Genomic DNA, 72089 nt, shown 5'->3' on the forward strand with positions numbered 1-72089 from the left:
AACTGTATCCTGGGCTGCATCAAAAGGAGCGTGACCAGCAGGTCGAAGGAGGGGATCCTGCCCCTCTACTCTGCTCTCGTGAGACCTCACTTGCAGTATTGTGTGCAGTTCTGGTGTAGTCAACATAAAAAGGACATTGAGCTGTTGGAACAAGTCCAGAGGAGGGCCACGAGGATGATCAGGGGACTGGAGCACCTCTCGTACAAAGACAGGCTGAGAAAGTTGGGGCTGTTCAGCCTGGAGAAGAGAAGGCTGCGTGGAGACCTCATAGCAGCCTTCCAGTATCTGAAGGGGGCCTACAAGGATGCTGGGGATGGACTATTCATCAGGGATTGTAGTGACAGGACAAGGGGTAATGGGTTCAAACTGAAACAGGGGAAGTTTAGATTGGATATAAGGAAGAAATTCTTTAGTGTGAGGGTGGTGAGGCACTGGAATGGGTTGCCCAGGGAGGTTGTGAATGCTCCATCCTTGGCGGTGTTCAAGGCCAGGTTGGACGAGGCCTTGGGTGACATGGTTTAGTGTGAGGTGTCCCTGCCCATGGCAGGGAGGTTGGAACTAGATGATCTTAAGGTCCTTTCCAACCCTAACTATTCTATGATTCTACGATTCTACGATTCTATGACTGTATTTGTGATTTCTACAGAGCAGCCAGTGAGGAAGCAGGGAACAGCAGCTTTGCTGAAATTATGCCCAAGGGTGGACACAGACCAGGTTAAGAAATTACTTTTGGGGGTTTGCTATCAAAATTTGGAGGCATTCTGGAAGACTGTTCCCCTGTGATATTATTGTGATGATTATTATCTTATTCAATTATAAAATAATGATGTGAGCACAAAAAGCTGTTCCTTTTGCAGTTTACAAGGTTTTTAAAATGCAAAGAGCTACTAAATGCTAAAATTGTAAGTTTGCTGAACTCAGCATTGCACTTTAATGGTATTAGTAATCAGTCCAGGTTGTCTGTGTGGTTTTACATAAAAATGCTGTTGCAGCTTCTTCCTGAAAGATAAAGATTTCAGAACGCTGCTGTGTATTTTTCATGCTATTGCAACTATATGGTGAAATAGCCCTTGATGATACTGTTCTAAGAAACCAATAAATTAAACAAAATAAACTAAAAAGCAAAATAACATTCCTACTGAGGATTAAACATGCATTAATTACCGATATATAATTACTGGAGTGTTTCAGTGCTTGCTTAATTTTTTATATTATGCTGAAAATTGCTAATGGTTCCCCCTTAGTGAAGTCTGTCAACTTTATTAAAATAAATAATAGACTGGAAAGAGCAATTAAAAAATAAAAATCTTGTTATATAAGTATGTGCAAATAGAGAAGGCCATCAGGAAAGCACTAGACCAGGCGGCACACTGGGCTTCACTGGTTAAGTACCAGGAGCAAACATGACTGCAGGTGTGGGAATGAGGAGGCTGGAGTGAGGAGGCTTAGCAGCAACAGAAGAACTGGGGGGCAGCAGTCTCTTTTGTTCAAACCTCAGTGATGTGCAGGTGGAGCAAGGAAAGAGGAAAAGGCATGTGGCATGCTTATTTTTCTTGAATATGATTACACTAAGACTATACCTTACTTCCAGCACCGAACTGCCCCTCAGATGGAACAGTTCTGCAAGGTCTGAAAATTTGACTCGCTTTTTAGGCAACAGTGCAGAAAACCAAAAGTGGTTTTGCCTTCTTGCCTCATGTAGTTGAGTGCAATAGACTATGGGTTTGTATCACAGCTGTGCCTGGAAGTGCAGTTCTTAAGCAGAAAGAGGAAGTCTTTAGCACAGCCTCTCCTGTTCGTATTTAATACTTGTCATTTTGAGAATAGTCTTTTAATGGAAGAAAATCAGCACTATTTGCTGACCCAGCAGCATACAAGTGTTTTAATCTCTGATGAAAAATTAATGATGCCAAGTAAGCACACCCCAGATTTTTCCTTCACCTTTTATGTGTCTTGTATTACTGCAGCCTCTATCAGCTCCCTTCACCAGGTAGGCAAGGACAGCAAAATAAATTAAATGGTCTATAAGTGATGAATCAAAGACAAATCATAATCCTTATCTAGTAGACCTAATAAGGAGCAGCTGCTAGGAGCTTCCATATGCATCTGGACTATGTTATATACAAGAGATTAATGAGTTCTTACCTGCCATGTAGGTTAGAAGGGATTCAGTTGGCCATGGAGGCTGGCAGCCATTGTCATAAAACAACCACCCCTCCCCACCATTCAGTAACTCAGTACTAAAACTTACACTGAAACAGTTCGTTTTGCACTGTTAATTCTCTGTATAGCTGTTCTATAATCTTGCTCCTTAGGTTTTAGCACCTTTTATTTCTGGTCAGTAAAAGCACGTATGGTTTTGGGCAAGTGCTGTCCTTTATCTTATGATCTTTTCCTTCAAGTATTTTTAAACAGCAGCATGTACCCTTCTTCCAGCCCTTGTTTTGTTAGATGAAACAAACTATGCTCTCTTAAATCTTCTCTTTGGCAGCCCTTCTTTGCATGTTTTAGTCTGAATATCTCTTTCTGTAATAGCAGTCACCAAAACTGTAATTATATACCGCTGCTGCATGCATCTTGTGCAACAGAATCAGTATCTTTGTAACACTGCTGGAATGGATGCTGACAGGAAATATCCTAAAATCAGTGATCACGCTTCAATATTTAAAAGCTTTAGTTTCTTCCCTTTGATAATGAAACCTCCTTCAATTAAGATCTCTTTCTACATAGATAATTAGAAACTAAGAGATTACCTAGAGGCTTTTTACTTTCTGGCTTTGCATAAAGGGAGATTATTTTATGTCTCTACCTTTTCATTCCCTGGTATGGACTCTTTCTTACTGCCTTTCAGAATCAGAGCAAAGACATTATGTTAATTTTGCAAAGATTCCACATTATCACCTTCTAAATTAAAGCATGCACTTCCTGATTTTCTCCCTAGGATGCAAACGTGGCACATTTTCAAGTGGGAACACTCATCTGGGCAAACATTCTTGTTTTCTGATTTCACAAATAACCTGGAATCCGTGTCTACCATCTTCTTGTGATTTCTTATTCTACATTCAAAATTCACACTTATATCTCATTTTCCAGGTTTGTTCACATTTTCCTGGCCAAGGAATTCTCTGGTGTATCAATACACACAAGTAGTTTTGTAACTGTGAGTGCTAACTCAATTCCATTTGTTAACTGGATAACTGCACAGCATTCCCAAGGGTACTTCTTCAGAGCGGGATTCTTTTAGCATGATGTACTGCATTTGATTATTCCTTCTCCCATTTTTAATTTTACATTTTTATTATTCAGAGGCACTTCTTCCACTCTAGCCTATCTTCTTCTCAAACCCATGCTGCACTGAAATCCTGTTCAACATATTTGTAATCCCTCCTAGATTCACCTGTGAATTATGTTCTTCAACCCATCCAAATGATCAGTTAAAATCTGCTCTCTACCAATAAACTGCCTTAATTTAAAATTTCTTCTCCTTATTTAGCCACAGCCCTGATTCCTCTACAGTTCTCCTTATTCCATTTTTTTTTTTCTATTAAAGTGTCATGTGGGATTCCACACCTAATCCCTCAATAAACTTCCTGAAAATAGTTTTATGTTCAGTGCTATAGAAATGCATCCACAATAGGATTCCTTGCAAACCACTAATAGTTTTTGAAGTAACTAAAAACTCATTAAAGCCAAAGTGAGAAAACTGTTGCACCTGCACATTTTAAAGTGGTTTAGAAGGGACAGCAAACTCCTAATTAGCACCTCTTAGACTGTGCAGCACTTGCAACACTGAAGATCAAAGAGTTTGAAAGAATTCAATACATGCATCTTGTGAATCTGTACACACAGTGGCCTAAAACTGTCTGAATTTATTGCTCTATAGTTCAACTCAATTTCTTGTCTGCTTTTAAGAGCCACACCTAAGAAATAATATTTGAACAGCAATAAAAGCAGAGGAAAAATGGTGAATGAAGATAAGATAGTAGCTTCCAGCAAAACCTGTGTAATTACAAATCCAATCTTGCCCTAATTGAAATAAACTGTTCCCTCCCTTTGCTTAAGACAACAGTGTGAAAAATTAACAATATATTTAAACTGAATCAGAATGTTTTCATTGCCAGAGAACTGAGGGAACACCAGAAAAGTATAGGTATCTGACTGAAATGACACAGGTAGAACTTAATACATCAGATTGAGAACAGGCCAAATTAAATCTTTTCTAGCACTATGCAGCAACTCCTAAGCTAACGAAGGATCTCAGCTCTCTTCCTCCAAGGTCCTTTCATAAAGGCAGCCTAATAACATTTTCTAAGACCAGTACAGAAGGTGTCTATCAAAGTAAACATTATTTTTAGTAGATGATGCAATGGCTGGTGCCATTGTCCCAAATGGCAAAGTGACAAACACATTGGTGAAGCTGGACTTTTTATCTAGTAAATATTTTTAACGTACTGTAGCTGCCTACTAAGAGACAAAATCTCACCCAGAAACCTGTGAAGGAACCTTATTAATGGGTACATGACATGCCCTGCCCACCATTCTTGGCATAAATAGGAAATTGTAAAGGAATGAGCAGCAAGATTGTAGTAAGCTCTAAATGTTAACTTTGCAACTGTAAAGTGATTTCAAGAGGATGTAGATATGAAAATTAGAACATAAAAGGAAATGCATAATTTATTATTTCATATATCAACTGCTGATTTTCTTCTTCACTAGAGACACGTGAAGTTTGGCAACCAAAACTGAATCTTCTATCATCAGCTGCTCCCTCAGGTGAACTGTTCCAGGATTTAATTTCCTTTATCCTGTTACAGGAATAGCTGCTGCTCAAGTGAAGTTTTGTGGCTTGGGATTGTTTTCAAATAATGAATGAAAAAATCTAAAGGTATCCCAATAGAAACAATAAGTAAGAAGTCCTAAATGTATCTTCATTTTGATAATTTAATATGTCATTTATAGTCATCCAAATATCTCAGTCAATACGGTTATGTACAAAATCCACTGAAAATAAAAAAAAAGAAATTAAATGTCATCTTTCAGCTGTAAAAGTGCAATTAACACAAGCAAAGTTTTGATAAGAACATTACATTTCTGTTAAATTCACTGGCTATGTAAGAGCCTACAGGTATGTTGCCTACATTAAAGTGAATGAGGGTTTTATTTTTTGTTAGTTTTGAATAAGCCTGACAGTTGATAAACAAAGATTTACTGCCACCATAATTATGGTACATACATCAAAAAATGCATGACAATTGTTTGCCACAATTTTAAGTTTTACTGACTTTAAGAAACTCCAGAGCAACAGTAGGATCCGTAAAGGTCAAAAAATAGTGAATACCATAAAACCTTGTATCAAGCAAGTGTGCACAAACCAGCCATCCGGAATTGCTGTCTCCAGAACTCTGAGAGCTTTCCAAAGATGTTATTTACCCCCAGTAAATACCTTTACAGTACTGAATGGATTTTTCTGGAACGACATTTACATTTACGATCTTTCATGCATTACATATTCACAATTTGGAAGGTAACGAAAGGCCTTCATACATGTCAGTCTTTAACCGCATCCAGTCCTGAAGTCTCTGCAAAACTGTTTTCTCTTGCATTAATACTTTTGCAGCTTTTTTCAGTTTTTCTTCATTTCGTTCTAAATATCGAATTCCATCTGTCTGCAGCTGGTTGAGTTTCTCTTTACGACTTTCATCTAGAGGTATGTCTTCATTCATAAGAGGGTTAAATCTGAAATAAGTATCAGCAGGTAACAGTGCATCCAGCATGGTGTGAACTTCTGCAGTGAAAACAAAGGGAACCATTATATTTACATGAGACAAATAGTCCTTCACGGTCTCTGAACAAGTGCTCTGCAGTGACACAGTAAGTGTAAATATGGGCTGCTTTGCTGAGTAAACGTTTTTCCACCACTGCTTTATCAAAATCCCTTTCTCATTATAAGGCTTGCAAATGACCTTGTAGCTCTGTTTGCTCTGTAAAAGCTGCTGCTTTTATTCTACGCCAACGTCACTGGTATGACGATTAAGAAGGCTTTGCAGCTATCTAGATTTTTAATTACATGTACATTCCATTCCTTTACAAAGTGAGAGTGCATGCTGAAGAGCAGGCATGTAACTTACACATTGCAATTCAGGACACCCATGATTTGTCACAATCAGTACTAACGGAAGTAGGTATTGTGGAAATGACAGCTATATAGTCTTCTCTCAGACTACAGTAAAAAGTATGTAGGTTTAAAGCTTTCTTTTGTTTGCAACTAAGTATTTTTTTTATATAGTACAGATTTTGGGTTTAGCATTCATTTAAATGTTCAAGTTGAATTATAACAGTTCAGTTAACTAGTATAATCATAAATTGGCTAGGTAATGTATTGGTATGTTCCTCTCTTCCTTTTTCCTCTTTTATAACCCATTTTCTCTCTCCCTTTTAGATCTCTCTTCTCTTTGCTGACTCCCTTAAAATTACATTTCCACGACTTCCTTCATCTTTCATTATCTTTTATTTTCACCTTCTTCGTAATTCTTACCAAGCTCCTCCATTCTTTTAGACATCTACTGTCATATAAAAATTTTAAAATGAAAAAAATACCATGGGTAAGACTACAGCAAAAGATTCCTCTTAACCTGAAATTTTCCCTGCTTGGTCCCTCCTCCTGTAAATTACTGCATTTTGTCTCTGTTCTTGTCTTGCCACGTCTAGTCTTTCTTGCCCTATCTAATGCTCTCTCCTTTGTCCTTCATAACATAACATAACTACCCATGTGCTCAAATCTACTCTTCTCCTCTTTCTATTTCCTCTCCTTTGGTCTCCACAGTGATCTTTCCTTTCTTCCTCTTCCCCATCAAATTTCTTGCCTGGTTTTTCATCTGCAATGAAACTTTTTCTTCCCTGGATAGAAAGTGGACAGCAAGTCACTCTTTCCCACAATTCCCACTGCCATTCCACAATTGGGCAAAATACAAAGGTGGCCTCAAAATCTAGCTTTTCCTTACTAATGACAGTCAACTGACAGAGATCACATAGCAAGGCATCTACACTGTAAGAGTATTTCTTGTTTCCTGGTTTTTTACAGTATCAGTTTCCTTTGTAAGGTGGGGAAGAATCTGCATATTAAAAACAAAGCAGATGCAAACTGCCAGTGACAGAGTTCCAGTGTACTCCCATCCTAGGAACAGAGTTTATTTTGGTAAACACATGCTTGGCTCCTCCTGAAAGCAATGGAAGTTATGACATCTAGTCCTTGGAAAAGTCCAGGTACAAAAGCACACATAGAAAAGAACTAGAATACCTTTTCTGAAGCTGCTGAACACCAATCGACATTCTATATTAAATTTAAGCATTTAATTTTATGGGAAGAACAAACCAAATGTAAAAGAATATGATTTTTTCCTATTGAAATTGATTCCTGAGTATGCCTTTATCCTGAAGCACCTGTTGGATTTTCATTGCCATTCTGATAAATTTTAAGGTATCTTTTATCTTTATTATACCTATATTAACAACCTCATTCACAGCTGAGAATTCATGAACTAAATGAGCTTAGCAACAACATAGTGGAAAGAAAGACTCATAGAAAGAAGACTAGGAAATGTATTCATGTTATCATCTCCAGAAAACCTGTAATACTGGTAGTAAAACACCAAGTACACATAGTGAGCTACAGAGAGACATCTTTCAAGTAGTTTCAATGCGGCAGGCAGAGAGGCAAAGGGGAAAGACTAAAGGTTGCAGATCACTCTGAACTGGAACTATAACTCTATGAAAGAAAAAAACCTGAGAACGGTCACAATACAAGCATATCTTAAGACACTGACCTTCTGTGTCAGTTGCACTGCTGATGACATTTGTGAGTTTCGCTTTCAGACTGGTGTATGTGACGTTAGTCTTTCCTTCACTTTCGTATCGACCAGTGCCCAGTGATATTAGACACTGCAATGGAACATCTGGCCAAAGACACTTGCACTCATGAACTGCCAATGCAGAAGGATTATTTAGCAGCAGACCTCCATCCTGTAAATTAGAAATAAATACAAATGTTAGTATTCTATAAGACACACGGTCACAAGAGAAACCACAATTATAGACAAAACTAGCATAGCACTAATATACAAAACGAGTTAAACCAAACAAGCACTGATTTCCATATTTTGTGCAACTGCTCTGTTTGTGACAGGCAGCAGCTGCATAGCCATGCTTCCTGGGCTTATGAACACTGTCAGAGCAGTGCCTGTGTTTGCGGTCAGTTTTGCCATTGTGAGCAGTAGAAGGAGTAGGCTAGAAGAGCACTATTCACTGGAATATCTGAAGTTATGACTTCATCTTTTGAAGACCTTTTAGGTAAGACAGAGTGACAGTTTCTTAAACAGTCAAAAATCAGTCAAAAAAAAGCCTGCATCTCAAAATGTTTATTACTGGGATTACAAGGATATATTCTCTAACGAAGTCCAAATGACTACCTGCAGAATCTAAAATTAAGAAGAGCTAAGCTTGGCCAAAGCTACTTTATAAGCACAGTCATTACACAGGATGTTATAGCCTGACTTTAAGACTTGGAAAATTTCAGAATCATGTAGGTTGGAAGGCACCTATAGAGCTCACCCGGTCCAATCCCTCTCCTCAAGGCGGGTCAGCTAGAGTGCACTGCCCAAGGCTATATCCAGTTCACAAATGGAGATTCCAAAACCTCTCCAGACAACCTATTCCAGTATTTGACCGCCCTCACAGTAAAAGATCTTCTTGTGTTCAGATGGAATTTTATGTGTTTTCATTTGTGCCATCATCTTTGGTCCTTTCAATGGACACTACTGTGAAGAGTACAGCTCCATCTTCATTCCCCGCCCCCATCCTTTAGTTGTACTCTTAAGTCTTCTCTTCTCTAGACTGAACAGCTTTCTCAGTCTCTCTTCATACCAGATGCTCAAATCTTTGTGGCCCTGCACTGGATTCATGTCTCTCTTGTACTGGGGAACTGAACACAGTACTCCAGATGTGGCCTTAAGCAGTGCCCTGAAGCAGCATTATCTCCCTTCACCTGCAGGCAAGATTGTTCTTAATGCAGCCCAGGATGCTGTTGGCCTTTTTTGCCACAAGGGTGCATTGCTGGCTCATGTTCAGCTCGTCCACCAGGACCCCAAGGTCCTTCTCTAACAAGCTGCTTTACAACCAGTCAGTCTGCAGTGTGGATCAGTGCACGGGGTTATTCCTCGCCAGATGCAGGACTCTCTCTTTACTGAACTTCATAAGAATTCTCCAGCCTGCTGAGGCCCCTCTGAGTGGTGGCGCAACCATCTTGTGTTCCAGACATTCCTCTCAGGTTTGCAACATCTGTGAACTTCCTGCAGGTGCACTCTGTCCCATCATCCAAGTCATTAATGAAGATGTTAATACTGTTGGCCCTGTGTCAGCTTGTCTGTGTTGTCATAGGAGATAAGTGTCAAAGGCTTCACTAAATCTAAGGTAAACAACATCCACTGCTTTCTACTTGCCCACCAAGCTAGTCGCCTCACTGCAGAAGGCTACCAGATCAGTCAAACATGAAATGATTTGTAAATCCACAGTCACTACTCATGATCACCTTGTCGTCCATGACTTTGGAAATCTTTTCCAGGAGGATTTCCTCCATCATTTCCCAAGGGATGAAATGAGGCCAACTAACCTATAGTTCCTCCTCACAGCTTTCTTCCTGCCCTTCATGAATATAGAAATTATACTTGCTTTCCCAACCCTCCCAATCACCATGATTATTTAAAGATAATCAGGAGTCACCTTGCAATAGCATCAGCCAGCTCCATCATCATTCACGGGTGCAACCCATCAGGCCCTATGAATTTATATATGTTCAGTTTGTTTAACCACTCCCTAAACTGTTTCTCCTCTACCAAGTGTTAAGTCCTCCTTGCACCAGACTTTCTCTCTAGCTACAGGGCCTTGTATTCTTGAATGTTGGTTTTACTGGTAAAGGCTGAGACAAAGGCAGCAAGCATTAAGCATTTCTATTATTTCTCACCAGCTTCACTGCCCCATTCAGTAGTGGGCCCATGTTTTCCCTAGTCTTCCTTTTGATGTTTATGTGCTCACAGAACCTTTTGTTATTGCTGTGAACACTCCTTTTCAGATGCAACTCCAGGCCAGCTTTTGCTTTCCTAAGCCCACCTATGCAAGACCGGTCAGGAGATCTATACCCCTCCTGAGTAACCTGCTCCTGCTTGCACCTTTTGTACACTTCCTTTTTACGCCTGAGTTCAGTTAGAACACCCTTGCTCCTCCATGCCATCCATATTTGCTTGATTTCCTCTTTATTGGGATGGTCCTTTCTTGAGCTTGAAGAAAGCGACCACTGAGTATCAAGCCAGCTCTCCTGGACTACTCCTCTCTTCAAGGCCACAGGCCATAGGATTTCTCCAAGAAGAGCTCTGAAGAGGACAAAGTCTGCTCTCCTGAAATCCAGGGCCATAGTCCTGCTTTTTATCCCTGCTACCTTCTCTTAGGATCTTGAATTCATCATCTCATGGTCACTGTAGCCAAGGCTTTCTTTAACTTTCATGTCCCTAACCAGTCCTTTATTCTTCATAAGCATCAGGTTCAGCAAAGTGCATTTCCTTTTTGGCTCATCCATCAATTTTGGTAGGAAGTTGTCATCAATGCATTTCAGAGATCTCCTAGGTTGCTTGAGCTCTTCTGTACTGCCTTTCATCAGGGATCAGGATGATTCAAGTCCTCACCAAGAGCCAGGCTCTGAGAATGTGAGGCTTAAGTTGTGTGAAGATCAGAATTCAGCCAAAGACTAATAGAACAAAAGCTACTCTTAAAAGTCTGGCAGTAAAGAGAGACATCTTTTGCTAGCAACATGTCAAAAGTGTAGGTGATGAGGCTGGGATAAAGTACTTTAGGACTAGTAAGAATCCATTTTGACCCAGCAAATCTCAAAAAGCTCAGCACTTCTTGGAAGTAAAATGACCTTCACTTCAACTAAGAAACAAATTTCTTTAGACTTTGAATTCAGTAAGACTTTCTACACTGGGAATGCCTTAAAAAAGCAGTTATAAAGGAAAAACTTAAGCTGAAGACATCAATAGGAGAGACAAATATCTTTACAGTCATTCAAAAATCTATACAAACAAAACATGTAAAATACAGAAGAAACAGAATACTGACTACAATAAGCATTATGCAATAGTTTCCTATACCCTAAATCTTCCTGAACCCCTGTATCCCATACCCGACCATTACAAGAACAGTAATAAAAAGCAACTCTACTCAGGAATAGGTAAAATACAAAAGGTTTTGGAGTAGATAAACATTCTACAAAACCCCTTTAGCTACAGCTGTGCAAGGTAAATAAGCCAAACCAGGATTACTGTGCTGAGTTTTAGGAATTATTTTTTAATTAAGCTTTCACTTCAACCTACAAAAAGCTCTTTGAACTCCTTCTGGATACTGGCCGCTTTGCTCAAATTACTCAAAAAGCAAATGAATGGTCTCTTCAGTGCCTATTAACTTTTGCTTATGTTTAAATTAGCTTCTACACAGAAAACAAAATATAAGGATGTTTTTCCCCTTGACGTAATCTCCCATGAATCTTAATCTAAAAATCTTAAAAGTTATCTTTGTGGTGCTTGCTTTTTCTTTAAATCCTAGAATAAAACCATGCTTAACAAATAATTTCCACTAATCTTACCGATATAATTTGATTAAACATCTTTGCTTCACCATGGGAAAATTAATGTTGTATGAGGTTAGGGGGTACATAATACTAAAATAATAGAACATTTTAATAATATTGATAAATAAAAGGTCAAAGGAAGGTAAAGTACACATATCTACACATACCAAATGTGTACTGTGATGATGATTAACAGCTTTGTGCAGTGATTTCCATGTTTAAGCAGTCTCCAATTTAGGTTTATTCAAGTGATACTAAATATTCATTCCTAAGAATTTTCAATTTAGACACCTATAACGTACCTTCTAGCATACATGTCATGTTTGGTAAGTCAGAAGTAGGGCTCAATAAGGAAGGCAACTGATTCTTTTTCTGCCCCTCCAAAGGTATTATGGTTGATAATGACCACATCCTGATCAATACTGTGCTTCAAATCAGCTTACTCTATTGAAGATATTCATCGCATCGCTCTTTTGCTTACAATCATAAAATCATAGTGCAGAACAACAGCCAGAGAAGCCATGGAATCTCCATGCAGGGTATTTTCAAAACTCAACTGGGCAAGTCCTTGAGCAAACTGACTTAACTTTGAGGCTTTTCCTATTTTGAACAGGAGGCTGGACTCGCTGAGATCCTGTCCTCATCCAATTTTCCTAAGGTTCTACTCTATTTAAAGAAATAGAGTATGAATCATAGATGTGTGTTATTTTAGCTGCAAAATGAAATTACACTTTAAAGGCCATCCTTATTAGAAACTGAACTTTGTCAGCCCACTCTAAGTCTTACAGAAAACGCAAACATGCATTTTCCTTAGAATACCTCAGAATCTGTAACTGGACGGGTAACTTACAGGAACTTTTCAAATGACTGAACTGCTGACGAACAGCAGTGCGATTGTCCTGAGTTCTGACTCAGGACCCAGTGTTGGGCAAACAGCCAGAGCAGACCCCTCCTTCTCTCTTTATTCTTTAAATCTCCCATTCTTTATTGTCTGGCCTTCCCTACATTTCACCATCTCTTCTCACTTAGCCAGTTCTCAAACTGGCTGCAAACTCTTTTAATTTCCCAAACATACATGAGTCACTCCTTCCCTTTTGTGTCCTTCTGTGCTGCTATGGTCAGTGCACTGGCAAGCACCAGATGATTCTTCGTATGCTGAACTTGGCAAAACCACGCCACACTTGAGTCAACTTAATTTGCTGGCAGGTCACCGAACACAAAGTGCCACAGAACAAAAGTTAATGTAAGTAAGCGTGAAAAAAGCTGCATAACTTCCTTAATGTTGTCAGGCAGGTAAACAGTAGGAAAAAGGCTTTTTAAGAATTTCTAGCAAAAATAATGGAAGCAATGAAATGAATTAACCTGAAAATGGAGCTTAATACATATAAAAAGCCAAGCTTTTATCGATTGCAAAGCAGTGAACTCAGGAACTGGGACAATCAGTCTTTTGCCACAGGCTTTGCAAGTGGTAAACATTCAATTTTTATGTTTTGTTTTATGTTTTAGCAGCTAATTCCCAAGTGAACATAAGGAAATTCTTTTTCATACATGTTTTCCAAAATACATCACAATGCAACTGTAACCATACTTTCAGGGCTTGATGGTCATTATCCAGAAGTCGAAAGCCATAGCCAATATTTTCTATATGTTTTTCGACAGTTGCACATTAGGCAGGGAAAGCTCTCTCATGATGTGACTACCAGACTGTAAATTATTTAAAGCAGGAAAAATGCATCTTTTGTAGGCATATACTCCAATGAAAACTCTGCTTGCCCAGTTCTAGGGATAAAGAAAAGCCTGATTAAACACTATGAAATAGACAGGGGCAAATCCTACAATCAGAAGGAAAATACATTGGGAATTCTCAAAGGAAGTTCTCAGGCTACTTGGGAGTCTGGTAGCACAGAACCTTCTGATAATCTTGTCCTACTTAAATAATTAATGAATGTGCATAAAGTCACTCCTCACGTATTTGAGTCAAAACTTTGGAAACAGTTATTTAAAATTAAGATATTACAATAATAATAATAATAAAAAAATAACCAGTTTGACCCATTCTTGACCATGGGCAGTTATTTCTAATAAGTTCAGAATAGTTTGCATATTCATAGACTAGCACTGCACTTCCTAATTTTGTCAGACTCACGTTGTGCCTTGTAATTGCTCTGTGTAACATCCTGTGTGTGGCACAGCTTCACCTGAATGATGTCAGACTTTGTGAGGAAAATAGTCTTGCACTGGATGAAGGATATATAACTAAGAAAGCCAAGTCTGATATTTGGAAGCTGAGTTTGTTGGCTCCATAGTAACCACTTCACCTCACTGTCTGTGCAGACATGCTTTGCATTTTACTTCATTTTTACAGACTTGCTCTGTTGTTTACTTTCATTGTCTCTGTGAAGAAGTGGAGACAGAATTAGTACAAAGCTATCACAGGACAAGACAGGCTCAGATTCTGAATGGACTTTTTGAAAAGTATTTTCAAAATTCCATGCTTATACAGTCAACATAATAACATAAATATGCAGACTAAGGGTAAGGCTCATTGCTTCAAATAACGAGTTTGAAGAGCTGCTGCACTGTACCAAGTGGTTACTACTTAGAAAAATTGAAATAACTACACTGAAAACATTTCCTCTAGTTTCCGTAAGTAAAATGGCTACACCTTGCTGAATCACCTGTAAAACCAGCTCAATACATTTACATAAGCAGCAGCAAATGTCCCCAGAGTAGAAGACAGGAATGAAAAACAGGAGAATTCTTTTGCTACCTGTGAGATCCATTCATACAGACAACTTCAAGAATCATATCCTGACCCAGTTCTCCCATTGCACTGGGCACCCATGGCCAGTGTGTTAGAATATCCACATAGAAGGCGTGAAGGCTTGCTCAGTGAAGCATCACTGGGCTACCAACTTAAAACTTCTAATACACGCTTTGTAAAAAAGCTATCGACACATTCAGATTTGACTACACAATAAACTATCCCCTTTAATGTTTATCATAAATATGCTCTCCTCAATACAAAAGTTACATGATTATGGCTCTGCTCTCATGACAAATCATCCTGATCATAGTACTACTGAGGATGGAGCTGCTGAAGAGGAGCTCCCAGCAAGTACAGAAAATGTTTACCTCCCTGCAAAAACTATTTTGACCCCATATAAACATGAAACAGTACAAAAGTACAATTGTTTCCTCTTGATCTTGGTGACAAGCAATGGATGGCAGTGCCAATATTTCTAACAAATCTCGATCTAAAATGTACAGCGCCCTTAAACAACTCATTTTAGCTTCATTCTAATGGTGGATCTTACCCACTTTCCTGCATGAGAGACGAGCGGGAATTATTTTTTTTTAATAAATTAGATCATTTTCTATAAACTACGCAATGACCTATGATTATCTCTCTATACAAATATTTCATAAAATTCATATGTCATGCTAACAGGGATGCCACAGAGTCAGTGAAATGTAACTTAAAACGTATTCTGCACTATGCTGATTCCCAGCAGTCCTTAATTAATGACAGGTATCAGTGCAATCCCCCTGTACACCAAATTTCTAAGAATTTCAGAATGAGTCAATACTGCTACTTAACAAAAGGCAGAGATGCTCCTTTAAATTCCTGAAATAAACTTCTTGTGCTCATCAATTTGTAAGGCTCACTCAAAATTACCATTTCTCTTCAGACACTAGAAAAGCAAACAGTCCTGAGCAGTGATAAGTTACTGCTCAAGTGTGCACTGAAAAAGGGATTCCCCTCGACCTGGCTAAAAGTTCTGTAAAAAACCTTTGTACAGAACATTAAAATTAAATGCATTTGTATTACTGAACAACACTGACAATACTGACAGTTTAAAAAATACCCCAGAAGGCACAATAGCTGCATTTATACTTCTACACCAGTTGCAAAAAGAGAACACTTTATACCGAGATCACATCACATGGAGTAAAAATCCTAAATCTAATAAGGTTTGAAAGGTTACAGGAAAGCTTCCTTTTCAGTATCACTGTTCTCCCATACAATATTTATCTTTTTTTTTTTTCCTAAAAATTAGCTACACTGTAATACATTGTTTGCATACACACAAATGTCATGTTAAATGCTTCTGAGAGCTATCAATACTATAGCCATTACAAGCCAAACACTTGATCTATTTTATATTTTTTTTACCCTACATTAGCCATATTTGCTCTTGACATATCTTTGGAATGAAGTGATGGCTGAGGTGGCTGGCTGGGTGATTATCTTAAATTATTAACTCATCCCAGCCAGTCATTAACTCACAGAAACGACCAGCTGCTCAGAAGACAATACTGAATTCATGGGTTTGTGTCAGATATGGAAGATGGATTCTTACACTGCACAGATGAAGATCTGGTAAATATTAACAGACATCATAGGAGAATTATTTGGCAATAAAATACATTGTCAGTATTTCATTAAAAGCATAAGCAGGTGCAGCACAGATTTAATTAAATGAATTCTGCAATGAATAACAGGACACATCACTAAAATAGTATGTATTTTAACTGTGGTTCCTAAATAATGAACGTCCTGTAACATTATAAGCAAAGATCACAATGTGTAACTTAACTGACCTGGGGCTGAATCTACACTGGCCCCAAACACAGGCCTGACCTCAGGTTCTTCATATGATGTTTGGGAAGCACAGGCAAAGTTCAAGAGTAAAGTTAAACACAAAAACCTAAACCACAAACAAAAAACTCCAAACCCACAGATTTGGATATGAACTACCTAGTATTTGTATCCACAGTGGGGGCAAGAGAAAGGGGAGAAAGAACTGAAGGAAAAGTTCTGCATTTTCATGAGTCATCTAAGTTAAAAGGCACATGCTCAGATCACAAAATACAAAGATGGGCTTAACAAAGGTAGAGAGACATTGAAACTGAAGTTTTTATAAGAAGAAAATCTGAATTTACATACCAGACCACTGGCAGCAACGAAAGAGCCTACAGGGGAGAAAGAACAGGCTAATTGATGGCACAGCAGTCTACAGTGGATGGAGAACTCTGGCTGGGACTGTTTTCTATCAGAGCAACTCAACAGCTGGTTTGGGGCTCATCCTCTTCATTATTCTTTTCCCAAAAGCATGTGATTGTTAATGAAGCCTCTTACTATAAAGTTACAGGCTTTGTAAATACAAAGGCCTTACTGTAAATACAGAGGGACTCTAAGGAAACACAAAGGAGACAACATATAGCTAACTCAAGTGCCCATAAACAAAAAGCTATGTTCTTCAGAACTTAGTTGAAGTGATACCAACCATGAGAAAGATCTGAGCAGAGCACTATCACAAAATAATTAAAATACCTATATATGAAGTAGCTGTTGAGAAGGCAACTGTAATTCTAAGACATAGCTTCCTCCGAAAAGGAAAGACAGAACACAGATATCACGTAGAATAGAGTGTTCCAGCCTGATCAAATTAATCCCTCTGAATTTCACTCCTAATTTAGAACTGCTAGATTTGAATCTGGTGTTTCATTCAACTTTGCACAATATACGTTGGGTCATGCCAAAACACACTGAATAGTCCAGTTTCAAGAAAGATTACTCAAACTGGAGCAGGTGCAATGAAGGACCATTAGATGATCAAGAGAACATCGACTCTGTTTTGCAGGATTCAGACAGACTGGCACATTTAGACTAACAAAATAAAAAAAGGAGGAGACTGCTTTCTATAAAACACATCAGAAGCGTAAATACTGCAAGAAGAAAAGCTGATTAAACTAGAGAACAGTTCTGGCACAAAACCAATTTGTATTCATTAGCTAGGAATTCACTTAGGCGTGAAAATAAGAAATCTTCCAGCTATGACAAAAATGAAGACATATCCTCTTGAAGTAACCTTCTACAAGGGCAGCCACAGCAAAGGCAGCTTTGAATGCTTATGAACTACAGTCTGTGATGCAGCTGGTGACCATGACAGAAGAGTGAATTTGACCTGAAGGAAACTGTTTCATTCTATACTCCCTCACCCAGCACTCCCCCACCCAGCCCAGGAAACACCAGCTGAAATAATTCTAAATTATGTAGCAAAAAATCTATCTGCTGCTAAACCCAGCACTGAAAATATACCCCTCAGTAAAAGAAACATTGCAACATAAAGAACCCTGAAGAGCTTGCCAACTGATCCGGGGTTTGCAAAACTAACACTATAGATTAATCCTTGTATTGTAAGAGAAGCTCAGCACAGAAAACAGGGTGTAGACATTGTGCCCTTTTTGACAAATAGGAATGCACTGAGTATTGAACTAACTTTATACACATTTTTACACATGGTGGAAATTATTCCTATCACAGTACTTACTAGAACCTGTATCAAAGATGGGAAGAGGGCAGATCCTTAAACTACACACAAAGAGCAAATCTGAGGCTGGATGGCAGCTGACAAAGCTACAAGTAATGGTTCAAATTAAGCACCAGACCACCACGTACCCACAAAATTTTTAGGCTTCTATTTGTAATTAGTATGACAAAGTTATTTGGTATGGAAATGTGGCCCCAACCTGAGAGGGAAACAAGTAATCAGAAATTATCAAGAACTGACAGTAAATTTTTCTTATTGATCTAAGAAATGGTGGCCAGTAACAGCAGAACTTGACAGCAGCAACCTCATTGTCTGTACAGAGGTTATGAATCCACTCGGTAATTTTTCACTATACCAGCTCCTTTGATGTCACAAGATTTGTTTTATAGCAAATATTAGCTGGCAAATAGTGTCACTAAAAGATACATGGACTCAGAAATCTAAGAAAAAAAAAAAGTTAAATGTTAATACCATTTGAGCGTGAGTTTAGCTTTTTTTAAATAAGCACTCTGAAAATTACATTAGCAAAGCATTACTCTGAATCATTTGAAATAAAAGAATATAATGCTTCCAAGTTAAATTCCTAAACAAAATATACTCTCAATTTCATTTCACTAACTAAATCGTCCAGTAACACCTCACTTAGCAGATTCCTGCAGAGAACTGCAAACAGTCGGCTCTGGTGCAGTAAACACAGCAATTTCACAAAGGCTGCTAAGCGGCAGCATGCGCGTCCACCTTAAGAGCTGCTACCAAACCTCTAGAATCCATAAGGGAAAGAAATGCATGCCCATGTAGCTAACACAATCCAGTAAGTCCCCTTTTCCTTAAACAGTAGGCGACACTGCCTTGAAGGCTGTAGGAAAATGTGTATGGCAACAAGTAGACAGAGAAACAAAGAAATATTTGTTTCCATCATTGTGAGAACAAGATACACCTATTAAACCACAGTCTGTATAAGCCCTGGTGCATTCTGATCACCGTGACATATCCTAAGAATGAAAAGAACTTCAATGTGACCTATATTCTATGTCTTCTTAGAGTCTGGGAAGCACCCTTGAATCTAATTTTAAAAGCTACTCTGTAAAACCAATTAGGGTAGGATCCACTAAGCGAATTACTTCTGCAGGCCTCCCCTGTAACAAGCTACAAAGATGAAATGGCTTTGTAGGTTTACTGCCTAATAAAAGGAAAGGAAAGGTTTGTAAAGTACGAAGGAAGTATGTACTAGCTTTTTCAAATGAAGGTGAGATGTAGAATTTTAGTTACATCATATTATTGTGCTATAAATCTTTTTTACTTCTAGGTCGTATTCTCACAACACATCCTCTTATACCTGCATTATTAAAACTCCTCTAAAACATTAGCTGCCAATTTAATCCCTTTACTATCTGATCTTGCTCAAAGAAAATATGATTATTAGAACACTACTGTAAGTCAACACCAGCATTTTAATAAATGAAATTGTAATGCAACAATGAAAGCTATCACGAAAAGGGTGATCAAATTCTTTGTATTAAATACAGTATGTTTCACTTGGAGAAAAATCTGTGGCTTTGCTAAACTTGCCGCCACCACCACACACACACACACACACACACACACACACACACTCCCTGCTGCCTTTTAATTAATCCTGTGGGACAAATTTAGTTTTTATTGTAAAACCTACTAAATGAAGTGGGCATAATGATTTTTTTAAATCTTAAATTGCTCTTTTAATTAAGTGATAATTTCCTGAACACACCGTACTGTCTACTCAAGTGACATCACTGAGCAGCCCAAATGGCTTCCACACTACAGGAAAAAGAGAAAAAGGAAGAGATACAAGAAACAAAACCCCACCGTGGGAAGTAGGAAAAAAAAGTATCACTGGTTGTAACAAGACTGGGGAGAGGGCCAGAGACCTCAGCGCTTCATAAATAGATTTTAAAATAAAGGAGCTGACATGTGGCAATACAGCTTCTGTATTGTAATATCATGACTTGGGCCCTCTTGACTTGCATGGTTTCTGGAGAAGCATGTTACAGGGATTAAATCCCTTTGAATGTTAATGTGTTCCTCTTTTGAACCACAAAGAATATTAATCCTCCTCCCCTCATCTACCAACAGCTGCACTGTTTTTTCCTACTTGACAGAGTGGAACCAGATAGCACGGCAGCATTGACCTGAATGTAAATACTGCTCCTTGGTTTGGAACTGCTCACTTTTTGCAGAAATTTAACAAGCCTGCCATCAGCTCACCTGCAGCACAAATAAGAGTAACAGGCACCTAGGAACGTCTTCCTACAATTACATCAGAAAAACTATGCAACCGCTTATTACCTTATTGAAAAAGTTAACACACGTTACAATCCCTTGAACGTTTAGAGTGGGAAGTATAGGAAGTCAGAATGCTCCCAGAGAAAGCCCTTGCATGTGTATATACATGCATATATAAGTCTACAGATTATGGCAAAGTGAACAGCTACAGTTGGGTCCAGGCACAATTCCAGCATTTACATCTAGGGACATACACAAAATCTTTATGAATCAATCTTAACCCTACACAGAACTCATTCAACTACTTCACACTGTTTGAGAAAGTACTCCAACAAAAGCTAGATAATGTAAGACAAGAATATGCAGGCTGACCTATCATAAAACAACTCCACTAAATTTCCATTATCAAAACAAATATTTTCACACATTTGAATAGTCCTAAATCAGATCAACTGCCAGAGTGCTTTTCATTCGGATTTGAACATACCACTGACTGATAAGCTAACACAAAACTTAGTCTCTACATAATCCTTTAGAACTCCGAACTTCAAAGCCAGGATACAAATCTCATTATATTTACTATTCTGAACGTTTCCAGATATTTTACAATCATTTTCACATTTTGGCTGTCTCTACACTTTGAGTTATTTAGAAATACTGAGACTACAGAAGCAGGTTATACATAAATTAGTAAGAAACCTGCATAGTTTCTGTTCAGAAAACAGATTATGCTGATTGATTAATTAATGGATGTTTCCAATCCATTAAAAAAAAAAAAATCCTCAAAAGACCATCAGCTTCCAACACTACTGCAATATTGGAGCCTTTGGCATAAATTATTACTTATTATTGACAGTTGATGCACACTCTGCTGATGCATTTTTTAAAAATCATGGTACTACTGAGGATGTCTAACAATGTTATGCTTTATTTATTTCTGTAGTTCAAAAGCAGCCCCACCTGTTAGGTACTGTACAGGCTTAAAGTGGTAAGACAAAAGACAACAAGTACTTCCATATAAACTACAAGTGTTAGTATCGTACGTAACCTGGCCAATGACCTTAACATGACAATTGCAGTGCACTTTTAGAATAAAGATGCTTAATAACAACCTACTATCTCATATTTGTGATATGAGCTATAACTAAGGACTAAGTTATTAATATAATAATCACAAAGCTATTTTAAACAGAAATATCACTGCATTTAGGATTATATTTACTTAAAAATGTATTTATGTGTATGTATTCTTTTCAATTCATCTTCGATACTTTAATAGAGATAAAACTCTTGATTACCTTGCATTTTCCACTGAGGTACCACTACACCCAAGAACATAAGGTTAATGGTCTGCTACATGCATCAGGGCTCTTCCCCCAGGGTTAAACCAAGGTAATTCAAGGTAGATTGAGTGTGCAGCAGTGGATTTGTAACCTGAGACTGAAACCAGTATGAAGGCAGTTACGTAGCATTTCCCATGCAGCACCTTGCTACCTGTCTGTCCATGAAAAACCAAGTGTATCCCACACAAAATAGATAATTATGGAAATAGAATGTAGTAAGAAAAGCATAATCTAGGGAAAGAAAAGCATGAGAAACATGAAAGATGACAACCTTTGGATTCTAAAAGAATTCAAAGGTGTTTAAATATAATGCCTGGGTAGAAAAGAGATTTTCAGATGATATGAAAGCTTAACTCAGAAATTTCGTATCTAGTTCTACTACAATTACCAGGTTTAGTACTGAAAACACACTTTTGTGGCTTACAAAGATGAAAAGCCCATGCTTTCTAGTAGTTAAAATCCATCAAACAGAAGAAAGTGGTGAGCTTGTGGAACAGTGTTGGTAAGATCACACGGAAGGGTTTTGCCCAAAGACTCTGGCGTAAGGAAAAATGAGCTGGACTTCATTTGAGCTCTGTGCCGGAGAATACTGGACCTGATCTCTATTAACACTAATCACACAATCTCTAATCTGGCAAATTTGACTTAAAAGTGAGTATAGATGAAATGAATACCCACCTTACCACATTTCACACAAGTCTGGCAATTCAAAAACCATTTTAAGACAAATAATTGTCTAAGCATGGTGTAGAAGTTAAAAGTCATGCTGCTTATTTAGCTATTCTTCATACAGAAGCACAGACAAATTTCGATGTACCCTCAATTCAAGGAAAGAGGGGGTGGAAAGGTAATAAGAGAAAGAAAAGTGCTTCACATAGCTTAACACTGACCAATTCAAGCAGTTAAGGAGCAGCTTGGAACAGCTCCAAGGACTAAAGCAGCTCTCCTTCCAGTTTTGCTTAGCCAGATGGAAGACAAACACATTTCAGGATTTCAAGCAGTGCTTAGGCTTGGAATACCTGTTGTGTTACTCCATTTTTAGCTTGAACTCTTCCCCTTTCGCTAAACTTATGTGCTTATTTCAGGTAGTATTTGATTAAAATGTTTTTGGGATAATAAGATATACTGTGCTAAAGACGCTGGGGGGATGGAGAGACCCTTACAAAAAGGAGAAACAATAAAATGGAAGAACTCTTGGGATCTGGTTGATATAGCAGCACCATCCTGCTCTCCATGGAATCTTTCCCCTTCACCCCCCAACTAATATAGCCGAATATATTTATTCCATCTCCTTATAAATGTTAATACAAATTATGGAAGTATGCTGGGTTTTTTTCAGATTAAATTCTAGCTGTTTCTCTGCATCAATGCTTCTGTTTATTATCTCTTAATCTAATGTATTTTTCACTATTCCATCTCACAGTCCTTATTTAACTGTTAGTCTTTAAACTTCAGTAGTACACACACACAGTACAATGCCAGTGACACTACACAGCCCTTTAATGTACACCATGAGAAATTCTGTATGTGAATCAGACGCATTTACTACTCAAACCATGCTATTAATAGCATAGTAATAGATGCTTTCTTTAAATTTAAGTAAATCCTATGCTGTCTTTGTAGAAGGCCTCTGGTTCAGTCACCCTTTGTAGTCTTTTCTGCCATGCGTCTGCATCACATCTTTTTAAAAATAAATACTGATTGCTTTACATTAATAGGTACTATAAAAAGAATTCCTTTAAACCTCAAGACAACTACAGAACAATAAAGGGGCATCAGAGGACAAGAACACAATGGTTTAAAAAAAAAAAAAAAAAACTACTAAAGAAACTAATTTGCCTTGCTCTTCCCTAATCAGGGTCACCAACAGAAGTGAATTAACAATAAAACAGCACACACTGTTGAGAGGAGACACTGCTTTACCCTCGAGGGAATTTATTTTGCAGTTGTCTTCAAGTTTAATCTTACTGCTGTGGCATCTCTTATTCTTTTCACTAGCTTGGAACCGGGGTAGAGCTTAATAAGCTATCAATGGAAAGAATTAAAACTAGAACATAAAACTGAAATTATGCACTAATAAAAGGAACACTGAAATGCGTAACTTGATTATTTTTTTCCACACGTTACAGTATTGTTAGATTTTAAGTCACACCATCTGTTTAGTGAAATAATGCTCAATGAAATACCAGTTGTAAGCAGGAAGTCAAAGGCAATTTACAACTCATATAAGGTTTCCTTCCAGGCAAAGAAGAAAGGAACAGTAGAAGAGCTTAAGTTTGTATTGAGAAGACTAAGACTTGGAAGCCAATAGCATTTCCAGTTCTGTAAGGGCTATACAAGCTAAAAATTTCCTTTCTTATCCCTGTGCATCCTAGATTTCCTTTCTGCGACCAATTTACTTGCTTAGTGCTGATTCTGAAATTCAGACAACATTATCTCAGCTTTAATATTGGAAAATATCTACCGAAGAAGATTTCAACTTACCTGATGAAGATAGTTGCCCAAAACATATTCCTGAAAGTAACCCGGTGCAGCAGATGATGCTCTAATGGCCTGCCACAGTTTATACTGACAGCCTCCCATATAATGAGACTTAACACCAGGAAAGTGGTTGTAGTTTCTAAAAACAAATGCTTTCAGTGGTGTTCCTCTGTTTACAATGGTGCTTACGGCAGATACCTAGTGAGTTAGGAAGAACAAAAATAGTTATGTATCTTAATAATGAGGATGACAGCATCCCACAATATGAAATTCAATTTATACATTAAATGTGTCTCTGGAATCCTACTTGGTCTATTATTTATTTATTTTTATAATGCCTACCTAAATTTTAAGACATGAAAGTAAAAAAAAAAACAAAAACAAACAGAAAACTTAACAAAAAACCTCCCTAAAGAAAATGCTCTTTTTAACCTGAAACTGATTGTTTCCACTGGCTTTTTTGTTTACACCACTATCTATCCACTGATATTTAAACAAAAAGCTGGTGCAATCTATACAATTTGAAAATGTTTTGTCTTTATGAAATCTCTACTAGTTTTACTAGCCTGTAACTAGCAGTGTAAGAATGTCATTAAATACAAATGTTAGAAATGTCAATCAATTTCTTTCTCTAAGAAAATGATAACTCAGTATTTCAACCTGATTTAAAGGACTGCAGGAAGAATCTCTCCCAGAGACAAAACCCCCAAAGAATCCAATATAAATCTTTCAAGGTTTTTTTGTAAGGACACTGAAATGTAATTAGCAAAAGTCCTATAAGTAAATTTAAGCGAAAAGCCAAAAATCTACTTCCATAAATCCAAACACATGACTGCAAAGAAATGACATTTTACAGATGTGTCATGTGAGGTGAGAGTACCTATAGTTGTGATGAGTGTTAGAACGTGCAAGACCTTTTAGTGGTGATGAACCCAGTCTAGCTGGCGCTGCCAGAACAATACTCTTCAGCAGCCATGTGGGTGTTCAATTCTATTTTGTTTACTGTTTTAGAGAAGGGTGTTTTTGTGAAGTGTTTCTCAACAGCACTAGGAGCTGACACTGTGATATCACTGCATTAATTTCCATTCTTCAGCTATGTAAGTTGTATCATTTAATTCACAGTAAGCCCATCCTTATAGAAAAGGAAAGGAAAGTATAACTTCTATTTGATAATGTAGAAGCAAAACATGTGCGTGATTCGTACTGCATCATTCGATGGAGGAAAAGTTTCCTGTTTTGGTAAAAAGGAAGGTTTGCTTCTAAGCACTACTAAAAGCACTAAGAAAAAAAAAAAGCCTTTGGAAAATTTAACAGAAAACTTAACAAACCAATGCTTTAATTTATTTTTGGCAATGCCCATATATATTTTGATGCAGTCTAAGTTGCAAAGTGCTGAGCACCTTCTGGAAAAATCTGTGAATTTAACAGCAGCAGAGCATACAACTGCATGTTTGACTTTGATTTTGCTGTGCCTTGTGAAGAGTGCCACCACTGCCAGCAAAACAAAGCGATTACTGGGAATAGCTAGTTTCAGGTCTATTTATATTCACATTTTATTACTGAAGAACATGGAAGGAAGCCAAAGATCCCAGTTCAAAGATAACTTTCAAGTCAATGTAGGATAGCTTCTCTCTCAGAAAGCAACATACCACTCCAGCCTTTTCATGTCCTTGTTTTAGACATGGACTAGGAACGCAGTCAGTCAAGCACATGTTTCTATGTTTAGAAAAATGTGAATATCTTCCATTTAACAGTAAAGCACTGAATATAGTGCTATGACACCAAAACACCTGTTAATTACAGATTGTTCTGAAATATGGGCTATTATATTTCTCTTCTTTCTTTACACCCTATCCTTCACCAAGAATAAAATAACCTTTCTCATCTTTCACTCTCGTGCTGCTGCTGTATATAACACCCCTCCAATTAATTTGGTGCCCTTTATATCTTACAGGAAGAGTAAAGATCTCGGCGCCTATGAATGTGACTGAAGGAAACCTGGTAATCCACCTAAAGTGAGGAGAAACCCTGTTCTCTCATTGTACAATAACACAGATCACAGCTGACATGACAGAATCTCCAGGTACTAGAATTCTCTTCTATTAAAAAACTCTCAAACTTCACACAACCTCAAGAAGTTGACCTAGTATTTCTCTGCTTACAACCCTTTAGAAAAATCTCTGAAACATATTCTAACTTAAAGTATTAACTAAAACTATAATAAACTGCTCAGAAGTTGAAGAATCTAATTATTTTTTATCCTTTAAGAGCAAGGGGTATCTCATACAGAAGCTTGGAGAGCATCAACACTCAAGCTGTTTATCCAATGTTCGTCTGGGCACAGTACTTTTACTCAGAACTCTTAAAAGTACTTCTGGAATACAGAGTATTTACTACTGTGTAGCTACTACATAGTTAGCATGCACTCACCTTCGGACATTTGGAATTTCTTGCAGTTTCAATCAGAAGATTTGAGCCCATTCTTTCTCTACAAGTGGGAAAAAAAAAAAAAAAAAGAGAAAATGCTGTATCAGTTTAGCATGAACAAAAGACACTGATTTTTACCATCCTTACTTCTGAGAACTTTGCATTTAAAGCAGCAGTGCTTGGATTTTAATTTAATAATCAGATTTCTCCAGTTGACTTCAATGGATCAATATTCCAAACCTTCCAGGCTAATGGAAATAAGCTGCAAGAGTGACTGAGGTCTTGATTCAGTTACTTCACCACATACTTAACCATAAATCATCAGGATTACTCAACTCCTTTGTGAGAGGAAAATTAAATACTTTGCTACATTTAAAAATTAGGAAAAAAAAAATAAAAATCTTATCTCCTTATTATGGTCTTTTATAGTAACAAAAATTACTCTCCTGAACTGTTATGAAAACAAAAGCTAAGGAAGACACCATTCCACATGATTTAGAAGTTAAAACACCTACATACAATCTTCCATCACAGGAATTCAATATGCATTTAATACTCCTTTTTAAGGTGGAATTTTTTCATATGCATACATTTGTATAAATCTAACCGTGACATGACATGAGCATTCAGCTATGTAATTTATCACCACATCAGTATTAAGGTCAGTGTTCTAAGTGTTAAGTAGAAGGCAGCCCTCCTGCACACTGCAGGTGACTGGAAGATAGCATACTCATCAATAATCTCATATCAGCATCTATTTCATCTTCATTTGGTACAATAAAAGTATAAAACTCTACAGAATTGGTGCTCATTCATAACTATTCCAAACAGGCTTTCTTTTAAATCAGCAAGTTTCCTTCCTCCCCTTGAACATAGCTCACCCAAACACAGGTGTTTCCTCAACCTTATTCTGCAAAGACAGTTTTCAGTATTGCCACACATTTTAAGCACAGTGACACCATGTGCTGTTGTTAGGAGATCATCCATTTATAGCTCGTGCTACTGTGAAAGTAGGTAGCACTGCTTCCAGTCTTACCAATAAGACCTTTATCAACCCAGTCAGGTCAGAAGATCAAAGAGCTAAAAATGAAGATCAAAGATCAAAAATGCTACCATACCAGCAGTCCTCAATGCAGACAGTAAAATGTATTTGGAAGCAAGACAATTTACTGTTCCACTGGTGGGTATCTGGACTTGAAGAATGGCTGTATATATGTCTTGAGAGGGAGGGAGGGAGACAGCTTCTAGTGCTATGATCAAAGACTGCTGCTGACACAATTTTTACATCAGCAGCTATGTCTTATTCCCCCCCCCCAACAAATGCATGAATTCCAGTCTCAGTTACCAACCAGAAGGGGAGGAGTGCCATTTGCACTCACTAATTGAGTACAGAAGGAGACAAAAACACACAGAACCATGAAGTAGGAATATACAGAAATAAAAGATGAGATTGACAGAGGTGAGATATGAAAGACATCTACTGATTTGCATCGCTTTCACCTACTTCTTCCTAAATATCTGTATTAGGCATTTTTTCCCCAAACCCTGAGTGCAAAGATTAAAAAACTGCATAAGTAATACCCACTGCTTACTTATAGGAAGTGTCCAACTGAACTATTTTTCTTGCATCTTGGAACGGATGCTTTAGAGTAGGTACGAGAAAGCTTTTAAACTACTATGCAACTTTACATTGTAAGGTCTAAAGAATCACCTCCAAATTTATTTGTGTTCCTAGCATTAATGCTGTAATTGCTTATTATATAAATGTCTTTGTCAATCCTCATTGTTCAATTATTTTCTTTATCAAAGTCATAACACAATTTATTCCACAGTTTATTCACATAATGGGTTAAAAGAGAAAGTCTCCTCATTTTAATTTTGTGGAATAGTCCCTTCTTCTCAAAAAGAGGCGAGAACAGTAAGTCTCAAGATATTCTACTAACTCAAATTGCTGCTTTAACTTGTTTGCTTTCTGTAAAGATAAAGAGTCCAAAACCCTTTGTTGCCTTCATGTCACTGGCTACTTTTTCTCAATCTTGTGACAGCAACGTTCTCTAAAATGGGGCAAATGGAACCATTAATACTATTTGAAATGAAACTGAAACTGTATTAAGGCATTATAATAGTTTCTGTATTTTGAATAACAACTGTCATATACTGAATCATCTTGTTTGATCATGAGCATACAATCGTTTCATTAAAACATCCATGACAACACCCAAATTACTTTTCATATTACAGTTAGTTTAAATCCTGTAAGCATTTTACATTTTTCCCCTCCCAAGTTATTACTTCACACATACCTTCATTTGCCATCCTATTTTTCCATTAATCTGCTTTGTTTGTGTCTGGCTGTAACTTACGCCCTCTAGACATGACTTACCTAAACAAGTCTCCTTTACATATGTTGCTCTTTCATTGCTTCAAGTTTTTAATATTGCAACACTCATTTCAAAAATCCTATGTAGAACATATTGCCAGCCATATGGTCAAAGAAAACATTCTAATGGACAACAGCCAGGATACAATCGAATAGTCTGGAGAAAGACCAATCAATCGCAAAGGCAAAATTGTAACTTTTACCCCCTTCTAACAGCAACAAAGTTGTGAGGAAACTACCACATCCTTGCCAAACCTACCCAGGAGACATAGCGCATGTTCCAGAAGGATACAAAATATCTCGCTGATAATGCTGCAAAATCTGTTAAGTGTGCCTGGAGAGACTAACTCTTACAGAAAGTGCTGCCTGTCTAGCCACTGGAGAGCGGTCTCAATTTACACTTCAATTTGCATAACAAATGCTGGTTTTAAGTATTATTCTTGTAATCCCAAACACAGGCATTATCCATTTTCCCAAGGATGGAGAACATGTAACTTTTATCCTACCCTCTATACAGTGCTTGATTGCTTCTCAAGATTACAAATTCCCAGTATGCGATTTTAGTTAACTTGTGAAACCCCCTAGCTGCTTACCAAATTTCTCCAGTAGTTTCTCAAGACAGTGTGAAAGAAGAACATTGTGTACGTGAACTACAGTCTAAAGAAAACAGACAACTTGGAACTGTAAGCCAGGCTCTTCTCACAAATGCAATTCAAAACACCATTACACAGACTGATGTACATACAGTCAGTACCGTTTTCTGCACAAAGTAATAAAAGTAACTGTTAAAAACTGGTTCTGAAATTGCATTTCAAGGAATACATAAGGAGTTAAATACATAGCAAGAGTTAAATACATGTAAGACATAAAATAGATTCCCTAGAGCACTGAGAAGAAGTTACTTTTCAGTTGTCATTTTCTGAATACACACAACATTAGCTTAATTACTTTCAGCAAGAATAATTTCTGACAGAAAATAATACCATCAATATTGTGGTAAGGCTCAATACATATTGCATGCCTGTAAACAGATAACCCATTTCAAGCAAGGCTGGCAAGTCTACTACCATTTAAACAACAAAAATCCACCCAGCACAAGCAAGGCTTTGAAATTTAAAACAAAACATAAGTCAGTTTTCCCCACGCAGTGATTAAAAGTTGGACTGACCTTCTTAGTGCCATAAGGAGATGGTATATAACCTTTCAATTCCCTTCTTAGTTCTAGGCTTCCACACCACAGGGAAGCCTGCAGGAATCCCTACTCTTTCAATAAAATGTTGTGGAGGCATAGCATCTCCCTTCACCAGTGCAGAATTAGGTCAACAAAATGTCATTTCATTAATTTAATCTACGGATAATATAATAACTGCCTGGCTTCTGTCCATTGCACAAGAGCAGAGTGCTTTACTTCCCTCATGTGTTACATGTAGCTGTAAAGAATAACACCATTTTAATTACAGGCATGTAACATACTTTCACATGAGGTAATTTTAATTTTCACAATATTGTTTAGAGCTGGGCAGGGACGGAAAAGAAGGAAGGCAGAGAAAAATCTCGTTTCTAAAAAAAAGGGGGAACTCCAGGCATCTGAGAAGGAAACCTCATTATATTAATTTGATAAATATGTTCACTCCCGAAAATCTGCCAAGGCACAGAGAAGTGGTGCTTGGAAGCCTCTCTTTCCACTTCAGCAAAGAAGTGCAATGCTTAAAACGCAGGCAGCACATTTGTTACCACTACAAAGTCCAGAAAAACACTCTTCCAATGTCATAAACACATTAATCAGGTTCCCAGAGGAACTTGCCGTGACTTATCGAAAGAAAGCATTTGCATCTTACATTTCTTCTCAGAGAAAGATGTTTCATCTCTTTCAGTAGCAGTGCCAGCTTACACTGTTAGGGAAACTACGACATCAGCTCTACGACTATGCCATCAAATACAGACAAATAAAACTAAAGTAAAAAAACCTGTAATATAATTATTTCTTTCAGTGACTTTTCCTGAATGCATTTGTACGTATATCTATGAACAAATACCATTCCATTGGCAACTCTGATACAGTATTTTTCGATTGCAATCCTTAAATTTCCCTTTTCAAATAAAGGGGCAATGGGCAAAACCCCTCAATGTAGCAGCTAAGATAAAAAATCCCTACTACAGCAGATTATTTCATATCTCACTGTGACTCCTGTAAGAAAAAAGGCACAGCAGGTGGCCAGTAAAATTTGTAGCAGATCTGTAATGAGTCAGATCAAGCAGAGCTGGCAGGCATACGGGAATATAATCAGAAATGAGTGCAGCAAAGCTTACTTTATTCCCCACAAACAGAAATCATTACATTAAAAGCTTTCACGGTTTGGTAAATATGAAAATAGCTATTTCAAACAAATAAAGAGTATATGCTAACCCCTTCTACTTGTTTTATGTATTTGCTTACCAGTGAAACAATAACAAAGCCGAGGGGTCTAAGATATTATACTAAATATTTGTCACATAATCACTTTTCACTTACTTGAGTATTTTTTCCCATATATCACTGTCATAAAAGGCGTGGCTCCAACCCATTTTGACTGTTCCAACAATGACATTCTGCTTAAAAACATCTGATCCTAACTTGCGATATAGTTCTTCGCAATCATCCAGAGGGATATGGAACAATCCCAACATAAAAGCTAATATAGCTCCTGAAAAAGAAGTATTTTGAAATGTAAAATATAGCTTGGAATAAGAGTATAAAGATACATTACCATTTCATGTTGTTCACAAGTCAGCAGTGTATCTATCTTGAAAAGGGAAGACCAATTGACATTTGTATCACTAAATTTCTGTTCAGAGATCCCAAACTATGCTTTAAAAGAACATATACAAGATAGGAACAGTCTACACTCCAGAACAGAATTATGAGAAGTTGAAAAATTGCATTATTTCATTCTGCAGCTTTCATCCCTAAAACAAGAAGTATAAGGCAGAAAGCAAATTAAGTCCACTGCTTTACTTGGAAAGAGAAATCAGTAAGAGAAATCTATAGTGGGGTATTAAAAACATATTTGGAGCATTACTGCCTATCTGGCAAACTCTGATTTTTTCAGGAAAGCAAAAATCTAGGAAAATTCTAAAGTCTAGTTTGGAATACATTTAGTTGCAACTATTTATAACTAGTCATTCATACACACTGCCATCTAGTGTGTGCCTAAAGAATTATGACCTACTCCTTTAGGAACAAAACAACAGTATCCAAAAAGCCTGGTTGCAGGATACCATGGAAAAGACTGGGGAAAAATAAAATCAGTGCAGCACTACAACTCTAAGATATATTAAACTGAAAGGGACATATACAAACTTTAAATCTAGTTGTGCAATCCTGTGAGGACATGGAATTATTAGGAATAATTAGGACATGCAATTTTTCCAATTTGGACATGAATGCAGTAGGTTTGAAGACAATTAAGTTTAAAACTTAATAAATTCTTGAAATAGAATAAAACACGTGCAGAAAGAAGTACATAAAGGTAGTTACAACTGGCTTTAAATGAAACATGATTTCCAAGCTTCTCACAAACTCTACCACCATGGTAGTTGAGTGTCAAGGACTGATGGTCTCCATTTATTTTATGTTGTTTACATGTATCACACATGTTTAATATAACCTGGGCCAACCTGACCTGTTTCATCAAGAGACATTTGCCCAACTGTCAAATTACAAAATGTCTGTTTTCAACACATGGTAAACAGCTAATAGCAGAGAAACAGTTTTCCCAAGTTATGCAAAGCCTCTGCTACCTTCTTTCCTTCTAATTCTCCAGCACTAATTCTACTGTATCACACACTTGCTATTTTGGTGAACAGTTTCAAGCACAAAGAGCCAAAATTCATAACACATGCAAACTCATTTTCACTTCACCTCCTGAGAAACAGCACCCAAAACTGCAGACAGCACCCAAGTGGCAGCGGACACTATCAAAGTCAGCGTATGCATTAAAGGGCTTGGCTGAAACCTGCTGGACAGCAACAGGACACTCACAGGACAGCAAGGTCAAAATCAAAATATAGTGCAGGCTCTATTAGATAGTTCAGTGAGAAATGTTTGACACTTCCATCACACCCTACTCTGTATCACGGACTCCTGCACTCCAGCCACCATCTCAGCCTTGACAGTCAACACTTCAGTGGGATAAAATACCTCAATAAAACCTGCAGGGCTAAGGAACACATCTTGAAGAACATAGGAATGCCGCTGGCTAATAAGACACCTGAAAGTATTCCTTCCTCATTCAGTACTAGTAAGACCTCAGCTGAAGTGCTACATCTAGACCTCAGGGACATTTAAAAAAAAAAAAAAAAAAAATGTGGACCAATGGGAAAAAAAAAATTAAAATCACACAAGAAAAGTCCTCAAAATTAAAAAAAAAAAAAAAAAAATTAAAAAAAAAAATAAGCAAAAGTAGAGGAAATCAGTGTGTAAGGAAAGCCTGGTCACTCAGACTATGAGAAAAGCCTTTAAATGCACAGAAGGCAGCTGCAAAGAGAAGAATCTGTTATCTGTGTTCCTGGGGAGTCAAGACAAGAGGAAACAAATTTGAACTGCAACAGGAAGATTCACATTAGACATTTGGATATTTTTTTTCCCCCATTGTAAAGACAGCAGAGCACAAGCACTGATTTTCTGAGGTGGTCTGACAGGATTCGGATTCTTAGAAAACTGTCAATAGTGAAACACACACCACTGATCCTTCCCTTGGGAAATGAGAGAACCTCCTAAGGATGCTTCCAGCTCTGTAATACCTTGTCTTAACTTATTCATGAGTTCTCCTGAAAAACAAATATACTTCTTCCAATCAGAAAGGTTTCCAAAACGCATTTCAAAACTGGAAGGACATCATGGGCAAAACAAAAATCATGAACACAGACAGATGCCAACTTTGTTTAAGGAGGGTCATCACTGAAGGCTGGAAAGATACATAGGGGCACTAGCCCCATGCTGTTCTTAACCTGAGAGGAATATTTTTGGATAAAAAAATGCAAACTTCACACATCCAAAATTGTGGATGTGTACACATCCACAGTACAATTCAGTCATGTTTGTAATAAAATGCACTGGAAACAATACAGTTCAAGAACCTTTGATCACAATATGTCAATGATCGGATCCCTCAGATGATGCATCTGAGTGCAACTAATGATTAGCTCAACACAGAAATTTAAGGGGGGGAAAGAAAGCATACATTATTTGAGCAGGCCAGCACATACGAAAAGCACTTTGCCTCATCACATACTCTTGATGTTATAAACTGCTCCCTGTAACTGAATTATAAATGCATCACTATTCAGAAGTAACTTTGATATACTGGGAGACAGCATCCAGCTGCAAGCTTCTGCAAAACCTATCAGCATAAGTACCACCAACACAAACTGAAATGAAGTACACTGCTAGCACATGCTGACAGATACGACAACCTCTCCCAGCTATGCCCTGTCACCTGTTATTGCAAGCTGGACTACTGCACACAAAAACTTGATAGTGTAAACAAAGCTTAAAAGAACACATTAAGTATTTACTAGCAGTTACAAAACCCCAAATCTGGTGAAGAATTAAGAATAAAGTTAGTTCTAATCAGAGTAGTGGGATCGAATTAAGAATACTAGGCCCCAACGTCAAAGAACAAATGCCTTCATTACGACTCAAGAAGACATTAGGGAAGTGTTTTGTAGTGAAATATCTTCCACAGAAGCAACCGCTTACTGCCAAATTAACTTCTTTTCCCCCCCTCAAAGAGTTTTTAAAAATGTAAAACTATCTTGTGCCCACAAACAAATTCCGGCTAATAGACCTACACATTCCCATCTTCTCTATTTTGAGCCTATTAAGCAAATCTCTGGGAACACAAACATTGTATCTACTCATAGTGATTTGCATTTAATGTTACTTTTTGAATTAAACTGTATGGAAGATTAAGTATAGAGGGGGAAAAAAAGAAAAAGAATAATGTGGGTTTCTAAAGGAAACTGAGCTACTGAACTACAGTATTCCTCTTATGTTAAAAATTGGCATTATGCTGCTACTGGTCTAGGATCATTTCTAAAAGACAGGACTGTCTTTTTTAAAAGAAACTTCTGCTTTAGAGTTTCCTACTTCCTAGGTAGGAGTAACTCGCTATTGAGTCACAAGAGTAATTAAGCCTGGGAGGTACCTCCAGAGGTCATCTAGTCCAGCCTTCTGTTCAAACAGGTTCAATTAGAACAGGTTACTCAGGACTCATTCAGCTGAGTTTTGAGTATCTACAGGGATGGAGATTCCACAGCCTGCACAGGCAACTCCTTCCAGTGTCTGACCATCCTCGCAAGGAAAGCATGACACCTTATACCTAAACGTAATTTCCCATGTTCCAACTTGCCTGATGGCTTTTCTACCATTGTGAACCTCCAGAAGAATCTAGGTCCATCTTCCCTGCATTTTCCCATTAGTTGAAACAGCAGTAAGGTCCCACCTTAGCATTCTCTTCTTAAGGCTGAATAAACCCATTTTTTTACACTCTCTCCCTCCGTGTCATGACCTCCAGTCAGTCCTCTGACCACCTACTTGGCCCTCTGCTAGACTCAGTATGTACAAGAACACACCCAAGAGAATAAGAGTTTACTGAGGAGCCCATAACTACACATACAGTAGCCAAAGACTCTTAATCTGCTGGGTATGTTCTTGTGCCTACAAGCTGATATGTAGTCAGCCTTCTTTGCTGCAGGAGTACACTGACGACTCATGTTTGCCTTGTTACAACAAAACCTGGTCTTTTTCTACAAAGTTGATTTCTAGTCAGTCAGATGTCACCTCAGATGGAGGACTTCGTACCTGGCTTTATTGAACCTCAGGTGGTTCCTGTCAAGCCTTTTCTCCAGCCTGTAGAGGCCAATCTGAAGAGAGGGCACCACTGTACTAACCACTTTTCACATCACCCAAGATCTTGCAACAGGCACTCTGTCCCACTGTGCAGGCCATTAATAAAGATAGGAAACACCACTGGCTGGCCCAGTATCAGTCCCTGAGGCACATTACCTTCATTGCCAGTAAAGCCCCATAAGCATACAAGATATTTCTATCTGAGTGCAAAATAGAAGGTTTCACACTCACTGAAAAGATGACAAATGTATCACGTATCACCCAAAGTTCTTACTCAGAAAAGAAAAACTTTAGAAATCACACCTGTACTTTCCCAGCTTACACGCAAAGCCAGAAACTGGCAAGTTCTGCAAAATCTACATTTATTCTCAGATGTTATTTTACTATATTGATAGCAACATTCCAACTCGTGACTCAACAATTACCTGTGCTTACACCACAGATGTAGTCAAAAAGTTGATGAACCGGCTTTCCAGTTAGTTCTTCTAGTTTCCGTAGAGTCTGAAGTGCAACTAAACCCCTGAAACACAAAAATCCCCTTCACATGTAATATTAAGTTTTAAGATAATTAAGTTTTATCTTACATAGCACTGATTAAGCCTACCTTTGCTTAATTGTTACAGTTATGACTGAGTAACTGCAATAGTAAGAATCCTGAATATTTCAGGGAATGAAGGAGTAGGAAAACTAAAATGGAATGATGAAAATAAATACAATTGACATAGTCAGGCATACCAAAGATAGAACTCAGCAGCTACAGCCATATTGTTTTGTTGCCATACAGTTTTGCAGTCAAGGCTCAAGAATGATCATCTGTGGATGGAGACTCAGGATAGATTTTAGCTGCACCCACACCACACAGCACTTAAAAGTTTGGTTTTAACAGGGCTATATAATGCTCCTTGGGGCATAGTGGTTTCTGTCTGCAGTTTTTTTGCCTCAACTGTATGTGCCTGAAACCATGGGAGAGATGCATTCCAGAGCACCAGACTTGTGCTTCTGTAGCATGAAACAGTATCTGGCACACAGAGGTGCTGAATCTGCTGGGCTAGAGCTAGAAAACTACATATGGCAAAAGGAGCACCAAACCAAGTGTCCATCTTACTAACACATTCTGCTCAGAATGGCACTTCCTGCATACCGCCCCCAAATCTGTCTTGGCTTCTGCTGAAGAGCTGTAGTTAACCTGGTCCAAAACTATAACCAGCTGAACACAACCAATTAAGCAGCATAACAGCTGCTACTCAGGCTCACTGTCTGTACTTGTTTCACGTAGCATTATAGATGTAGGTACTGCTTTCTAAAGATCAAGTGTCCCACAATGTCACTCCCCTATAATCTAACAGATAAAATTAATAATCTAACAGAATAATTAAATAAACAGAAAATAATAATCTAACAGAAAAATTAAAACACTATATATATATATATATAGGCATCATACATTATCTGTGAAGCATTCTTCTTCCTACTTTGTAATCTCTTTACGGTTTATCATAAACTTCAACATTTGTGTTTCCAAAAGTTCTGACATACACTTACACCTTACTGAAGACAACCGATTTTGATGAAATAAATACTACAGGGAAACAAAAAGCTTGTGAAGCTGTTTCTGCAATGACTTTATACTTCGCTTTCTAACAATCAATATTTTTGAATCAGTAAATATTTGACAAGATTTCTTCAAATGTGCCTGAAAACAAACACAGCTTTCAGTAAACCTCAGACTTCAAATTTAATGAACAGGCTTCTCCTACTACTCTTAAAAGATTGTTGGTAGGTGCATAAACTCATGCAGAACTAGAGCACACATAACTAAGGACGTGGTGCACAAATTAAAGAAAAAGAAACGGACAGCATGAATAGAATAGCTTTCATCACAAGCCTATTCATTCTTTCATACAAGACCAGCCCTGCTAAGGCAGACACCCTCCAGAAAAGTACAAGACAACATGATCACAAGAGTATAAACTACTTCTAGCATTTTGCACTAGATTTTGTATTTCTGAGATTAGATTTGCGAGTAGACTAACCCAAATAACTATTTACTTCCAAAAGGAGAAAGAGCCAATCCAAGCAAGTGTATAGCCAGCTTTAAAAGCGCAAGTAATTTCAGTGTCACAGAACTACTAATGCATGGAAATTTAAGCACAAATGTAAACAAAAATAATACTCATCACTTGAACAGTCAAATGTAAACAGAACTGTAAACCATAAATGGCATCTTTTGGCACAAACTTTAAGGGAAACTTCAATTTTATTTCCAGTTACAGTATAAAAAACACTACAAGTATATAACAGAGAGGTTTTACCTTGTTCCTCCTCCATCAATAGTGAGGATTCGAATACCCCAGCCTTTCACAGGGTCTGTATATCCAATTATAGCTAAAGTCTCTCTAACAGCAGCCTGAAGACTTTCGTCATTTGCCTGTCTCAGTCTCAGTAGGCATGGGATTATTTTTTCCTATTGATAAATACAAAGACATTTCATTCTAACTGTATTTATACCAAAAGAATCCATGCTTAAATTTACTTGTTTGGCATTTCAGTATAAAAGTTGAAATATTAGTTAAGCTCAGAGGAAAACCTCTTTAAACCTGTATTTACCCATCTCTCTAACAAGGGAAAGAAAGGATTCCAATCTTACATTGTACATGCCTCACTGCGAAACTACCTACCTATCAGAATTGAACAATCAAGGTGAAAAGCAAATCTTTCAGATCTCTAGAAAAGCTGTATTTACCAGCAGTTTAGTTTTACTGACTTTCATGTCACATTGGCCAAATATAAACTCAAGTATGGAGCACATCAAGTATAGCTAAAGGCACAGATTTTGATGAACAAGCATCACACTGCTTCAAAACAGGAAATGCCTTCCAAGTACATTAATAGCAAAGCAAAATAAAAATAAAATTCTTCTCACAGTAATTTTAAATGTACAATTATCGTCACTAAGATATAGAGTATTATAGTCAAAATGGAAGTAATGAATGTACTCTTGCATAATACACTAATTCACGTGTATCCATGTAGATGTCTGATCTGTACCCTGCCTGGATGATTCATCTGGCCTGCACTCCATTCCCCAAAATCTACCTTCCAGAAATTCCACAATCCATGTCACCCATCTGTCACATCTTGTGGAAAAAGGCATGAGACTGACAAATGCTGTGATTTGGGCACATCTGGCTAGAATAGTCTACCATCCCACCTCCTGTCCTTCCACTGAAGGAAAGAGAATGAGTAGGACTAGATTACATGAACTTATTTGATGCTTATATACTCTCCACCACTGTCATCCCTCTTCAAAAGAAGCATGCAAATAAGCATAAAAACTGCTGGGCATATGCAGATCAACTGATCAACTGTACTGTACACTCCCATCTGGCCAATTGCGTCAGAGGACACAGTGTACAACCGTCGCCTACCACTAGAATAAACTATACTGTCTATCCACATGACAGTGCTGTATGCTTCTAAATTAAACACTGCAATCTGGAGAGCCTTTAGCTAAACTGCAGAGAGTTTGCATATGAACCTGCTTGAAACAGCTAAAAAAATAGCTACAGCAAGAGACATTCACATTGTAATAGCTACAAATAGAATATAAGACTAGCCCGCAAAAAACACACAAGAAAGTTTCATGTTACTCTGTGTCAATCGACTGCCAGCTACTTATTTTTTGTCTAAGCATAAAGACTCTATGTACCTTAATTGCAACTCCTCTGCTCTCTGGAAATTCTAGAAGGTGATAGGTCAGCTCTTCAACCCTGCTGATACAGACTCTTCGATTAGAGGATCTTCGCAGTGCCTGCACTAAAGCTCGAGTCCTGTTATCAATACTCACTCTTGCAATAATCTAAAAAAAGATAAAGTTACACAAATAACATGGAACTACTCTAAGAAATGTGTAAGCTTTGTCAAGGCTAATTCCAAACTGCTATTTTAAGATTTCTCAGAAGTAATGGACAGCATGTTGTACCAGAGATCTGAAACAGACCCCAAGAAAGCATTGCTTAAATGTAAACAGGCAACCTTTTGGCTGATTACTAGAAAAATAAATAAAGGTAGCTCACAGCAACAATACACCAAACACAATACATGTCAGCATATACTCAGATGTATTTTTCAGGACAACTCTGAAATCATAGTATTTGAACCATGAAGGAGTCTAAGAAATATAACTACAACAAATAAAAACAAGTAAATTTTTCTATATTTGTATATATATGTACCCACTTATTTATATGACTATATGTGTGTACATGTAAGTTTACATATAGTCACATACATACACATATGTGTAGAGTGTAGATATACACTTGTGTAAAATATACGTAGCAATAACACATAAAGAAAACACACTAAACAAAGGCTTGCCTTTTCTCTCTGAAGAGACAGATGCTTTTCCTTCTCTTCTGCAGCCTTAACCTCTTTTGCTTTGTCCTCCTCACCCTTCTCAGACACTTCTTGTTCTGCCTGTTTAGTCTTTTCTTGTGAAAGTGCTTTTGTATCGGATCTTAACTTGGGAACCAACCCACCAATGTAACTGTCCACAAAAGCTTGTACACTGTTACTGGGATATGAAAGAAAGTTTGCAATAGTTTTTTTAGTGGAAACTGGAAGAGCAGTACTTGGCTTTTCAGCACCTAGAGTCAATGCTTCAGGAGCTAAAGTAGCTGCTGAATCCACTGTCCTTTCTTCACTCACTACAGTATCTTCTGATGAATGACGCTTATTCCTCTCTTCACTCTGAGAGTCCTGTAATAAAGCATTCCTTTTTCTCTCTTGATCCATAACAGGATTATTACTAAAGTACCAGTTGATATGATCAGCTATGAAGTTGTAAGTCTCTCCAAAACTTGTAGAAAAGCAGCTTATATGAAAAAGGTTGTTTTTAGCAGATGCTGAATCTTCCGGAGTATCTCGGTAAGTGCCACTTGAACTTACAAACACAGACTCCAAGTTTCCATTTGCACAACCAGATTTCCCTGCAGCTGGGCCTCTGTTGCAGTCCTCCTGAGTTCTGGCATCTGTGACTTGTTTATCATTTTCTATATTTGCATCTCCATTATTTTTCCTTGCTTTTCCCAGAGTACCCGAGTGTGACTTCAGTCGAGCTATCCGTGAAACCAGTTCACTGTGAGTGCCAGACACTGCCTTTGAAACAGATTCTAGAGTACTCTTAATTCGTGACATGTGACTGTTAACTTCTGTAAATCCTTTGGAAGAAGAAGTCAAAAGTTTAGCAACTCTGTAGTATAAAAAGTCATGGCTGCAAATGTATTTGTTATACCAAAGTGTTTTGCTTCTGGCCCATTTACACTGAGGCTCGTTTGTATGAAAAACTCTCAGGTGAATGGCATGATTTATCCTCCAGCAGACTTTAGGTCCATACAAATACAGGTATTTGTTTCTTTGCTTCCACCAAAGACTTTTGGGGTTAATCAAAAAGAACAAACATGCGTCTAAAAATAAGTGAACTCTCATTACTTATAAATAATTACACCTTTCCAATGTTGTTTGTCTATTTCATTCCAGAAAATTTCATTCCATGTCTATTCCATATCAGAAAACATATTTTAATAAATAAGTCTTGTGTGTCACAGTATTATCTGAAAAAGAAAAGAAAACAACAATGGAAACCCTAAACCAGTAATAAGTTAAACTAAAATCACAGAGTTGCTTAAAGCAGATGCAGCCTATTTACTCTATAAGTAAAAACAGATAAACATTCACATCAAGTAATCTCACAGGGATATCTACTGCTCAGGTCATTTGGCAATGGCAGCCCAGAATTTCAATTTCAATGTGTTATTCTGTAAAGGCAGGTTTAAATCAATCTTGAGCAATACATAACACTTGCTCTAAGTATGTAGTGACACATGGCAACTCCTTGCCAGTCTTGCCAATAAAGAGAACTTTGTATCTCGTTAGCAAACTACCACATGCAGAGACCAAATTTCAAGTGAAACTGCCATTATGTTACCACCTCTTTACAGAATTCCTTCCGGGGGAGAAATGACACCAATGCCTTGAGCAAAGCTTCAACCAACTACTCCCATCTTAAGGGCTAAGGGCAGTGTATAACCGTAACTCTACGGGCAGGTCGGAGTTTCACACAATACACCAGAGCTGCCCTGAAGCCGCAGGCGCAAGGCCACTGCCTGCCTAAACGACAAGCTCAGGCTTCCCCTGCTGCTGTGACCGGTGCTGCAGGAGGTCGAGCAGGCCAACACCTGCGCAGGCCGACACCACAGTAACAGCACAGGTGACAAGGCCGCGAGCACCAGCGTCGTTACTTACACCTTCCTCAGCGATGTCCGGCCCTTGGGCTGTGCCGGTACCACATGGACCAGCCCTTCGCCTGGGTCACCGTCGCCGCCGCTGCTGCTGCTGCTCTCCGGGCCGCGGCGGCGAGCACAGCGCTATATGTGCAGCGGGCACCCCCCGCCGCGGGAGAGGGAGCGCGTCCTGTTCCTGCCTTGCGGCGTTTCGCGGAAAAGGTTTCCCAGAGCGGCCGCGTAAACAACCGCCCAGTCCCGGCACGGCACGGCCCGGCCCGCCCGCCGGCGGCACCACACGTCACGCGTCCACACCCATCCTGCGTCACGCACGCGAATCCCGCGTACCTGGCACGCGCTCACCCTCTTTCTCCCCCCCTCTCACTACGCCCCCAGGACGACACGGCCCACCCCGGCGGCGGCTCCCACCTCCTCCCGCCTGCCGCCCTCACGGGCAGAGCCTACGCCGTGCCACCACCGGCGGGGAGGACAGCACACGGCCCCTCCGCTCTACTGCACCTGCGCCGCGCAGGCACGCCGGAAGCAGCTGAGACGTGCCGGGGCAGGGAGGACGCGGGTGTGGAGAGAGCCGCGCCTGCGTGCAAGCTGCGGCCGGCCGGAGCGGGGCGGGGCTGCGACGTGCGGGGCGGCACGCAGGAGGCGCGGTGGGTGCCTCATCGCCTCAGCGACCCCGGGAGAGAAGGCGGGTGTGGTTGATGTTATTGACCGCTCGGTAGCAGCGGCTTTGTGTGTCGACACCCGCTCGGAGGCGCTGCGACTGAGGGGGCTGCGAGGAGTAGAAGGGGATCGAGGTCCTCGAGTCGGTCTGGCCCCTCTCTGGCCGCCGCGGACATGTCCTCCCGCGCTTCCCGGTTAATACTCGGAGAAGAATCATAAATACCGGGTTTTCCGTGTGTGTGATAGGGTTGGGGGCACGTTGGCATTGCCCAGCCAGGCCTGGGAGCAGCGGCAGGCCCGTGAGCTTCCCTGGCTGGAGCACAGCTTGCATCAAGCCGCCTAAATTTAACAGCGCTGATGGCAAAAGGCGGTGGGTGCGCTGCCGCGGGGGCTGCTGAATGCCCGATACTGGCCGATGGGAGGGGGGAATGTTTTCCTTGTGCTTTCACATCCCTGTCATCTCCTTCTGCGCTTTCTCACAAATTAAAAAGTGAAATTTGTCCAGTAGTGAGTTAATCTTCGGGCTGGTTGGAACTCACTCCTTCCAACATAGAGACAGCTTCTGGTATCTTCACACAGAAGCCATGCCTGTACCCTCTGCTGTCGTCGTCTCATTCCCCCCCACCCCCAACTATCAAAATCTTGTCACACGAACACAATGCAATGAAATTTTTGCACTCTTTTAAGAGTATCAAGGGAAGACTTAAAGGCAGTATTCTTGTATCACTTCCTCAGTGAAGTACTCAAATAGCTCATGAGCCATGTATTATCTAGGATCCTTTCACACAGGTGGTTCACACCCAGGTGCTTTTCTGTTCCCTCCTAAATGCTTTCAGAGTTGGTGCTTCCTGGATTACAGTGGCCTGTTCTGCAGGTATGGTCTGCCTGGCCTGTTTGTAGGTGACACATCTGGTTGTGTTATCTAGTGATGGTTTACTCCTGGCAACTGTTTTTAACACTTGTGTGCTATTCTTTATCATAGGATTTCTTTGTATATGGTTAAGCTCATTTTTAAACCAAATAGCTCAAACAGTAGTGACATCTGCCCTAAGTGCCAGATGTAGCTAAGCAGGGAGGTTTTGCTGTCCATTGTTGTGTGGAGTTTTTCAAGTACTGTTACAAGAGCAACGCTGTGCTGATGTGGTTTAGACTGTGGTAGCAGTGTTAGCTTTAGCAGCTTCCCCAGCTGAGTCTGCCCTCGTGCAAGCCCCATGACTCTTGTTTGCTTGCCAATGTGGTGAGCTGAATTGGATCTCACCAGGCAACGTAAGCAGCAGTGGCCCATCTGAAGCCACAGTTTGAGATGGCGTTAAACAGGCTGACTTGCATTCTTATGACAACAAAGTGTTAGGCAAAACAAGACCTGCAACTTCAGTGAGGAGGAAGTTTGGCCAAGTTAAGCTTCATGGTGCTGGGGCACATCCTGCCTCTCTTTGGCGAATAAATACTGGAGGTAGGTGACAACTGAAAAGGTGATAGCTGCACGTAGCTCCTTACGAAACAGTCACACTTTCTCCCACAATTTCATTGTAAAATTCTCTTCTGTGTCTACCCAGGCCTTCGTCTTGCTGCTGGGATATGTAAAATGGTATGTAGATTCATACCTTTGCTGAAGAAAAGATTCAAGGACTTCACATCAGGTCTGATTAGAACCCTGTGCATTCTTGCCGCGTGGCTTTCCCCAAGGATGAACAGATCTGTCTGATCCGACATGTTCAGAGGCTCGTGATTGATCAGCTTCTCAAAACAACCACACAACTCTCTGAAAGAACTAAAAAACACTGGATAAAAAAGATAAATTTATGTATTAGTAGGCACGAATTCTGCATCCACACCTTCTCAAATATTTTGCCAATTTAGCCTTCATTTTACTGCAGTCATGACATTAAGAAGAAAAGATAGACACTTTAACTCAGCTAATTTTGTAAGTTCTCTTAATAGTTAAAGGTGAGTTGATTCATCCCATTTGGCTAAGCACCTACTTTTTAGATAGAGATGAATCCACCTGCAGATTTCAGACAGGGGCTAACCCCAGTTACAATAATTTTCACATAGTATGGAAATTATCCCATTTATCACATTTTGAGCTATATTAATTTTAACTTTAATAGGATGTACATTAACTGTTTTAAAAGTCCTTTTGTTTCAATACTTTCTATGGGAAGTCTCAAGCAAGAATTTGTTGTGATTATTGATGGGTATTTTGCTGATCTCTTTTAGGTTGCATACCAAGCACTCAAACTCTGTCAGAGTGGTCTCTTAAAACATAGTAGTTTCCAGTTTAGGACAACGCTGAAAGTAGATTGATTTTAGTGAGTGCTATCTTGTATTAAAAAAAAATCTTGATTTGTATCTTGATTAAAAAAATCAAAGGCCTTCTTCATGTTCATCATGCTTTTGCAGGTAAAATGCAAGCTTTTGTAAATCAAGTTACAAATCAAAAACTGTGGTAAGTCTTCCTACTTGAATGAGAGTTCTTTGAGGTACATGATTTTTGTCATGTTATAGCCAAACTATTGTTACGTCCATGTTGCAGGTGAGTTAACTGTGTTCATTTACATGAATTCTATACTTAAAAATGTCTTTATTTCTAAAATACACGTTTGTATGTTTGTCTTGAACTGCTACTTGGAGAGAGGGTCATAATGCATTATGAGGCAGTTTGATCAAAATTGGATATTTACTGGAAATAATTGTTCCAAAATTTGTCTTTCTAGGGTTCTCTCTCTTGATCCATGAAATATGAAAAATTTCTATTTTCTTATAGTCCACTATAAAAGCTGGCACAAATACACTGAAATAGGTAATTCTGGAACTCTTTACAAATTTAAGTATTACTCCTTATTGGTATTCCAGTTGCAGAGATCAGTGACTTCAGCTTAGATGAATTAAACCTGCATAGAACAGCTTCCAGGGGTGAGATATTAATTCTGAGAAAATGGGTTTGCATGTATTTTCACTGTATATTTGATACAGAGGTGTGATATGAGTAGTATTTCAGTATGTACAGGCGGGGTTTTTGTTTTGATTTGCCGTATTTATTATGGATGGTATCCTGGAAGCACAGCACTGTCACCTAAGAGACTCGAATTAAGAAAACCCAAGTATTTCAAAGCACTATGACAAATTAACATACATAGATAGGGGAGTATTCTGCTAAAAATGGTATCTGAGATAACTTCTTAAATCTAACATCTTCAATTAAAGCCTTATGGAAAATGCTGTGTGCTATTTTCATCAACATAGTTAGACAGGCGAAAGCTGTGTTTGGGTCTCAAGTATTTTAAGCTTTGTAAATGCGTAACGCAGGTATTCTGCCTCTTAACACTAGATGGCAGACAAAAATGGGAAAACATTTCCTTCTTTTTAGAGACAGTACTAAAAAATTAATTTGCAACTTGAATGAACGTTCACTGCAAGTTCTTAAAAGAGTAAGAATAAAGACCATTGGACACGGACACAAAACATCATGCTTCTGGTAGCATGGTTACTTCTGTAGCCTTTCATTTGGCTGTGATTTTTGACACAAATACTGCAAGTAATCAACTGGAACATTTCTACATTATTTTCCTATTGCTTTTTTGTCCCTGTTACTTCCCTTCAATATTTTGCTCTTGTCAAAGAACTAAAAATTCTCAAAGCCTTAGAAAGGCTCAAATAGAAGAGAAACTTTCAGAGAAAACTCTGCTCACCAGGTAGTTGCATTGTTGTGAAATCACCTTCCATAAATACATAAAGAAAACAGCATAAGACTTCTATTGCAACTGCTTAGTATCTTTGTCTTATATCAGTCTGATTACCTGAAGTAGTTAGGCTGTTTTGATCCCTATTCTTATCAGATCTTAGAACATAATATAGAAGTACACAGAAGTACCTGGGTTGCCCAGGAAGGTTGTGAATGCTCCATCCCTGGCGGTGTTCAAGGCCAGGTTGGACAAAGCCTTGGGTGGCGTGGTTTAGTGTGAGGTGTCCCTGCCCCTGGCAGAGGGGTTGGAAGTAAATGATCTTAAGGTCCTCTCCAACCCTAACTATTCTATGATTCTATGATTCTATGATTCTATGATTTGGTAAGGTGGCAACTCATTTTCATAGAACGTTATAAATTGTTGTATTAAATATTATTATGTAATCTGTTCACTGTAGCAGCTGGTGAATATTTGGAGTTATTACCCTACTCCTCTCCCAGATACATCTTCCAAAAGAAGTGTAGCAGAAGGGTCAGAATCCCCAAGGGTCCATCCACGCTGAACCACATATTAAAATGTCAGTTCACCTAGCTGTAGCGCCACACTGATGTGACTGCTTGCAGGATCTGAGCTACTGTCTGCACCATGGACGAAGCAGTTGTTCTCTGTGCATGCACAAGGTGCTGCTAACAAGGGAGTCTGGGACTGCTGTACAAAAAACTGCTTTGCATTGCCTGTCATGTATAGATGGGTAGGGCAATTGTGGGACTCATAACGAGCACAGACTTCATTGCTATTAAACTGTGATGTGCATGTATCATACCAGAACCATAACAGGTGACACAGATACCATCTGATCTTTCCCTCTCTGTGCTGGTACTGTGGCTGTGCAGACTCAAGGCCAGTCTGGCTGTCTTCAGTGCTGCACTCGGTGGTGCTGGCAGCCTCATGAACTATAATCTGAAAAGACCCAAGTTACTCCTGTGGTGTTTTTCCACTTGGTATTGTTCCAAATGAGAAAAGTAAGTTTACTGGAGCAGAAGAGTAAGTGGAAAAATAAATACGACTTCCCTGTCTCATGATTAGGAACTTGTCTACAAAGATGGCCACAGCTTCTAGTCTTGGTTCTGCAGATTATTCTCATTATGCAATAGCTTTTGATATAAAATGTATGTATAGAAGCAAACACTAGACTGTGGCATTCCCCTTCCCATGGGAGCACTTTAGCCACAAGGATACAGAAGTATGTCCCTTTTTCCAGGGTTTCTTCTTAGTTCCATGAATCTTCCATTCTTTTGTGCCTAGTCACCTAGTTTCAATTAGGTGACTAGAAAGCATTTTCCATTCTGCCTTGCAGAAATTTTCTTAGGGAATTAGAAATGTGTATTTAAACCTTCTCAGTCTGAAAACAGCACTGACCCCATTTTCTTGCACCACCTAGGCAAATACTCCGTTGAAAATAGTGTTATACTAGATATTGTCGATTACCTTGTTCCTGATCCCCTCAGCTGTTCCTCCTCTCCCTGCCCAAAGATCTCTATTTTCTCACCCCATTTGAAAGAACTGGCCAAATCCCAGCCTGTTCCTCGAAGGAATGGTTGTAAGGTGCCTTTAGAGTTATGGACCCTGCATTTTGAATGGGTAATGGTACTTAACTCTGTTCAGAGTTAAGACTTAAGATTAGAATTAGGATCTGGGGTTTAGCTACCTTTCTTCTATTTCGCTCCCCCTCCTCCCCCCCCCCCCCCCCCACCCCCCGCCATTCATTTCCTGCTGTGCTAAGTTCCAGGCAGTTTACGCACAGTGTAAAGGTGCTTGGATCCCTGAATCAGGGTTCTGGATTGCTAAATCAGGGGTTTAGATTCTGCTCAGGGAATTGGTACTTCAAGACCTTTACACAGCTATCTTCGATTTCTTGTGCCTCCACAGCTCGTCATCAATGGTGTCAGGCCTTGGTCAGTACTTTTATGCATTCTAGAAATCTAACTGCTAAAAGCAAGAGTGTACTAATCAAGTAATTGTATAGTGGTTATGAATAATGCAGTTGATTGCTTAGAATTTGAAATTCAGACTCATGCTAGAGATCATATTACAATTCCTTTTCAGCCCCCTGTGATTACTTTAATAGTCATTTTGTTCTCTTTCAGCACGCAAGAACTGATGTGAATTTTGTTACTGCAGCATCTGGTTGAGAGTATGATTGTGCAAGTGTTAGATAAAGTTCTTGGCATGAATGGAAGGAGGTCAAAACACACAGTCTCCTTAGGTCTGCTGGAATTAGTTCACTCTCCACATTGTTTGCAACTGCTTATTTGGTATCGTTGGAGAAACTGACTCACTGCTATTTACTTTGTCTTTTAATTAAAACATTGAAATATGGCTGGCCTCTGCACCAGACACTGAGGTATTATACTAGGTTCTATCTCAGCATTTTCCCTTTATTAAAAACCCCTCTGCTTATAGCTTCCCATCTGTGGAAAAAGTGCTTCATTCTTCTTCAAAACCAGTCCATCATAGTTCCTTCTCCTGAAGTTACTCATTATTTCTCCATTTTTCTTCTCTCTTACCAGCCTTGGTGAGGCTCCTTATCTGTCAGTTGTTTTCCATAGACCTGGTGGCAGGTGAGCTGGCAGGTCATTTAGTGTCCTAATGGAGAATCCAGACTGTCTGGAATGCTGCAAATGAACAAGATACCTTTTGGCAGAAGCCTATGTACCTGATTTGTAATGATTTATTTCTATCTCAAAGTAGTCTGATGAAAGTTGCAGAAGTACCAGTACTTCTGCAAGTACTTCTGCTCAGTACTGTACAGGTAAACACTGCTTACTAAAGTTGCATGAAATTTCACATCAGCAATGGGAAAAAGGTGTTATTTAGAGAATGATTTACAAACTGTAGAAGATAATTCTACCACCATAGTTCAAGTACATAAATGGAGCAAACGAGTTCCAGTTTGGAACTCTCACTCACTGCTGTCAGTAACATCTGTGAAATCAGAAACGTACTCAAAGAATGAGGTCAGCACTGCTGAATAATTAAGATTTTACTGAAACAGGTTAAAAAGTTACTCCTTCAGACAGAATCTCCTTAGGGATTAAAAAGAGGCACGTAGTAATATACGTAGTTAGTGGTACTGTTTTATGGTGAGTATCTGGGACATGCCTAGTTACGAGTCACAGGGGACCCATACCCATTGTTTTTTCTCTGGCTTTAATGCCTGTGGCTAATTTCTACTGAAGGATGCACTTAATTTAGGAGAATCTTGTTCCAAAATATTGCCTAACAGTAATTTTAGTAGTTTGACGTTTCGCAGTCTTAACATTTTAAGGCTATTAAGCTGGATTTGTTTTTATGTAGCTTTTAATCTTACTAAAGTAACATCTCCTTCCTTTAAAAACACAGTTAATTCACTCATCTGAGAAATGAAGATAGTTTCGTGGAAAGTGGAAGTCATCCAGATCTTGTGTTTCCAGGGAAGCAGCGTTTGCACACACATACACATGTACACAAAACACAGGCTTGTGCACAACTAAGAGCTAGATTGACTTTGAAGGGTTTAAATTCCACTTTTGTTATATGATCAAGGTTAGCAGGACAGAATGTTGTCCCATGTTCATTAGCGTTAAGTGTTATTTGTAGTACGTCTTGACTGGAAATGAATGAGGTTTTGGTTTGCCCTAACATTTTCTAATAGTCTTTTGACTTCCCTAAAAGTTCTTCTTGTTCCAAACCAGTTTTGTCTGAATCAAAGTGTAACTCTTTCTGAGGAATGGAGTTACTGACACTATTCATCATTTTGTTTCTTCTCATGCACTAGTAGCTGCCTACATTACATGATTGTATATGTGCTATCTGCAATACATTTTTCTTTATCTTTTGCTGGCACATTCACTTTAGCTGTTGCATTTGAGGCTTCTTTAGTTCCATGGACTCTCTCTAGTAAATTTCTAACTCTCCAGGTTGGGAGTGAATCATTAAGCCTGGTCTGAAGAACCTTGTATGTTAATATAACTATTGAATTAGCAGTAGGATTTTATATATATATATATATATATATATATATATATATCAAGAAACCAGAACTGTAGGAGGCTGTACCAGTAGCAGCAAAAAGGTGTACATAATTTTAGTCCAGTAAAGATGACTGAGAGTGAAGTGGTTTCTCCCCCACATTTGGGAAAGAAGCAATATTTTAATACTGAAAAATATGAATCTACCTTGCTGTAAATGCATCTGTGCTGCAGGCTAAATTCTTGAGCAGTACTCATGTGTAGCTGGCTAAACTCCTGTGTGAAAGAATCCATTTGCTAGCCATTACATTACTTCCAAAAGAAGTTCTCATTACGTTTCATCCTATTATTATGTATTTATGTCTCTTAATACACCTCCTTGAATGTATTCTCTATCCCTAAAGCAATTTCAATGCAATACTGTTAATTCTTTTTATCTACCTTAGAATATATTACTAAGTAAATGTTTTATATTAAATATATTAAATAGTATATGTTTATACCCTCTTCTTGATTACTGATTTTTTTTATTGCACATTCTAATCCTTTCCAGCCTATCAGGTCTATGGTAGCTGTTTTTTACATTTTAATGTTTGAAAAGAAATAGAATCACATCAGCCTAAGGAAATGATTTTTTTATTTCTCTAAAATCCTCTAGAGATGTGGCCAACCATGTGAAAACTTGCTTTTCTTAATTAATCGGTTTTCATGATTTGAAAAGTGCAGTAGCAATAACCTACTAGCTCTTCAGCTCTACACAATCTCACGGAGAAAAGAGGCAGACCTTCGTTTTGTAAATCAAAAGCCAACAGCAGGATTTTCCACTTGATTTTTTCTTAAATATGAACTTTTTAGAACTTGTTTATGCATTCCAAAGTAAAAGAGTGCAAATCTGTAATCTTCACAAGTTGTATTTAATAAGTAATGTCTGTCATGAGATAAACCAGTTGCTGGTTTTTAGAAGCTTGTGGGGGGCTTTTAACACTAAAATGCACATATTTCTGCTTCTGTATATATTCCACACTTGGCTTTGCAAAAAGCATCTGCAATGCACTGCAATTCATGCAGGTTTTGGAAGACAAATATGGTTTAGTCTGGCAAAGATTTGGTTAAGGAGTGATCTAATACCAGCCTATAAGTACTGTAAGGGCAGCTACAGAGTGGAAGGAACCAAATTCTTCTCAGTGGTGACAGGTGATCTAGCAGGGGACAATGGCCACTGTGGGAGGATCCTAAGGTGCATTAGGAAGTAGTTGTTCACCAAGAGTGCTGGAACAGGCTGCCCAAAGAGGTGGAATTTCCATACTTGAAGGATGTGAGAGCCTGGAAGTTGAGCTTGTCTCAAACACTGCTTACATTCCATAGCGTGAGAGTCAGGAAACTGAATTTGTCTCAAACACCGCTTTAATTGAGCTTGTCTCAGATACCATGTGCATTTGACAGTGGGAGGCCTTGCAAGAATTATCGCAAATGAAGCAAACAACAAGGATGTTGGGTTTTGATACTGCATAGGCGGGATCATTCTGACCCTCTTGTTTGAAGCTGATAAGCCTCCACAGTACTGTCAAAAATGCTGACTCAAAGGATGCGGCACAACATGAGGGACAACGACCACCAAGAGGACCCTCGCGGAACCCCAATTGTGGAACTGCATATGTGTTCACTGAAACACATCCACCATTATCATAGTAACGCCTCTCTACATTTTGCATGCAAATTAGGGATAACACCCCATGAAACCTGAGCATAAAAGGGCAGGGCTCAGGTCAGAGGGTGAGCTCCCACCACCGGCAACACCCTGGGTGAAGAGGGCCAATGAGACACCGCTGGATCCACGGGTGGTAACTGTCTGCTTGTAACTCATCTCTCCCCCTCCCTTTTCTCTCTCTCTCTCTCTCACCCTGCCTTGATCTCTCCAGGAACAAACACTTGAATTTGTTAGAGTTTCAGCATCTAGCCTTGTTTGTGTCTTAATTCTTATTAGGCAACAAATATATTGACTCTGACCAGGTCTGAGTCACATACGTCTTTCGACCAGGTTGAGACAGAGGATTTAAAGACCTGAATGGACAAAGCTATGTCTGACTTGATCTAGTGATGGTGATAGTCCTACTTCAATAGGCAGTTATGTTCCAGAGGAAGTGTGCAAGATGTCCTTTCCAACCAATATTTCCATGATTCAGTGATTCTATGATTAAGGTACTCAGGCTAGTATAGACAGTAGTGACTGAGATTTGCCTAAATCCTAGCTTTGAAAATGTTTCCTTGAACAGCAAAGTGACTTGAAACAGCTACCCAGCTACAGGTACAGGAAAAAATGCAACAATAAAGGGTGGGGGGAACATAACTGTTTTCATAAGATAAGGTAAAACCAGAAATACAGATAGTGAGGAAATCTCTGGTCCCTTCCAATACTGGGAACCCTGCTTTTGTGCAGCATTGGACAGCACACTGCACAGATGCCAGCTATGGAGGAGCTCATTCCCCCTCCCACAATGTAGAGCCTTTTATTTTGTGTAGCAAACAATGATCTTCCCTGGACAGGCTAGGACATAATCTCTCTCATAACTTTCACCAGTGCCAGCACAGGCTTTAAGGACAAGGCTCAGTAGACCAGACATGTCTTGTTCAAGATCACTAACTCTTCAAATCCAACATTTTTGGCAAGGCTTCCAGCACAGCTAGTTCAGCCTGGAGAACAGATGGCTTCAGGGGGCCTAACAGTGCCCCCAGTACCTACGGGCAGGCTGGCAAGAGGTGCAAGCCATGCTCTTACTGAGGTCATTAGAGAGCAAGAGAAGATGTCAGAACCAGGGGAGGGTCTGGTGACACGTAAGGAAAACTTTTTCCTAGTGAGAATAATCAAGCATTTGCAACTGGTTACCCAGGGAGGATTTGGGGTCCAAGGTCTTGGAGGTTTTCAAAATCTGGCTGGACAAACCCTTTGTAAACTGGTCTCAAAGCCAGGTTGGACAGGGCTTTGAACAACCTCATCTAGTGGAAGGGGTTCCTGCCCATAACAGGGGGTTGGAAGTAGTTGATCTTAAGGTCCCTTCCAAACCAAACCATTATATAATTATATGAATTCAGTGTTGTCCCTTTCTTGAGCAGCTGTATAATTCTGTAATTCTAAGCAGACATCTAAATTTCAGTCTTAATCTGTGAGCTGAATCCCTCTCTGATAGCTAACCAATAAACATTAGAAGAGAGCCCACACTGATAAATTCAGCAGAAGTTAATTAAAATGTGCCTTCCCACACTACTGAACTTAAATAATTTAGGAAAAAAATTTAACTTGGACAGATACAGTTTGGAATGAAGCAAAGCTAGGCAACAGGAGAAGGATGCTATTGGAGTAAAAGAACAGCTAAGAGGACTTAAATATTTTCATCTGTTATCCTTTTTTAATTTTCTCAGCAAGTTATAGTCCCAGAGTGGATTAAATTTCAATATAACATTATCCTGAATGTCTGCTAGCATGAATGAAAAAGATGGAAAGGGCACAATTACAAAGTTATGAAAATATCAAGTTACATTGAACTGATTATATGCAAAATGGAGTGTAGTCTTACATCACTAGAACAATTTGTACAAGGAGGGCCACCTCCCTTTTTATAAACATGGCAGTCTTCTTGTTGCACAGTGTGCTTGCCCTTTAACCTGTATCCGCATACTGAGTCTGACACCTATTATAGCACGTCTGCTGTCCATACATTGTGTGCTGTGTACATGTGTAGGCCTAGGAAGAGCTGTGTTCCCAGGGCTGCTGTTGAACTATTCTCGGTTTAAGTGACAAACACCTTTGCCTGAAATATATGTCTACCATACATTATGCATTATGACAATTGTACAAATACATGCTCATGGTGCTATATTCTGGTAGTCTTCCAGTGGTATTCCAACGGTGACTTGTATTGCACATTCTGGTCTTTTTATGTATAATTCCTTGATCATCTTTCAGATAATGAAATTTAAATTTGTTTTTATTTTTAATGCCTGAGCCTGGGCTTAGTTTAGTATTCAACATTTTCCTGTTTCAACCCACATAGTCTTAGCTCTGCCTAGGTGTGCGTGTTTACTCTGTATTCTGCTAGAAGAGCAAAGATCTCACCTGGCTTTTTGTTAACTCATGGCACAAGGATAGTCAAGGTAAGTTATTTTAGAGCACACATCTAAAGGCAGAACTGGAGCTCAGCCAGCCTGTTCTACAGCTCAGTGTCTGCTATTAGCAGCCTTGCCAGGGGTTAGTGGTCTGTGGCCAATTCAGTCACTTCAGTTTGCTGGGAAGGGAGTATGAGGGTAAAGGCAAACCCATCTGTTTCCTTATGGCATTGCCATGCTGTTTCCTACTAATTGAGATAGATTCTGAAGTGGGGGAAAAACTAAAAGGAAACAACCTTGGGAATCAAGGTTTCCTACTTGAAGGCTCCCATTAGGCTTCCATTTAGGAAAAAAAATTGTCTGGTATATTACATTAAGTTGTTGTGATTCATACTCTTTGCAACATGGTCTTAGAGAAAAGCTGTTGTAGACTCAGGCAGCTGCAGCAGTGTTCAGCAAATCTGGATTATGGATTCTTACAGCTGCTGTCAGTGGCAAGGTTTCCTGAGATTGTTCAGTTTTTCTGTGGTCTGTTCCCATAGACTTACCCTTGCTTGAGGTTGTCATGGTTTAATCACAGGTGGCAACCAAATACCATGCAGCAGCTTACTCATGCCCCTTCCCCACCCTGGTGGGATGAGGAGAAGAATCATAAAAAAGCTAGAAACCTGTGGGTTGAGATAAGAACAGTTTAATAATTAAAGTAAAATATAGTGATGATGATGATAACATCATCAACAACAATAATATTAATAATTATAGAAGGGGAGGGAGGGAGAGAGAGAGACAAATAACCCCTCCCCCCAAAAAAAAAAGGTGATGCACAATACAATTGCTCACCACCCACTGACTGATACCCAGCTCATTCCTGAGCAGCGATCAATAGCTCCCAACCAGCTTCTCTCGGTTTATATACTGAGCATGACGTGCTGTGGTATGGAATACCCCTTTGGCTAGTTTGGGTCAGGTGTCCTGTCTCTGCTTCCTCCTGGCTTCTTGTGTCCCTCCTCACTGGCAGAGCATGAGACTGAAAAGTCCTTGGTCAGGGAAAGTGCTATTGTAAAGCAACTAAAACATCAGGCTGTTATCAGCATTGTTCCCAGACTAAAGCCAAAACACAGCACTGCACCAGCTACTAAGAAGAAGAAAATTAACTCTCTCCCAGCTGAAACCAGGACAAGGTATTAATATCAGTCTCATGGTGATATTGAAGGGGGAAAGAAGGAGAGAAAATAGATCATGCTAATTTTATAAGCCATTATAGTCTACTTTAGCATCCTGTTTATGAATTTGCCTTTCTTCTGTCTGTTGATACATACAGTGCTGAAGAGATGGCAGTCTGTTTGTGAGATTCCTGAGCTGGTTTTATAACAGAGTCGTGATCACAGTGATTAATCAATGTAGGTGCAGTATTATGTACTTTCATCGTGAACATACTTTTAACATTACCAATTTCCTTTTCAAAAAGACTTCAAATTATCAGTCTCCCAATTGTAAACAAAAGGATGTGAGTGCTCTAGCGCCAAAGAAGATTGCATGCAAATATGTGTTATCTTTCATATTAGATTAATTCATTTTATTAAATCTCTCTTTTGTGATTAAAGGGGCAGACTGAGGGAGAAGAAATGAAATTAAATCAAAATTGCTATTTTTATCTGCCACTAAGAATACGCCGAAGTCATACAGAAGGTCAAAACCCAATGAAACTCTTGTGGTCATGATACAACTTACTCCACAAAACTAAAAATGATTAGATAATGAAAAATGACCTCCCAACCTTTAGCACTATGGTAGAATAGAGACAGTTGAAAATTGTTTTGTTGTAGAGACCTTTTCTTCAGTTGGATTTCCCAATGAATTTTCATTTATTTTTCTATTAAATTCTCGGTAGACTCACAATCCCGTTAAAAGTAATTTATTTCACATGTGTTATTTTTCATTTTGCTGAGAAAAAACCTCTGAGCCTTGACCCTGTCTTGAAATAAAAACATTATTTTTAGGGCAGGTCAAATATTTTTGTTTGGTTTTATTTATTTTTTTTTTTTAGAATCAGGTGACTCAAAAAGAAAAAAAGAAAAAAAAAAAAGAAGACGACAATGGAAAATTGCATTTCTTTGTCCCTGCTGCATTTAGGATGTGGTCGTGCCCCAGGAGCCTAGAGAATTGCAGTTATGATGTGCCTGAGCTCAGGGCCCAACTTTCCATCTATGTATAAACATTCCTCTCGCTTCGGCCAAAGTGTTCACTTCTGATTTGCGTAAAAAAAATTTGCAAGAACTCTCTTGAGTAGGATCATTTAAGTATGATTTCGGCCACAGCTATTTCACAGTTCAGGCTTCGACTGAAGTGAGTAATTGAATTACGTTGAGTCTCTGAAGTTTGCCTTTTATTTATATATTTCCCCCAATTGTGTGGCTCGGTCTGCCTTTGGCTGCGTTCCCCGCAGCCTACCCAAGGGCTCTGCAGTTACATAAGGCTCTGTCTCCTAGGAGCCTATATAAAGCCTTTTTGCATGCCAGCAAGCGGCAGAATTTTATCAAGATCCAGGTCCCACTGCTGTGGTTTGCACAAGCAGGAGGAGATTTGCTTGAAGATATACTGAAACCTGAACCCAGCCTGGTCTGTTTGTTAGCCAGTAGTTCACAGCTGTCAACCTGAGTAGCAAGTAGCAGCTACTGTAAGTGGCTGCTGTGCACTATGAAGAATTTTTCATTTCCTATGCAGGATAACACACATCAGACCGAGAGTCCTTCTTCTCACAGATTCCTGAGTTTGACGAATCAGTCAGATCCTGTTGGAAGACCAGAAAGAGATGAGCAATTAGCTCAAGTAGAGATTGCTGTACTGGGGGTCATATTTTTGACAGCATCTGTGGGCAATCTTATTCTCATACTGGTGCTGTGGCGAAGAAGAAAGAAGCTCTCTAGGATGTATGTGTTCATGCTTCACCTCAGCATCGCTGACTTAGTGGTAGCCTTTTTTCAAGTGCTGCCTCAACTCATATGGGATATTACAGATGTTTTCATAGGTCCAGATTTCTTGTGCAGAAGTATCAAGTATCTACAATTGCTGGGCATGTTTGCCTCTACTTATATGATAGTGGTCATGACAGTGGACAGATATCAAGCAGTTTGCTACCCTATGGTCACTTTCCAAAAGAAGAGAGCTCTCTGGAACATCCCCATTTGCACCAGCTGGTCTATATCACTGTTTCTTAGCCTACCACAGGTATTTATCTTTTCTAAGACTGAAATATCTCCAGGTATTTTTGAATGTTGGGGTGAATTTATTCAGCCATGGGGCCCAAGGGCATATGTGACTTGGATTTTTGTAGTTATATTCTTCATTCCCTCAGCCATCCTCATCACGTGCCAGGTTAAGATTTGCAGAAAAATCAAAAGAAATATGTATGTCAAAAACCAGAATGAATATGAAGTAACAAATCAGAAGCAAGTCCTGCCATCCCGAGCAAGCAGTGTGAACTGTATTTCAAAGGCTATGATCAAGACTGTAAAAATGACAGTGGTGACAGTTGTTGCATATGTTCTCTGTTGGTCACCTTTCTTCATTGCACAGCTATGGTCCGTGTGGTTCCCCAGTGTCGTGACAGAAGGTAAGATACTCTCGATCCTCATTCATAGCTTCATAGCAAGCTAGTGAATTGCTATGTTGCTTTAAATTTGCACTTTGCTTTTGTGTAAAAGTGACATGTGATCATTTGAGTATGATTAAAAAAAATTTCTGCATTGATTATCTACTGTATCTAATTAGCTTCAGAGAACTTAATGTTATGTGATCAAAATGTGTATTTTGTGTGTTTTGAGTGATTAATGATTTAAAGATTAATGAACAGCACAGTGAAAAGTATCTGCTCTATCAAAGGTTCAGACTTTTAGAGGTTTTAGATGTTATATCTTCAGGTTTTTTGGTTCTTGAGGTGAAAAGGATGAACTATTCCAAGTAATAAAAGAAATATTTCTTATTTATTGGCTAGAACAGTGATGTTATAAGATATCTGGGGTTTTTTTGAATATTGAAATCATAAAATCATATTGACGAAATCTCTGTCATACACTGTGAAATAATTAAAAGTTGTGAAACAGCTGTTTATAAAGCAGAAAGGCAAGCCTGAGAGAGTTATCAAGGAACACCATGCTGTAAACAAGCTTAATCTTGTCAAACTTATGCTATCACCTGTTTGTGAAAGGCAGACTCTGTATGTGACTGTTTAAGTTCACCTATTCTAAACTCAAAGATATAAACCAAAGGGAAAAAAAAAGGTACTAGCTCTGCCCGATGAAAAAAGCCCATATTCTGATCTTTGTTCTAAGAATTCTTCCTGTCAGTGTGAATTTGAGTCTTATTATACATACATTTATATCAATACCTATATCTGTATTTATCTGTATAGCAGGTTAGTAATTGCTTTTAAATCTAATGCAGCTACATCAAAACATTTGGAACTATTTAACTCTGAAATGCATAGAATAAAGTGTGCTTCATACCTTCAACAGTTAAAAATTTCATTGAATAAATGGAAATATCCTCCTATTAGATTCACTTTAATATATGAACAGGTACACAAGAAAGCAGCAGACTATGGAAATATTACTGATTTGTACAACTGCTTTATTGACTCTGTTATTCCTTTAACTGTTTCATTCTAGGTTCGGCATTCACCATTATCATGCTCCTTGGCAATTTAAATAGCTGTACCAACCCCTGGATTTACATGTATTTTTGTGGCCACATTCCATATTGCACAAATAAGCAGGTTGAGAACACCTCGGCTCAAGAGGAATCGGCGGTCACGGGAAGCATTCATCTCGTAGACAGAGACCCTGAGGAAAACAGTACTGCTGCATAAATGTTGAATGCTTTTTGTGGTTCTGTTTACATTACATTTGCTATATTCGCAAGACATATTAGTGTTTTACCACCATCCCATGTTTTGTGGATAAAGAAGCTGAGAAATTGTCTTTTTGTTGTAGAAATATGTTTTTCTGCAGTTCTGTAGCGTATACAGGAAGTTTCTGTGTTGCGCAAGCCTGACTCAGTACTTCCATCACCACTATGTTATCAGAGTGAATTCTTGTAAAGACTGATAGAGATATGTAAAAGTATCTTATATATTTTTTTGTCCTGAAGTACTTTCCTTTCTCTGATTCTGGGTTTCTAAGCAGTAAAATTTTACAACTTAACTGGTCCAACAAATTAAAACATAACTGGAAAATCTGGCATATTTAGACTTTAATATGTTTTCCAGTTGAACCATGAATTGTTCATCAGTCTCGTGTGACTGGGGAACAGTCTGGCAAATCTTGAGAAGGCAGCAGAAAGTCAGGAAAATCCTTTGCCAGCTATTATCAATACCTGCTTTAAATTAACTCCTTATATACATTTATAAAACGCCAAGCAGCATAATATCATTAAAAAAAGGAACTTGATGTCCTTGTGAAAATGAATACCTACTTCCTTTTCAAATGCCATTGTGGATAGTGGGTATCATCAGCAGAGCAGCAGTTCAGGTGTGTTGCTTCACAGTATGGCTTTTGATCTTCTATGTATTCCCTGATGTGCAAGCAGTTAACTGACTCCCTCTTCCCTCAATACACACGTGTATGTACTTTAAATAAAAATTGGCTTTAGGAATGTACACTTTCTTTTGGTATTCAGACCTATTTGCCCTGGCATGCAATTTATTGACAGAGTGTGCTTAGAACCCCTTCAGGCTCAAATTCAATTACTTCCCCTTCATGATAAAACCAAATCTGCATGTGTTTATCTCAAAATGCCATTTGCTTGCTAGTTTGTGGATGTTTTATGCAGGTAGCTATTTAATCCCCTTTCAGTGCCTCCAATCTAATCAGAGGAGTATGGAAGGAATATCAGTAAGGCTCTTTCAGGTGAGACTACTGCATTCACAGAGATTCTTGGTGATACTTCCACGTAATCTGCCTCCCTTATACTACGTTTTATCAGTGCTATGCACATTTCATTTTTGTGAATGCTAGCAATCTCAAATTTCAATGAAAAAGCTATAAAAGTGTGGGGAGTGTAATAGTCTTTAAATTATACTCAAAGATATATTGATTTAAGCTAAACACTGATTGGATTGTGAGAAGTGCTGCTGTACAATGAATACTTACACTTCAGGTTAATGTCTGCTGAATATGCTGTCACTTCTATGCCGTTTATATTTAGACCAGATAGGGGTATGAACCAAATACTGCTATTCTTTATCATGGGTACAGCTAGTGTCCCAGTCTGGCTGGCAAGAAGAACAGATCTCTGAAAATTAGGAAGAGGAAGAAGCTGGGTGAAGATGGTACCAGAGCATGACAGGAATGGGAAGAGTCAGTATGAAGTCTCTTCTTATAATTGCAATTGATACTTTTTTTCTTGCTGTTTTTGTTACATTGGTTTTGTTTATTTGATTTTTCCCCCCTCTTTAATTGATAGTTGTTATTTCTACCCCACATGCGCTCTGTCAGAGTAATTCTGTAACTCAAATGACAGTGTTCTCATCTGGGGTATGAACATCGAAGATACAATCCATACTGTTGATAGGATGATGCAATCCATACTATTGATAGGATATTTGCTATATTCAGCCACTGACTTCCTAAGACTTTCAGTCAAATTAGCACTCAGTTAGGTTCTCCCTTGTGACCTAATTCAATGGTTAATGGTTGGGTTTTGTTTTTCTACTTCCTTTGATTGCAGTTAGTTATATATTAAAATATGTAGTGTGGAAAAGGACTGTAAATAGAAATTCTTCAAGGAATTATCTGTGTCATCGTACTACTAGATTTGCAGCAAAACACATTGAAATCCTCAAAAGCTATACATTTGGAAGGAAAACAGGCATTTAAATTGTGTGTAAATAGTCATCCAGATCCAGGTCCGATGGAAGTCAGAATGCTGCTCAGAGACTGCAGTGGAACTCTGCCAGTTTACACCCTTGATCTGGCCTCCAATATTTAAAATGTATAACTTCTACTACTTAGACTTCTGCATTGCTCATGTATTTGTTACTGGCTCTATAAATAATTTGGTAGAGCTTAATTTCTCAAATAACAGTAGCTTAATGTGTTCTATGAAAGTCTGAGAGCAATATTAACTGTCCATATTTCAGATATTTTGATCATATAATGAATGAAATGCCAGAACTTCTGAAGTTCCGTAATGAATAGTCGCTGTCTATAATGCTGAAAACAACAATATTTTTGTTTCTCAAGTGCTTTCTGTCTAATTTTCTTTCCCCTGAGATCTGTCCTGCTGTTAAGACGAAAAATAAAGGTTACTCAACCACAGCATCAGACTACAAGCTATGGACAATTTTAGTTTTGGTCCATCAGGAGGTATTTGAACACAGGTTTTCCTGCTTTTTTTTCCTAGCAAAGTGCATTGGGCTGCATTTTTCACTTTTAAGTCCTTATAAGTCATTATCCTGTATGGCCTGCCCTGCCTGCTCCTTGGGCAACATGATGCCTGACAAACACACTCAGTGGGGAGTTTGATTCTGGTCCACAATTTTCTGTCAAAATTAATTCTCAAATGATGGAAAATTAATTATGATAACTCTTTTTTTTTTTTTTTTTTTTAATAAACTGTCCTTTAACAGGATTTTTCTTTCTTCTTAAGAAAATGACATTTAAAATATAATGAAATTTTTCTCTTTGTAAATTTAGCCATTGGTTTTCTTGCAAGCTGTAGTTTGGACATCTTATGCCATTGTTTTCCTATATACTTTGATTCTTCAGATGGACTATAGCTTTTCCAATTCTCTGTTACTTAGACTTCCAACAGGCATTTACAGTGTCTCATTAAGAGACATGACTGTGAGACATCACAAGTCTGGCCACTAGTCCCATCCATATGGTAGAATCAGAAACTCAAACGTACGAGTCCCTGGAGGCACTGTGGAAGCACAAGCAAATGAAAAAATCTAATTATGAGATGAAAGTCTTCCTCAATGATGTCTAGATTCTGTTTTCTCACACAAATCATTTCTGAGCAGAATAATACATAGCATACTAGTTCACGCTCTGGAGGTGAATGGCTATGTTGTTAATCCTGGCACTGCAGTAGTTTCTGTTTATCTGGGTGGTTTGGTGGTGGTTTTTTTTTTTTTTTTTACTTTCCAGGGTTCTGTTACTACATGGGAAAGGAATTAGTAAGTAATTAATACAGATCGGTAAAAGGAATTAGCTTCTTTCTTAAAAATGATTGATTTATGTTTTGCAGTACAGATAAGATCAAAGACAATGTAATCTACCAATTCTGTATAGACTTGTTACAGAAAAAAACAAACCCTACAGAACGAAAGGCAAATCCCAACATGTGTTTTGCATTTCTTACAGTATATTTTGATAATTCTGTTGTTCTACAGAACTGTTACTGTATTCTCATAGCCAGTCCTAGTTCCTATACTTGTTGCTGGTGAATGCTGAAGGCAGAGGTGTTGAGCGATAATCTCTTTAATCTTTCACTAAACTGATGCTGACAAAATTTTAAAGATGGTACCAAACTTATGTCTTGCCAATTTCACTCTGATCACTTGGTTTCTGACAATGTTAAGTGGTTATCAGATTGAATAAACTGCTCCTGTCTTCACATTGTTGGCGGAAGACTGGCAGTGTGATGTGGAGACCCAAGCTGGAACTGGCAGAGTTTGTTATGTGAGGCAGACATGGCATGTAGATATGGCTGTATTGTCTAGTTCCCAAACACATGGCCAGGATAAAAGTATCCTCAGGAGTTCGTGAATGTTAGCTATTCTTGGCTGAAGAGTATCATGAGCAGACAAAGAGAAACTAAGATGATCCAGCTATTCAGTTATTTCAGTCAAATCCTGTTTGGGTTGGATTTCTCAGAGAAAAAGGAAAAAAATTAAAAAAAAAAAAAAAAGAAAGAAAAAAACATGCCATGTTCTGTCTTCATAAGGGGCGTCTTTGGCCCTGAATGCCCTGGGTATCTACAGGAAACAGCCATGGCTGTGAAACAGATGATTCATACATGCAGTGAAGCAGGTCTGCAAAGGAAAGCAGTTCAAATGGGAATTGTAATTACTTATAGTAAGTTACTTATAGTAAGGCAGTAAGAAATAATTCATTTAGTGCTGTAGTAGATGATCCATATAGATTTGAATAAAGGAAATCACACTGTTAGCAACTCAGAAATAAACCTGATGTAATTCACATTACCACATCAAAACTCCAACTGCCATCCCAATACCCATCTCTTCGGTCCTATGTGTGCACAACACCAGAACCCTCTATGCTTTTATGGTCACAGGTAGAGCCTCATGATCTGCAGTATTGTTTCCAAACTCTACTTGTCTAATCTCTTGCAGAGGTACCCCAGGTTCTCTTCACTTTGCCTTTCTGAACCAAAAGGGCAGAAGCTGTGTCTTTCTCTTGGGTTTGTATGATGCTTCTGCTATTGCCAGTTCAGGACTGAGAGTCATCTTATTAAGAAGGCAATTTCTGGACATCTTTACAAGCCCTCTTTAAAACTTCCGTTACTTTGTGCTTCACTTTTTCAGGAATGAAAGAGGCAATAGGCTTTGAGTGAAACTAAGCAGGCTATACCCACTCCCTCTTGCTATTTTTCTTGCCAATGTAGAAGATCAGCATATACTTTCCACCAGTACCTATTCTATTCATCATTCCATAATGAACTTTGGAGGCAATGAAACTCTATCCAATGGCTTCTTGAATTTCTATCCAAATGTTGCCCTAGAGGTGCAATGCAAACATATGCAAGTGCTATTGCATTTATAAAATGCTTTTATATTCCATGACTGACGCTCTGAAAGACCTTTAGAATTGTGGATTTATGTTTCTTGCATCCATTTCAGTATACTTACCAAAACCTGTTAAAATTGTATGTCTATTTAAGCAACAAATCTCCTGGATTCTGAGTTAACACCACAGGAATCAGTAAAAATCTTGTGGAGGAAACATTTCAAGGCTATTTGGGAAAGAAGTTTGAAAGAATGCCAAAGAAAACAAAATGACAAACAAAATAATTAACCTTGAAGATCTCTGGAAATTATGCCTGGGGAGTTGGATATAACCAGAGACAGACACCACCTTACATCCCAGTAACCACTTCTCAGGAGAACTGACACAGTAATGGATATTAAAACCAGACACAAGACAGTCTTGATATTCATGTCATCATCATTGCCATCACCATCACGATCATTATTTAAATGAAATGAGTATATTACTTACAAGAAGTTTTGAAACAAAACATAAACTTGTCACAGTGCTACATATGTAGACCAGATCTGAAGCTGAAATAATATAAAAGGCACAATTTTAATAACAATTGTAACTTTTATCTCTGATGTTGCTATTTTGTTTAGCTAGAAAGATATAGATATGCTTTTTGGTTCCAAGGTTATTGTTCTGTGCATTGAAATTCATGAAGCTATCCAAAGACAAATTTTGACACAAAACATTAAAAATGTCTTTCATGGTTGTACTTTTAGCTGTGTATATATTAAACCAAAATTATTGCTTTAAGATGCTGGTCCTGTATTCCTTAGCTTATTCCTGAGTTCAGTTATTATCTAGATCACTACCTTTGAACAGATACTAGGAATAAATCATCTGCTAGCTATCACAGTATATTGGAAAAGTTTTCCCATGTTTCTAAATGTGTTAATAGATGTCTGGTCTCAAGTGATTTAATGCTGAGTGGCTCCAGCTTCTGGCTTACTGATGGGAAAAATTGTACTTCATCACAGAGAATACACGCCTTCTGGCAGGCAGAGTCATGATGTGAACACACTACTTACTGATACATTTAATACAAATTCCAGTCTGCTGGCAATGTGATTCATATTCCCGATTCTCTGTTGACAAGACTGACGCAGTCTTCTATTTCAAGATGGTACGTGCTCGGCTGTAACTATCTGTTCACAAAAAATATGTGAGCAAAACCTTAGGAAAGAAATCCTTATTTGCTTCTCAGCACCTGGGTATCTTGAAGCTTAATGCATCTGCTGTGAACGAATCATAGAATCATAGAATAGTTAGGGTTGGAAAAGACCTTAAGATCATCCAGTAGAGATTAAAAATTCCACTGTAGCATTTAGGTTTGATTTTTTTCCATTCACACAGAAGAGTGCTACTGGATTGCATGGCACTTACATAGAACCATAGAATAGTTAGGGTTGGAAAGGACCTTAAGATCATCTAATTCCAACCCCACTGCCACGGGCAGGGATACCTCACGCTAGACCATGTCACCTAAGGCTCTGTGCAACCTGGCCTTGAACACTATCAGGGATGGAGCATTTACCATTTCTTTGTAGACTGTATTAAAGGAATGATATAATGGAAAGTCGAACACTTAGAGCTCCAGAAGTGCCTGAATGTCTATATGTGTGTGCTTAATACACTAGTTAATGGCTTGGAGGTGCTATAGGGCTACTCTACTGCTGCTCCTGCAGATTCTGGGTGGAGCACGCTCAGCAGATACAGACACAGTCTGGGAAATTTCCCCACCAAAAGCTTCCTGATGAGGCTGTGGAAGATCAAATAGAGTAAGGTATCATGTAAAAGCTCCCTTAGAGTGTACTAAGATTGCACATGTATTAGAAGTCCATACTGGATAGCTAAAGCATATTGTGTTTATTAGGTTGTGAAAAGTGATGACAACAGATGATCAGAACTGGACCACATGTATCATTAACAAGGCTGTCTGCCCATGGAAATATGCACACCAAGAGGCAAAGCGATCAAGAAGTATCTCAGGTGATATCCATACTGGAGGCACTAGCACAGGCAAATCCTTAGCTACTTCCTGTGCTTGTGACACAGAGCACTAGGTATCCAACTGCCATGAAAATGATAAAGCAAGTGACTAGTGCATGGAAGTTGACAGCATTGCAGATGAATGGTTAGGCACGTCCTTCCAGGATGCCACTCGCTAGTTCAGGAGCCCAGAGGGCAGATGTGCTCTGCCCAAAACTCCCCCCACCTCCACCCTAAAAGGAAGGGATGACGTGTGGTTGTATTTATGCAAATATAAACATATAGACATATAAACATCTTCATCTTCTGACTCCTTTTCCCCACAATGTTGCCTTAGTCTGATACTTTTGGTAGAATCTCCTAATCCTTCTTCAAGAGAAGGGGCTTACGCTAGGATAGAGGTTTTGTTCTGCTGAGAATGAGGCAGTTCAGCTCATTTTATTTGCAGTTTAAGCAAGGACAGTATCTAAGCCGCAGTGTGGAATTTTGGTTTTAATTGTGACACTTTAAAAAAATGCATTGCCAATTATTGAAATGGAGGAACAGACTGACTGAATACCTGACTTCTGTATTAGTATAGTAGAATCAGGTTTTCCTTTAACAAAGGTCCTTCTCTATAAATCAAAGGAGTTTAGAGGAATATCATAAATGTAATATTAGGCTAATCCTATTTTAAGTTGTCAAGGCTGCAAGATAGAATTCATCCATTGATACAAGACAAAGAGTTAACTTGAGACTTCAATCAAAAAAAAATGGAGTATTTTATATACATTATCTCTAAAATATTAGGAGACACAAAAGGACTAGACTTTGAATACTGTTGAATGCTGTTGTATAAATCAATTTTAAAGGTAAGTATATAATTTTGTAATAAAAACATACATGTCAAAATTAGATGTGTTTATATGCTAAAATTTAATATTGTGATTTGATAAATTTTGCCTAAGTTGTAAGACTCAGTCTTTTTTCTATACTGGTCACCAGAGCTGAAGTATTTTCTCTGCCTTCATGCATTTGTGTCCTGGAGGGAATTATGGAGTTAAATCAAACAAAAATATGAGAACTGAATATTCAAATTGTTCATCACCCTCTTGCATCTGTAAGAGAAATTTCGACAATGAGCATTATGAAAATATACGGAGTATGCTATGTATATAGAAAGTGACACAATATTATAGTGTAGAAATATCATTTACCTTCAAAGTTAATATCTTTGCGCTGTATAATTTCAAACTATTATCAAATGCTGATTTATCTTGTAATAATGAGAATGGGAAAATAGGAATATAAAGAGTTCTTCAAATTCTACTCTGATTTTTTAAGTTCCATTTCTTTAAATTGTAATCTGCACAGAATGCCCCACAAGTCTAAAAAATTATGAGTTAGTTTTATTAATTGAAGTTATTTCAAAATGTCGGTCCCCTCTGGTCCATAACGTAATGGAAATTATTTAGATGAATGTTCATTAGTGGCACAAACTTTACTTTTCACTGGTTTTGTGGGTTGACCCTGGCTGGACTCCAGGTGCCCTCCAAAACCACATGGAGAACATGAGGCTATTTCTTCCTGGGTAGGCTTTAAAACGATCTTGTCAGACACCTTAATGTGTCACATGCAGAATTACTTTTGTGAGCCATTTCCATGCTATGCAACATTAGCCCAGTCGTCATATGTGATGCCAGTTTTTGGTTGCTGTGTAATTGAGTGGCACATTTACAGCCTGCCTCAGTATCAAGCAAATACATTTAAGAAAGCATAGGCTGTAGAAAACAGGCAGTTACTAAGCAAGCTTTCTGTAGCACGTACGCTATGGAACAGCAAATTACAAGGGGTCAGTGAACAGTACAGGTTTGAGGGTCAGTGAGCAGTGCCGATTTGTATGTCACGATTACAGAAGCATTTGTACACTTTTTTCTTACCCCTCTGAGAACATCTACAGATGATGCAATAAGGAATAAAGTTTTCAGTTTGTTCCTTGGCAGGTGAACAATTCAAGTTTTAAGCTGCTTATATGACTTCTTTTTAAATGCCTGTGGTTTGAAATTGATTGCTGCTTGAGCAATCTGGCACCTCTTTCTTCCCAAGCCTTGAGGTTTTTCCTGAAGTTTGGTAGTGCTCTGTTTAAAGTTTCAAAGACCAAATCATAATCTCAAAGCCAATGAGTATTCCAGTGGGTGACAAGAACCTGCCACCTTTTGGGGCTCCTAATCTTATGTCTGGCTGAAGACATCAGGATTCAAAGTAATGCAAGGGTCTGAAAAACACTTGTGAACTGTCCTCAGGAGCTGCCCTGGTCCCTGATACTCTTTAAGCAGTATCTGGAGGAAGGGGTGATATACATCTTATTCTTATGCAAGGGGTATGGGGTCATCTGAGTGGATTTCTGGTCCTTAGTTATTTGTCAGACAGGGAAAGAATACAATATAAACCAGTTACTCTCTTCATTATCCCTTTATCATCTATGTTATGAAAAAGACCTTTAAAATAGTCCTTTAAAGATCTTTATAATGAGTGCCATCTAAACAGATAAAAGCTATTCCTTCCATAAAATATTCACCACTTTATTTAGGACTACATGCAACATTATCAGGAGGCCAAAGATAGAAATTTGGAATCCTTTACAGTAATCTGAAAGTGTGGATATTTTCCTAACATAGTTTGTTTTATTTTCACTCTATACGTCAGCTGTTGAACACAGAGGCTTCCAGCCTGTCCCATCGTTCAGCAGTCTCAGCCCAGATACCATGACTCCCAAAGGGCAACGCTGCAAGTAAATGAGAATGCATCTCTTTCTTCCTTCAGCAGCCACTCATGGTACAAATACGTCAAACCACAAAGCAGTGTGATATACAATGTGTATTTCAGATACCCAGAGCTGTGTGGTTAAAGGAAGAGGTAAAGATACATGCAGTCTTAGCAAAAAGCAGCCCTTAAAATACAAGCCTGTAAAAGGACAGGTTGTTTATTGAAGAACAGAGATTAATTAGAGGTATAATCTTAAATACAAATCAGTTATGCTACATTCTTATTCATACTATATTCTCAGAGCTATTTGTGTTTATCTTCCTAAATATGTAAATTGTGGGACTGAAATGGGTAAGAAAAGAAAGAAATGAGATGTGGGGAAAGGAGTGAGAGCCTTAAAAGTCTGCTTTAAATAAAGATGGGATCTCCAGTGATCATGGAGGATAAACAGGAATGGTACCAGGGATACCAGTGAGTGCACTTCCTCAGAAGTTCAACCAGGCTTAGTAGCTACAGATACAAGCTTCCTTGTAAATCTCATTATTTCTGTATATGTCTATTTGGAAAATGATGTTGTTGGCTTATTTTGGTAAATTTTTCACATGGCAACTACATTAATTCTTTTATAAAGTGTTCTTAAATGAGAGCTATAGCAAGTTTTTAGAGTGTGAAGCTTGTAACTTGTCTCAGTTCTAATTTTAATATCCCATCAAGCCAGCCTACATCAAAGAAACTCGATGTTAAATAAAAGTGCCAATATATCATCCTTATTTTCATTAAGCATGCCATACTTACTGAAAATCAATTAGCTGAACAGAGGGTTCTCAAACTAATAAGGATCCAATTACCTGTTGAAGGCTTGTCTATGATCTTTGAAGAAAGTGAACTGTGAAAAGTAGTTTTATCCCTGAATCTGATTGTTAATGTAGGAGATTGGTCTTGGCAGCAATGTGATAGATTGCTAGCGGTATTTGCCACAGATCAAAGGAGTGCTGCAAACAGGGAAAAGAAATGGTGCTGGAAATCAGAAGGCAGCTCAGGCAGAGATATTGGGGCCTGTCTGAAAAAAGAGTAAGGACAACAAATCCAAATGCAACCTACAGCAGGACTGAATATTTTCTGTGGTCAGTCTTGAGTAAGTGTTCATGAGGCCAAAGCAGCTGTCTTTCATCCTCCATACTGAGTTATTCCTTAGATTTGAGATAAGGAGTACTTTTAACTTTCCTTTAACATTGCCAGAGAAATGTGTATAAAGTATTTCAGGGTTTTTTATAGTTTGTAGCTATCAAAATAAAGGAATTTATGGGAGTTACTGGGAATCCCTCATTTGATTAGTACAGTGATGAGTACAAGCTTTGTTTTTCGGTTTTGTGTGAGAGAATCAAAACAGTTGGACAACTTGGTTCAAGTTGAGTGAAATGTTTCAGCTGAAAAGCGTAAGAAAAAATTGTGAAATGTCACAATGATGAGTTTTTCATTTCAAGATTATCAATTTACAGAAAAATAAATCAGTGTACATCTGCAAAATGAAACAAGATGTTTTATTTCCAATTTTTTTATTTCTATAAACCAGAAGAATCTCTCCATTTTGAACTGATCTCAGTTTAATATTGATGTCAATGTCGTAGCTTAAAAAATATACATTATTTAAACAACTCTCCCTCAGGGAGATTAGTTGGCCCAATATGCTACCAAATACGAATGGATTGGGTATGCCAGAGATTTCAGAAGAATGCTCTGAGGTTACTGACTGGGAAGTCACTGCTCAGCCCTCATACCACCTCTTGAAATCACCACAGAGATGAGTGGGGATTCAGCAAATATAGTGTTATAACCCCTCTTTAAATGTATGTTTATGTCAGTTTTGTGCCTCCTTTATGCTCTTACAGCCAGCTGAGCTTCTGAAGGAAATTTCTGCTAGATATACTGTTCTTCTGAATAACTATTAAAACATGCACTCTGTGAAAAAGTATTGAGATAAAACTTCTTGGGCTTCAAAAGTGAATGAACAAGGAGTTAATAACAAGGCAACATGATTGTTGAATCATAAATCTATCATGTATTAATAATATAAAAAAATCTCTGTGTACAAATAATATCTTTATGTTTTCAATTTTGTCATACTAAGTGGTATGTTAGCAACATGAGCCAAGGGTTCCGGCAATGTTTAGCACACAGGTACTTCACAGTATAATGGAAAAAGTGACCTGATATACTTCCCACAGGAAATGTCTCCTAGAGGAGACAGCATAGTTCATTGAAAAGGAACCTCACTAGAGGCAAGTCCTACATTGCAGTACGTAAGAATTTCCTCCAGAAATTTGTTCAAGTATTGCATTTGACACTGTTCCTTTATGAAGAACATGCCCATAAGAAATTGAGAATTTGTACTAACTTATAGTAGGATTAACTTTAAATGAATAAGGTCTAGCTATTGATCTTAAGATGATCTTAAGGTCCTTTCCAACCCTAACTATTCCATGATTCTTTGCTTCTAATGCGTGTGAAAAGGGAAGGAAGGTTGAGAAGTGCTTGCTTTCAGATGAATGTGGGATGAGGAAGAGAGGGAGAGGACCATGAGCTCCAACTGTCAGCGGAGCTGGTGTGTCTTGGCCACAGCACCTTGACACCAGGTTTATCCATTTGTAAGGGTGAAACCGATACTTGTCCTCGTAGTCAAACTGCAGTGGAACAGGCAACGGAGAAGGTCTGGTGTCAGCTGGAGGAGCTGCTAAAGCTGACCATAATACGGAAAGGTGCTCACAAATGTACTATTTATTTAACTCCAAAGTGCTTTTCTGTCATGCTATTCTCAAAAAATCGTGCTTGCATCTCTTGCCAAAACTTGAAAACCTGTATGAGAAAGTGCCAGTTACCAAGTATTTTATAATTTTTACTGGTTTTTTTCCTTCTTTTACCCCTCTTTCTTCTCTCTGTTCCCTTTTCATCTTGTCAAGGAAAAAACCAGGGAGGAGAAAAGTGCATCCCTGGGTGCCCAGTGGCCATGGGCATGATGC

At 38.5% G+C, this 72089-nt stretch overlaps 2 protein-coding genes across 15 annotated transcripts; one reads left to right on the forward strand and one right to left on the reverse strand.

The window, feature by feature from the left end:
- Positions 1-4028: 4028 nt before the first annotated feature.
- On the reverse strand, positions 4029-42458 carry PNPLA8 (patatin like domain 8, phospholipase A2). 13 transcript variants are annotated; one of them, XR_013958764.1, is made up of 14 exons: positions 42101-42458; positions 40175-41409; positions 39504-39653; positions 38107-38258; positions 36220-36314; positions 31415-31586; positions 26526-26583; positions 24099-24293; positions 21570-21711; positions 13818-14065; positions 13260-13450; positions 11974-12870; positions 8608-10792; positions 7883-8019 (listed from the first exon to the last, which is right to left on the reverse strand). XR_013958764.1 is itself a non-coding variant. In XM_080637769.1 (11 exons), the coding sequence occupies exons 3-11, from the start codon at positions 40991-40993 to the stop codon at positions 5511-5513; spliced, it is 2112 nt and encodes a 703-aa protein (XP_080493895.1). In that variant the 5' UTR covers positions 40994-41016; positions 41304-41409; positions 42101-42436; the 3' UTR covers positions 4029-5510. The 13 variants fall into 13 exon arrangements, 4 of the variants coding, with proteins under 4 accessions (XP_080493895.1, XP_080493893.1, XP_080493896.1 ...); XR_013958763.1 differs by lacking the exon at positions 13260-13450; XR_013958765.1 differs by having other exon boundaries at positions 12747-13450.
- A 9607-nt stretch (positions 42459-52065) lies between these two features.
- On the forward strand, positions 52066-65014 carry LOC308221921 (arg8-vasotocin receptor-like). Of its 2 annotated transcripts, none has more exons than XM_080619343.1 (3): positions 52066-55953; positions 56601-58166; positions 59221-65014. In XM_080619343.1, exons 2-3 carry the CDS (start codon positions 57251-57253, stop codon positions 59418-59420), a joined length of 1116 nt encoding a protein of 371 aa, XP_080475469.1. In that variant the 5' UTR covers positions 52066-55953; positions 56601-57250; the 3' UTR covers positions 59421-65014. The 2 variants fall into 2 exon arrangements, with proteins under 2 accessions (XP_080475469.1, XP_080475468.1); XM_080619342.1 differs by having other exon boundaries at positions 52066-52293.
- The last annotated feature ends 7075 nt before the right edge of the window (positions 65015-72089 follow it).

This window comes from Psittacula echo, assembly GCF_963264785.1.
Source record: "Psittacula echo genome assembly, chromosome: 1".
NCBI classification, from domain to species: domain Eukaryota; kingdom Metazoa; phylum Chordata; class Aves; order Psittaciformes; family Psittacidae; genus Psittacula; species Psittacula echo.

What these genes read in the sequence shown, in the direction of transcription:
- LOC308221921 (XM_080619343.1), top strand. Translation starts at nt 57,251, where the DNA reads ATGAAGAATTTTTCATTTCCTATGCAGGATAACACACATCAGACCGAG. An exon ending in CCCCAGTGTCGTGACAGAAG is followed by an intron (nt 58,167 to 59,220) that starts GTAAGATACTCT and finishes GTTTCATTCTAG; the next exon opens with GTTCGGCATTCACCATTATC.
- PNPLA8 (XM_080637767.1), bottom strand. Translation starts at nt 41,284, where the DNA reads ATGAGAGTTCACTTATTTTTAGACGCATGTTTGTTCTTTTTGATTAAC. An exon ending in CATCTGTGGTGTAAGCACAG is followed by an intron (nt 31,587 to 36,219) that starts GTAATTGTTGAG and finishes CTTCTTTTTCAG; the next exon opens with GAGCTATATTAGCTTTTATG. An exon ending in TGGGCAACTATCTTCATCAG is followed by an intron (nt 8,020 to 24,098) that starts GTAAGTTGAAAT and finishes TCTAATTTACAG; the next exon opens with GATGGAGGTCTGCTGCTAAA.